This window comes from Archocentrus centrarchus, chromosome 14 (genome assembly GCF_007364275.1).
Source record: "Archocentrus centrarchus isolate MPI-CPG fArcCen1 chromosome 14, fArcCen1, whole genome shotgun sequence".
NCBI lineage: Eukaryota > Metazoa > Chordata > Actinopteri > Cichliformes > Cichlidae > Archocentrus > Archocentrus centrarchus.
Window position 1 is genome coordinate 18,350,136 of NC_044359.1, and position 72,089 is coordinate 18,422,224.

Genomic DNA, 72,089 nt, shown 5'->3' on the forward strand with positions numbered 1-72,089 from the left:
AGAAAGGTAATCTAATGCTGACAGTATCTGCTTTTATTGATTGATTGATTTGAAACCCATTATTATTAACCACTTGCTGATATGTTGATAGTAGGAGCAGAGAAGATGTTAATTGGGATGGATGCATCCTGCTCAGGTCTTTTAGGTCTTTGGAATTTGATTTTAGTGCTTTCTTAGCACACTGGAAAATGTTTACTATTGCTCCAAATCAATATAATATTATGGATAGTGATCATTAGTTATGGTTTTGTTTTGGGTTTTATAATAGTAACCTTACACCCAGAAATAAATGTGTAGCTCCTTGTGAGAGGAAGTCTGGTGCTGCCATGTTGTCATATTAGACCAATGCTGCTTTTTTATTTAAATTGTTGGGTCAGTATTATTATAGTAGAGAGTCTAAGTAATACTTAAGAATAAACTACACGTTTGGGTCTAAACTGAGACTTGGCATGTTTACAGGATGCAGCAGCTGTAGTGCAGATTTCAGGATCATGTGAACTGCTGCAGGGACCTGGTGGCAGCAGAAGGAGAAACAAACAGAAGCTGAACAGCATTCTAGTGTAAGCTGAGGGGGTGGCCTTGGTTTAGCAGAGACTGTTTTGTTATTAGACGGGCTGGATTGCAAATGTCAGTCACACAATGTTTAGAATATTCCTGTAACAGCTTCAAATGCAAGTTTTGGACTCCTTTACCATAGTGGTGTATATTCAGCTTGTCAAATACTAATAACTCTGCCACGCTAATGAAGATGTTGTTAACATTTGTTAGCAATGCTTCCTCCTTTTTGCAGTTGTGTCAGCAAATGCCATTTCACTCTGAGTCCTGGTTGCTTGTAAAGATTTCCTTCACAGTCCACTACGGTGTAAATTTAGCCACGGCCACATTAACCTCTTAGAGGGCCCAAGGGTAGAAACTGTGCTGTTGGGCTCCCACTGATACTTAAACAGAATGCTGAGACTGGATTTTTGAGACAGAACATAATGCATAATTGCTTATTTAATATCTTTGTAGATTTTATAATAAAAATACAAATAAAGCTTTGCTTGCAATTAAAACCAACTTCTTCTGGAGTTTGTTTGTTTCCCAGTTAGCACTGGCCTTAGCCTTAGCTATTCTAAAGCCTTAGCTAGAGTCACCAAACAACCGAACAGAAACCGTGTTTGATATGATTTTAAAATCCAGCAGCATTTCTTTTTTATGCTGATATCAGTGTTAGGAGTGAATCCTTTTGATTGCTATATACTGCTGTGCCCTTGTTGGGCTTTGACTAAGGTTTTATTTTACTATTTTCCACCCCCTCCATTTGATTTGCAGAAAACCATTAAAAACTCCCAGCATAATTTTTTGAAGTTCAAAGAGTCTCTTTAAATGTCTTGTTTTGTTCAGCAAGCAAAGAGGAGCACTTAATCTTCACAAATGAGGAGCAGGAGTCAGAGAAAACGTGGGATTGTTTTTCTTGATTTTTAGCTGATAATAAGTGATCATTAATGTCTTGTCTAACTTACTCTTTTTTTTTAACATCTGGGTTTTCCTTCATCTCTGTACTGTGGGTGAGAGAAGGAGCTCAAAATAACATAAAACACAGGACATTGTCATTATTTATCACTGGCTCAGTTGCAATAGTCACACTTGCCTCTTTGACACTAGTCTGCAGAGTCAATGTGAGGGTTTATCAGAGCTCACTGAGGTCTGTTTGGAGCACTGGCAGAGACGTTTTATGCAATTAACCAAGCACTGAAAGGCATGTGGTTACTGTATAAAAGAAAACTTGTCTCATAAGTGATGGCCTATTATTCTTATTAATCCTATATGAGAAGTAATTTGTTGTTAGTGCGCTGTTGAATTCTGCTGTATCTGACCATGAACTGTTGGGTATCATTTGCTCTAAGTGAGATTTAGCTGCAGCATTTGGAGAAGTGTACATAAGCGTTGGTTATGTGCTATGTGTTGACATTTTCCCGACTCTGGACACACCTCCCTGCAACCTGAAGGCCCGTGAACGAGCAGTGAGTGCTGTTACAATGAATGTACACCTGGTTTTGGGTGTTTACGGTTTCTATTCTATTATGTTCTATTCTATTCAACTGTATTCTTGTATTTAATAATTCAGGGGCAGCGGGGATTTTCTCAACAGAGAAACATTAGTTCAAATATTTACCGGCTATAATGCAGCGTGCTGAACTTTGCCCTCCAGGTTCGGGCGCGTTCACGTCTTTATTTACGAGTGGAAACGAGTATTATGGATAAGGTTTACGACGGCCTGCGTGCTTTGTTTTTGTTACGAATAACTATGAGCCTTTGGGTGCGCTTTGTCCTCTCGTCAAACGTTTCTAAATCAAAGCGGATGGCTGCAATTACAGCTGGTGCGCATGCCCGTCTAAAGTAAATGTTCTATGCGTCCGTGCACGCAGGCGCGCCCTAGGAAAGAATTTGAAGCCGCGCGAGCGGCTGATATGACTGTTGTGACTTGTTGTAAATGGTAAAACCTCAGCGACAAAAGAGCTTCAGCAAAGTTACGACAGAAGGTTACAGAAATAAAAACTGTAATAAAAATGTGTAACAGTCGTTTAAACGGGGATAAAATCAGATCTCGTCAGATCTATGTAGATATCCACGAGCCACAGACTCACTCCGTGCTGATATTTCACTTTGAATGAATAAAATGACTTTCAAAAGCGGTAAGATCCCATAAACCCCTCATGTGCTGAGAGTGGGGGCATCATCGGTGCATTTATTGTGAAATAGAAGGGGAATAATATGAAGATATAATTAATTCACATTTACTTTAGAGGCGCATGAGTCACACTGTTAAAGTCATTAAATTACAAACACGCCGTCATTTTACAAAAATAGCGTCAAGATAAATTCACATTTGAGTATGAGAAACAGAGGATTTAATACGAATTTATTTCAAAATAAATTCCACGAGGTCAATATTACCAAGGAAAACAGGCCTCGACGATTCCCGTGATTATTAAAACTGCAAAGCTCTCTGGAGTAAAAAGGACTAAAATTAGAAGTTAATAGTTGAAGTATCAGAAGGTGAAATTTGTTCTTAGTTTACATTGGAGAGTTTGCTGCTTTATTGGGAATTTTATAACTCTGTAATCATTCAATTTCACTATCAGGCTCTTTATTAAAGTGCCTCTAATCCAACATCCTCTAAGCCTGGAGCGCTATCAGTTAAAGCACACACTCATGGCTGCGACACTCGTGCAGCGCACTAATATCAGTCTAATGGTGAGTAATATAGATATGGGGATTTCTGCAGGTGTCAGAAAACAAGATATGCTATTGACTGAAATCATTTTCTATGCACTTGTGCGCAGGTTTGTCGCCAGATGCATTTTTTCTTTCCGGAGACGCAAATAAATGGCCCACAAAATATTCAGGTTGGTTATAATCACTAAAATATCACCTCCAGCTGGGTTTAAGTGTGTGTGTGTGTGTGTGTGTGTGTGTGTGTGTGTGTGTGTGTGTGTGTGTGTGTGTGTGTGTGTGTGTGTGTGTGTGTGTTTTCATCTACTCAGTATATTCACTTGTGCATTTCCCTTTTTAGAAAGTTTAACTGACGGCTTTCTTAGTCCTTAAAGTTCCTGAATGCACAGTCCAGGTTTACACATCACACTGGTGGAACTCTTTTAGAACAGCTCAGGTTTCAGGTGATCTCAGAGAAACTTTGATTTTAAAATCATCCCTTTAGTGTGACATAATCTCCATCCTTTAGTGCAAAGAGAGAAATAACTCTCTGAAATGGAAGACTGTGTTGCAGCGAGCTCAGACTGAAACCAAACTGAATCTTGTGTGTAGGGTGGGATGGGAAAGACGAGTAAAATTAACTATAAATCTCTTATTGGAAAATGCATCTATGCTTTTGCAATAAGCGGCGAACTGTATTCATTAACACTGACCAAAGAACAACAGTCCACATTAAGACTTTAGACAGCTGTTGATGTCTGGAAGAAGGGCATTATATTAAAGGAGCTTCCAAAATAAGAAACACATAAAATTAAGTATTAAAGTTAAAGCCCAGACTGATTCTGCTCGGTCGAAATAACCGTAGAAGAATCTTCATATTTCTAAAATAATCCCCCTTAAACTAAGCGGACCACTATGCTGGAGATATTTAGCCAAGTTATTTATTTTGCTCGTGTTTTGGGGGAAACTGGACCCCGGGTGCTTGTCTCCTTAAACAAAAACTCCTCTAAGACATATACTTGAAATAAACCTCTCTTTTCCTGGAGTTTATTCAAACAAACATGTTACCATAAACACATGAGGACTTTGAATCACCTTTTTGTATACATTTTCGGCTAATGAACGTACTTCTGCAAAATCTTACATTATCGTACAAAACAGGTTGCACTCAAGTTAAACATGCAGGGTTTTTTTTTTCTTTTTTTTCTTTTCTCTATTGGAGCAAACAAAATGAAAAGCATTTCAAACGTGAGGCGTCATGGAGTCACCCTGCATATGCGGTAAATAGAAAGCACACAGAAGCAGTATAAAATATGTACAGTATAGGCCGGATTTTCTTCTGTTTTCTCATTGATTCGTTATATGCTCGACACTTTATGTATTTATTTATTTTTTTGGATGCGAATCCTCGCTTTTCTCGAGTCAGTCTTCAAAAGCAAGCAAGCACAAAAAAATCCCGTCGTCTGTTTCATATGTTAGACCTGTATATATTTACATTTAGATATGTACAGTGCAGCAACGTAACACGTCTTCATCATTAAAAAAAAAAAAAATCCAAAAACCTGGACATTTAAATTGCTGTGCAAGTTCACTGGTAAACACATGTAACCCGCATTATCCACGTTCTCTTTTCTTTTTCATTTTCTTTTTTGAGAAAAAAAAAATGCAACTAATCCAGTTTAGTTGTCTTTGAGTCCCCCCCTCCCCTCCCCTCCCCGAATCCGCAGGTAGCCCATAAGCTATGACACCGTGTCCGTTTATCACATATTTATTTATTTATATCTTTGTATTTTTAGGGCCCCGCTTTTGGCCCGTCAGCTGTTGTATTGACAGGCGTTCAGGCTGGAGCCCGGGCTCTGCAGGCCGCTGTATCCAAATGTTGGATGCTGTTTGGATTTAAGTCTGAGAGAGGCCAGGCTGGAGTTGCAAGTGTCCCGGTATACGCTGTACGGTGAGCCGGGAGGCCCGTAAGGACACGCCGACGACGACATAGCTGAGTTGATGCCGGATGTCCCGATCCCGTTCAGGTTGCTGATGTTGTTCAGACCTGGCGTGGGCATACCCGGCACGGCGGAATGGCCCATCCCGGACGCCATGGTCATGGAGGAGATGGAGTTGGGCGCCGAGAACATGGACTGCGAGGTGAGGGGACTCATGGAGTTGAAGAAGGTGAAGTTCTTGGTGGACAGCGGTGCCGGAGTAAGCCCCTTGTTGGTCCAGTTGTTGTAGGTATAAGCCGGGTACATGTCGTCATAAGGCTGCATGAGGCCGCTGAACTGGGGCAGGTAGCTGTTCTTGCACAGGTCCATCTGTTGGTTCCGTTCCCGCTTCCTCCACTTGGCGCGGCGGTTTTTAAACCACACCTGCAGGAGACACACGGAACCGTGAACATTAACGACAGCACAGAGGGGCAGTGCCTAAAAATGGTCTAAAATTAGTATTATTATTATTTATTTATTTTTTACATAAAATAAACCTTCAACATTGCTGCAAATGTTACAAGAATGTAACATCTGTTACGTCTAAAGCAGTATCTCACGTGTGTGATATTCAGTCATAAAATCCAGATTTCCATGAAGATGTTGGAGTTTTTTTTCTTAAAACATTATTAATTATTATTTATTTATGTTTGAATATTCCCACACACACAAATATTAAGGCAGCAAGCTCCATACCCCTTTTCGGTGCCCTTAAAGTATTATTGCCTTCTGGGTGTGTTAGTGTTTAGGCCAATTTAAAACTATAAGTGATTATTAAAAGAAAAAAAATTAAATAAATGATCTTTGAATTTATATATATATGCAGTCCCAAATTGACTGAAGGCTCTTCCCATTTTCAATTTTCTCAGATGTCAAAATATTAACAAATCATAATTACAAAAAAAGTATCGACTAGATTTTCATCTTTGATTAGGTAAGAAACACAATTTTTTTTTAATTAATAGTCAATGGCTACTATTTTTTTCAAGCCTTATTAACACGCCAGTTTTACGAAACGCATATTTAGATTTACATGAGTGCTCAGCAGGTGATTTGCAATACAGCTGTTATTGTGGCTCTATTGTACACGACGAACTAGAGTTGGTCCTTAAGGTCTTGCAACAAAACAAAACAAAAAACAAAACAAAACAAAACAAAAACAGACATCCTCACACAAAAACCAGATTTGCTGCGTCTAAATCTTAATTCAGGACGAGCAGTTTCTGCTGACGAGAATCAAATATATCCGGAAAAGTAAGTGAAAAGTCAGGGAGACTGAGTGGATGAAACTGTGGAAGGTGAAACAGTGACTTCTTGTTACTTCCAAACTGGTGCTTTATATTTTTTGGTAGGCGGTGCTAATTTATCTATTTATTGTAAATAACATTTAGTTTGAGTTTTCGGCAAAGTGTTAACTGGGCTCTGATCGGTGCTTAAGGTCAGGAATTTTGGGTCCAAATCTTCATCCTTTAAGTTTGTGTGGATGACGACTGTGACTTGTATTAATCCCCATCAGTGGACTAGTGTTAGAAATTCGTTTTGGTTATACATACATATATTGTATAACCTCAGGTACTGCCTTTGCAAATGACTTTTTCCTTCCTGCAGACTATTTGTCTTTACAAATAAACTAATAAATAAATGAAAATGTTTAGAAAAATTCCAGGTGGAAAATTCTTTTTGAAATCGCCCATTTTTGTTTTGAATATTTAAAGGCTTCTGCAGTATAGGTGAATCTAATAATATAGACTACAACGCACTTATAAATCATATAGATTAAACAACGTAAATCATAACACATGCGTGTTTACATCAGATCCAAGACAGAAGTGTATTAATGTTGATTTTATTGCTTAATTTCTATCAGTGAAGTGAGTATTTCTTGTGAGTAAATTAAAGGTGTGTGTATGTGTATAAGTCAGACGTGATTAAAAATAAAACCAACGAGTCCACAGGACAAATCAAAGAGCTCCGTGGATGACTACATGAATCAGAAAATCGCGTCTGGATATCCTCACACCTTATCAAAACCTGACAAAATACCCGCTAGTCCGTACTCTCGGAGTCATTTTTAATTCACAGTAGAAACAGTTTACAAGTGGTATCATCAGACGGGCCCGCGGGGTCTATTTATAGTCGCGCGGAACTCGGTGCAGCCGACAAATTATCCACAGACTTGAACGATGTGAAAGAGCTGTGGAGGAAACAGATTGCATTTAGAGCTCGGCTGCGTCAGGCTTGAATTTTATGACAGTAGCAATACGAAAATTTCGTTAAAATATTAATTAAATGATTGTGACGTTTCAAAATGTGCCTATAAATATTATTAAATTCATTTAAAATTACAATTGCATTTTATTAAACATAATTGGCCCTTAAGATTATTTCCAATTTATTAACATTATATTACGCAAGTTCTAAGACTCTGAATTTGAAATATCCAGACTGTTGCGTGCCAGTTACAGTGATTTTTTTTTTTTCGTTTTATTCCTCCAAAATGATCTGCCGTTTCTGGCAACCACAAGCTGTTCAAAGAAAACAGCAGCCAGCAAGAATACCTGCGCGTAATGACGGCAGTAAGCCTTTTTTCTTTTCTTTTTTTTTTAACTCATCCACATAAAAAGCAGCTTGTTTTCATTTTACACTTTAAATTAACGCTATTATGAGAATGTTGCTACACCTCTTATGATTCAAGCCCATTAAATAAGATACTGTTCAGATATTTTTCCCCACACATTTTTTAGTGTATCCTGAATAAATATAATGCATCTTGCTCCTATTCATTAAACAGCTACGCATATATTCGGAAACGTGGACGATTTCCTCCACTGAGAGAAACAAGGGTCCAGACTGTTGATGATGTCATCATGAGACGAATCATCTATTGGTTCCGTTAGCAGCGCGGATACACCCTTTAAAAGGACGTGCCATTTCCAACAGATCCAGCTACTTTAAAAAAAAAAGCTTGCATTTCTTCTAACTTTTCAGCATGAGATGTGTTAACATGAATGTGTGCTATTACGGCCTGTAATGTCCTCTGTGTCAGTACTGGGAATTGCGCACGTGCTTTAATAACGGAAGATTTACTTTTGGATGCACCGTAGCTGACAGCTGACAGTTAGGGATGACTGCAACTTAATATCTGTTAACAATATTCTTCTGAAAACCTCCCAGGTCTTTGGCAACGGGTTTTTGTAAGCGTGTATCTGAAATGTATGACAGATTCAGCTTATTACTGCTGAGCCGTTCAAAGCCACCAAAGTATGTATATTACATGGACTCTGTTAAAAGGCCGAATAGTCATTAAGAGCTCAGGTCTTTCAGGGAAATGTGGAACAGTAAAAGTATTGACTTCAATGTATAACTAATATCTTCCTGTTTTTACGCATAGTATAAATGGTCGGTAAGTGAACCTGTGACATTCTTAGCTGAAATTTTATATAAAGTTTCCTTTAAAAAAAGAAGAAGAAAAAAAAGCAAATTTGCGTCAAAATGCTTGTGGAATAAAATGTTCAAAAAATACACATTGTAGCAAATTTTTTAATCATTCATCCCAAGTTATTTTTGTACTTTTTTTCTTTTAAAATAAAAGAAGCGCTTTTAATTACTTCATGTTGTTATAAATGCTAATATTAGGATAATTAACATGAAATCTTATTTTATCTTATCTTATTTGTATTTTGTAAGTTAATTTAATTATTTAGACAATTGCTTAATAATTAGCACCGCCTCAGAACGGTATGCTTGTCAGCTTGTTTTTCCGCACGCTTTACGCACGGCCGGCATCTTACCCGGACTCTGGCCTCGGTCAGGTTGGTCCACACGGCGATCTCCTCCCTGGTGCTCATGTCAGGGTAGCGATTCCTCTGAAACGTGGCTTCCAGCTCCTGCAGCTGCTGGCTGGTGAAGTGAGTCCGCTGCCGCCGCTGTTTTTTCTTCTTGGGGTCGTCCGCGTTTCCGTCATCGCTCCTGTGTTCAGCGTTCCTTTCCTTTTCTGTAGGTAACAAACCGGTATGAAACAGCAGTACTCCTATAACATAGTTTGAATACTATGCAAATAAAGGACATTAGACAATGCATAAATTAGGACAAGTACGTTGACATTCAGTTATTTCAGACTGGGATTAAGTACAGTAGCGTGGAAATGTTTTTAAGTCAACTCACTAAAAAGGCCTATCATCATGAAACCATCCATTTTGGCTTTATTATTTATAAATTCCTTCATGAAAATAAGCCTCAGAAGAGAAGAAAGAAATTAAATCCACACATTTTCAAACGTGTCGAATTAGGCGTCGGTTCCTAAAGTTTTCGCTTAGAGATAAATATCTTTACGATGAGTTCTGCCACTCTTATCTTTCAACCGCTGTCTTGTATTTGTGTCCTAACAACTGCCTCATTAAACTCAAGAGGCCACACGCACAAAGGTCAATCACAAAAAAAGGGGGAAAGGATCTGGAGTGTTTGCCAAAAAAAACCCATATAAATAAATAAATAAAAAGCTTAAAATCACAAGATAATATTTCAATTTAAATCCCGTAAATAGTTCCAATAAAAAACGAGAAATGAGCGAGTTTCACATATTTTTAAATTATTTCTCGTGTTTTTTTCTTTTTTTTTTTTTTTCTAAAAATGTGGAAAAGCTGAATAATAAAAAGCGTGTCCAAGAACTGTCAACACACAGCGCTTGGTTTTTAGTTTAGATTTGTGGATAGGTCCAATATTTATAGTTTGTTCTAATGCGTTCACTGAGAGCAGGCCAGGCTGCTCTGCACATATTTCCCTGACAGATCTCTAGATCCTGCCAAATGTTTGGTTCTACGAACACAGTAAACAGAAATGGGGTGTAACTGCACAAAAAATGCTCCGTGTTTCTGCCGGTCAAACTGGTGAACACACAAATACACACGCACACAAATACTAAACTAATATTTGATGCAAATGCATTTTGGTGTATGTAATCCGCGTGCACGCTACCCCGGAACACACGGAAATAAATCACGCAAGCACAGGGACAGGAAAGTGAAATATTCTTTCTCCCTTTTCTGTAGCGTTTAAGTGCTGGGGATGCCCCTCTGACAGCTCGCCGTAAAAATGCTCACGGACACGTAAAATAAACTGTTACTGCACTCAGAAAAAAGGAATGGAGTGGCTAAAAGCACTCTGACTGTGTACCTGCCAACTCTGTGTCTGAAGACTCGCTGCTTGAGTTCTCTACAGTTTCTCGACTGCTGTTTGAAGTTCTCTGTAAATGAAACGCGGGGGCCACGTCGCGGGGCGGCGGTGCTCTCACTGCCTCTGCAATTCTGTCCAAATTCATCCCACCTTGAAGAGAAGGGTGCGTAAAGAGAGGAAACGGGGTGAATCCTGTGGATCGCGAGTCTTTGGTTAAAAGCTACGCTACGAAAAATCCACCCGCTCTCAAACACACACCAGGGCATGGGAGAATTAACCATGCGGGGAGAATTTCCACGGGTTTTGTTCTTCCACGCAAAACGTACTTGGAGATAGTAAAAGAAAAAAAAAAATCACACGGCCCCGTCCCCGTCCTCTGAAGCAGTGACAGCCCAGTGCGCTCTCCTTCTATCCGCAGCAAGGAAAAGCTTCCACCCGCTGTGACCGAGAATAAGCTCAGGCTCTCCAACCCTCACATGAGACCCACCCATCAGCTGCGTTTAACCTCCCCAAAAACAAGAGTCCCACCCACTAAACATGCACGCTGCAAGAAAATATTCACCAAGACAAGACACAGTCTGACGTCAAGTTTAACCAAATGAAAAAGCGCTTTTAGTTAATTAGAAATTGATTACGTTTATGTCGCACATCAAGACATTTCTTTAAACGTGAGAGTGCAAACATTAGAAGTGACCCATTTGACAATTGAATGATTCCTAACAAGAAAATCTGCCACAGTGGTTGTCTGGTCATTTGTTAGACTCAAGACTATTGTTATTACTTTTTAATTTTTCATTTTTTGTAGTGTATGCTTTATCAGTAGTCGAGAGCGCACAATGCAACGCTTTGCTTTTGGGAGTAGAATGGGGCCTTTGATTCGTGCAGGCATGTTTGAAATGTGTCCAGCGCAACGCAGCTGGGCGCGCTTATACACACTCAGCCACACATTGTATATCTCGGATATGTACTGAGCTGAATAAACATTTGCCATCTAACACAGTCCTCCCCGGTTACTGTTTCTCCGGTATGAAAAGTGCTCGATGAAATCAGGTTTGTTGTGTGCATGAATACATGTGCTGCAACCTGACAAGAGTCGCCCTGCAAGCGCATTGATTCACAAAGAGACAATCGGGACTAATAAATGGAACATAAAATCTCTCATTATTTAACAAGACGTGTTTGTCTGGGCTGGTTTTTTTTTTTGTTTGTTTTTGTTTTTTATACCTACCACATCGTTTGAACCACATCAGTCAGAGAATAACTCATTTATCAACTGCAGCAGATGTCTCCCATGTGCTTTGCCTAAACAACCACCACCTGACCACTTCAGACATTAGTGATATAATATTTTTAAACTCCAACAACATGCACTCAGATTCTGACCGCTAGATCCCAGCCTTTCGGTGACAACCGCAATGTGACTAATGGACCACTAATATTACACCTGGTTGCACCTGATGGTGGCTAAGAATGATGACACATTTGACTTTTGTCCATTTTAGTTGGCTCTGACGCACAAACAGCAGCAAGCAGTGGCTTGATGAAGGAGCCCAAACATCACCGGAACATAGCGCTTCTGTCTGCTTTACCAGCGTTAATTCAAACTAACCTCACCCCCCTCACATTTCGATAAAGATGGAAAAGGGTGAGATTTAATCAGTAGCTACAGGGATTATAATCTGTCATCCAGTTCTGTTCAGTGCCATGTAATGACAGTGAAATGTAATGTGCCTGAGTGCAAAACTGAAGAGCTGAATTGCTGATTATAGTCTGTGTTGCACTGAGTATTTTTGCTTTCTGCCACAAACTCTCTAAAAAAAGTGATTAAAGTTCTCAAAAGGCTGAATTTTAACCCAAACCATGAGCTTTTCATCCACCTAACAAAGTAGTTTTGTTGCCTAACCAAATTGCGCATGAAAGCTGAAAATAATGTAAAAAAAAAAGAGAGAGAGAGAGAGAGAAAACTTTCTAGCAGAAAGTTCTGAAGGCCAGCCCAAATAACGTTTTGCTTCAGACCAGTATAAATAACCTTTTAAATTTTACTTAGTTTCGCATCAAATTGACTTCAAGGTTTCGGACATTCACTCTTAAAACTGGAATCTGTGGGCATTAATCTCTGTTTACCCTCATGAGACACGCATAGTTTAGGAGTGATTTTTCTTATTCTAAATCAAACCCATGTTTGTATTTGAACCAAATATCTTTTCTGTTTAAAATATAACAAACACCTATCGGCAATATTAATTTCTTAAGCTAAATCAGCACCGAGTGACTAACTTACCAATCATAAAACTGCGCTTGTGACTGTGTAGAAATCACATATTTACCAAATACACCTGAGGTAAAGTTAGAAATGTCTCTTTCTAGGCTGATTACCGACTACAGATTGCTCATTTTTGACCACACCTGCAATATGAGACTAGCTGACCTGCTGGCTTGCTTGGCCAGTAATCTGCCTGTTTCAGGTAAAGTCGCACAGAGGCCTCATAGACTGTCACCGGCGCCAGGCTCGAAGATTGTCGGCCATTGTATGAGTGCATGACGTTTGACATGAGACCCCTGTTCTGTTCAAAACTCCCCCGTAGGCCTTTTCTACAGAAAACTATGTTCGCTCTCAGCACTCGTCTGCCGTTTTCATCAATATTCGCGCAGCCTCTCTGCACAAAAAAGAAAGGGTGCTTGTCTGAGGGCCTGTGCTTTCACAGACATCTACACTGAATCCATTTTAATAAAGAACATTGAATGTAATTAAAATAATCAATCATCTATTTACATGTTTAGTGCACAATTTTGAAACTGTTGTTTTTTAATTATTACATAATTATTTGACGGTTGCAGTAAGCGTGCGTTATCTTGACCCGCTGCGGTCACAGTCAACACGTTTATCGCCATAGCTTACTGAAGTGCTTTGGGGCAGGACACCACTATCGCCTGTCTGCTTAATCATATTGAACGGTGCAGCCAAGTGGTCAAACGGTTTGGACAAAATATCTGAAAACAATAAAAGTTCAGCTGCATCTAAACACGGGATTAAGAAGCGGAAAAAGCGTGGATGAGGTGTACTAGAGGACCTCGTGACCAGCAGGTGGTATTTACTATCCAGGTTGTGAAGGCTGAATGAAAGAGGCTACGTGAAATCGTCCTAGAAAAAATGCTTCTGTATCATAAATTATTAGCAAAAGCACAAGCAGCATAAAAAAAGATTTAAAAAAAACCCACAATAAACCCAGTGACCTTTGAGGTCTCCACAGAAATATTATGGGATTTAGAGCACACAGAGATTTGCCACGGTGGAGCTCTTGTGAATTCTACCTTGTTCTGTCCACATGTTTCAGGCTGATAGATGGGGGTAATCTAAATACCCAGCCTTCTCAGCCTCCATCTCTGCCCACGTCCTGCTCCTCCAGCACTCCGGAGGGCACTTGCGTGTGATGGATGAGTTAAAAAGCCTTTCCATCCGGCAGGACAGGTTAAAGGCCAGTGGCTAAGCAAACACTCATATTTTTACCCCCAAGAAGTGAAAATAAACTCGACGAACGCCGTGAATCACACACAAAAATACAGCCTTGGTGTATTTTCTCTCTAGAAAAAGCGAGCACAGTAAAGCTAACCACAGGACAGAAAAAACAAAGCATAAAGAAAATTAAAGCTGGCGAGTAGATTCAAAGGCAGAACAGCAGTGGAGATGTAACTGGACACGGTGAGTAACTGGAGAAGGACAGAGCTGATTATTGCCTTGGTGATGGTTTCCCTGTTTGGTCCAAGGCCTGTTTGACCTGGACTCTGACAACCAATAAACAACCTGCACAGGGAATGCAGGTGTAAATAAAACAACGTCTAATGACCAGCACAGGGAAACACCCATAAGACAAATCCACTAAACTGTCAGAATATGTAGGATTTCCTTTAAACCTTTCATTGCTTGTTAAACCAGAACCTGTTTGCCACACACGCAGTCGTTTCTTTTAGTTTTACATACATACAGTGTAGATATTTGAATTGAGATTGATGCTTAATATGTGAACACATAATTTTGTAAAAATGTACATCTCACTGTGTGCCGTATGCCCTGTCGTTTAGTGTGAAGCTAAATTGTGATTATATATGATTATTTGCTTGGAGAACATTTTGTGAAAATGAATTGCACACAGTCTTTCTTTTGAATCCCCCCAAACCTCGAATATTTTCCAAAGTCTCTGTTTCTTTGCTGTGATTAAATCCAGAAAACCAATTTTTTTTTTTAATGTGAGCTACAAGTTTTTGATCATAAGACAAAGATTACATGAAATATTTTCCACTCCAAATAGATTTTTTGTGGTTTGTTGCATCTGGCTTGATGCTTCTCCGTGTTTTCCTTTTTTGTTGTTTAGTGTTTAACAGATAAACAAATTGTTCGGAAATAGTCATCAGAAAACAGAAAAAAGTGCGATGTTTGTAAGAGATTCAGCTACAGGTTGGAGAAATAGTTTAGTCTGCGTTAAATCATCTGTTTGAGGTAATAATATGAAAACCTGGCATATCAACATGTAGTCATGTCCTGTAATGCAAAACGCACCGAAAAGCTTAAAAATAGGAAACTGACCGATGCCAATATGTGACTTTACTTCGAACTCAAAAGACTTTTCCATAGACATCCATAAAAATTTTGCAGCTAATGGGTCAGAATATCCATGCTATTCCTCTTGTGTAATTGAGGGTCGCGGTTGGGCTGGAGCCTATCCCAGCTGTCGCAGAGTAAGAGGCGGGTACACCCTGGACAGGTCGCCAATCTATCGCAGGGCTAACACAGAGAGACACATTCACACTCTACTGCCAGGACGGACACTTTTTGAATCTCCAAATAACTCTAACACGCACGTTTTGGACTGTGGGAGGAAGCCGGAGTACCCACAGAGAGAGACACGAGGAGAACATGCAAACTCCACACAGAGAGGCACGAATCGATATATATATATATATATATATATATATATATATATATATATATATATATATATATATATATATATATATATATATATATATATATATATATATATATATGTAAAGGACATGTCATACCAGATTCCCCACAAGAAATCACATTCTTCGACAGATTCAGTTCCATTCCAGTTGCCTGAAAAACACAAAAAGAAAATCAAATCAAACGTCTCCCCCTTCAAATCAAATATTTTCAAAGAATCCAAACACACTTATTCTCCTTAATCCAACTCGTATTATATAGTTAACATTATAACTATATAAAAAAAAATTCTGAATAACCTAAAGTTAGTTCAAAAACCAGCAGGCTGTGTAAATCGTGCAGGATAAAATCAATAATCCTAGAACAGGAAATTTAATATTAGTGTTTAACTCTTTCTGGACCGTGGTCTCAAACATTTGTTTGAAAACTTGATTACAGAAGGAAACATGCAAGACAAGTAAGCAAAATGTTCTCGGCTCGCAGAAACATTCCTAGCCTAACGCAGCCATCACAGACAGTCAATTTACCTCTCTCTCTCTCTCGCTCTCTCTCTCTCTCTCTCTCTCACACACACACACACACACACACAAGACTCCTCTTATCTAGAGGAATCCCTTTGCTGCTTTTATGTCCTCAGTAAATCTTTACTCAGTTCCCCTCCGTCCCTCCGTCCTTCGTGCTTCAGTGCGCGCACACGCTTACACTCTATACTAATTAACGAATGCTAAAGTGGGAATAATATTGTATGGTGCAGCTGACTGAGTCTGATGCTCAGACAAACTATATTTGCAGGCGCTGCTGCTGTTTATACCAGAAATTGTTGCCGTGCGTAAAACTCCATTCACCCAATCTCTACAACAGTTTTGACCCCCAGCTGGCCAAAAACATGCTCTGCCTAACGGAGTCAGCACTTTTTAACATTTAATTTTCTTCTTCACGCTGAACACTTGTACATACGTGACTCACATTTCCAATATCTGAACTGTAAAAAGCCACACAGCGAGATGCCCGCCGACCTCCTGACCAATTCCCATAGCAAATCTACTGACCTGACAGACACTGTGCGTGCTTTACTCACCAGTTGGTTCCCAGCAGAAGACAGAAAAACGGAATAAACCCTCACGGTTTCCCCATACAGGTGTTCAGTAAATCCACTTTAGCGTCAGCTGCGCGTAAATGCTGCGTCCGGGGTAATCAGCACTTTGGTTGTCTCGGCAGCGCTACCTTGGTTTTCTTCACTGCTCTGCTGCACGCCTCGCGTTGACGTCACTACACCGCAACCCCCAGCCGCCGCCGCCGCCGCCACCAACACCTCCCACCTCCTCACTGTCACCATCTTCACCCCCCCCCCCCCCCCCCCCAATCTTCAGTCTCTTTTTCATCCCAGCGCATCTTCACTTTAACTTTTCTTTTAAAATCCTTATCGAATTCCTCACCAGCATCACCATCATCACCTGACGTCACTCTCTTCTTCCTCCTCGTCCTAATCCTTGATATTCTTCTCCGCAAAATCTATTTTCAAACGCATTCTGTGACGTTTAACCTTAAAATGCATTCTTATCTTCAAAATATGTAAGTAACAAGTAATACGATAATAATAAACCTCTTTGGTGAATGTGCTGTGTCAGCGGCTCCGACGAAGAACAGTTTTAGCGTAAAAAGGTGAGGATTAAGAGTTTTTATGATTTGCATCAGGAGCTATCATTTCCACGCAAAACTGATCTTTGTACTCACACAGATTACCATCATCTTAGAAAAAAATATCCGACTATTTTGAACAATAACAGTTTTTCAGCTGTGGTTTTTCTGGATCACATAGAAGAAGACACGCATCCCACTGTTCCTATATATGTATGTGAGACTTTATCTAGCCAATTTTCTTAATTGCTTATCCAAACTTTGAGTCGTTGGGAGCTGAAACCTATTCTAGGTGTTACCGAAGAGAAGCATCGCGCATCCTGGACAGGTCGTCAGTCCGTCACAGGGATAACACAGACCTAGACAACCACACACTCTCACATCCACCGACAGCCAATTTAGAGTCACCAGTTAACCTGACGTGCATGTTTCTAGCTTGTGGGAGAAAGACGGAGAACCCGGAGGAAACCCACGCAGGCACAATAAATAAATAATTTATTTAACACAGATTTAAAAAAATAAAAATAAATAAAAAATCTAATAAATAATTTAAACGTGATCACACATGTTCAGGTTTTCTGTTACACGTAGGCTAATTCGTTTTTTTTAATGTAATGACTTAAGTTGTTTGTCAAACACGAAAAATCACAATATTTTGCGGATGTAGCCAGCAGCGGTTCATTTCTATAAATTGTGTGGTTGCGCACTGGCCGTGTTTGTCTTTTCGATAATTAAATGGATCGGCGAATAATTAGGCTAATATGTTCTATAGAAGAAAAAAGAAACAAGTATTCAGGCCTTAGTATGTCCGTGAGCTGTTGCAGAGAGAGAGGGAGAAATAGAGCAAAAACTATGCCAACAAAACAACCCTTTTGCAAAAGCAAATAAACGGATGATTTGGGTCGGATAAGAGCTGCAGCGCTGTGTTAATGGACAAAAGGCCTGAAATGGCAAAGTAAGTGAGCAGGCCACAAAAAACACAGAGAATAAAGTATTTAGACTGCAGCCGTGGAAGGGCTGCATCACTGATTAGGCTACGAATTTAAATTAAACTATTAAAGATAAAATATAATCAAATATAAAAAACATTTTAATTTTAAAGACAAAGGAACTGAAAAACTATTGCAAGTCCTAATCGTCCTTGATAGATAGTTGATCTTTGAAACGAAACACATTTTTAGGCCGGATTTGAAGCGTCCACAGCCAAGATGTGCAGCCCACGCACACACCCCACCACCGAACCGCCACAGCGTTCGTGTGGCAAGGAGAATTTCCAGCTTCACATACTCAGTTTACAAGCTCCTTCTTTTGGCCGGAGACATGGGAGAAAGTGCGAAATTTGTCCCACCCTTACACTTTCCTTTTTAACTCGGCCAAGAGCTGTGCACAAAGCAAAGCCCGGCTCTGAGAGAGGGATCCCGCAGGGATTAAAGGCGAGCTGCAGGCCTCCCTAAAGGACATGGAGAGACCTGCTTCATGGTGCCTCTTGGAGACATAGAAGGCTCTCTCACCTCTCTTCAGCTTAACCCCCCCCCCCCCCTTTTTTTTAAATATATATTTATATATTTAGCAGCACTCCAAGTTACTCCTGTATCTGGTCATGTTAATATTTGTCCCGTGCATACAGGGGATACTGAGTAATGGAATCCACAGGCCCGAATCTGTGCAGAAAATCCAGACAATTTGTACAATAATCATTTAGTGCCAAGAGGTGCTTACACTTAGACTCAACTTTTGCTGGATATTGATGTCACAGTAAAGATCACGGCAACAGAAAATAACAATAATTAGTTCATATATTTTAATGTAAGTTGAAAGTTCACAGTTAAACCAACTTTATGCCTCAAACATGTATATTTTTCTGCTTGACTGGAGCCACAAAGTAAGTGTGTACTTATGGCTCCCATTAGGCCCCAATACTGTCTCCAGCTACTGCAATTGTATCCAAAAAAATAGTAATAATGCTCCCTATAAGCATGTGTAATTGTCAACCTGTGAGGCCTGCAATGCTAAATAATGAGTCTTTCACACTCACTCACACACACATACAGACGCACACATGCACACACTCTAATTAGGCAGTAGGCAGGCAGGAGAATACTGTGATTACTCAACGAGTGACTCGAGGAGTTAAGTAGTACCCTGAAGGTGAGGCAGTGGCCTCTTCTCTGCTGTGCAAATAGGTGGAGGGATTGTTAGGGCTGTTAAGAGTGTATGTGTGAAGGTGGAGGAGGTATGTATCTGTGGCCAGAACCTGTCTGATGGTCACCTCTGAGTGTAAATAGTTATTCCCAAATAACAGAAGAGCTAATCCAAGTTTGAGAGGGGGAAAAACAAGCTCACAACACACCAAACACCAGTTTGATTTCTGGAGTAGTTAGAAGGGTAAATGTGTGTGTACAGAATACACTGACATGGACACAAGCATTTGTATAAAATGTAGAAAAAAATATTGCTGTAATTTTTGTGTTTTTCTCTTCTCTGTGGGCCTTTCAGCAGTAACTCTCAGCAAGGGCCCCATCCAGGATAATCATAATAACACAGAGCCGTTGCATTAAGGCCCGTTTCCGCTGAGTGAAGCGTATAGAAGTGCTTTTGCACCACATGTCGTCCAGACTCTGTAGAATCAATCAGGAAGGTTTTGCAAGCTTGACGCCAGGCTGCTCGATGGGATGGAAAACCTTTTGTAACGTCACAGCCGACTTTCTAACTCTGAGCAGAGCTGGAGAGTCCGCCGGCATGTCAACAAGCTAAACACCCAACCAGCCAGCCCGCGCAGATGCTCAGGCAGACACACAATAGCCTGTTAGACAGACACTCAGCAAGCAATGCCGGGATATTTACTGCATGAAGTTTCCACTACTGTGGATATATCCTCTTCAAAACATTTAAGTGGACTAGGATGAAGTCATCCTCTCATCACTAGGGTTATTATGAGCAATGGATGCTTCCCAGTTGCCTTTTTTTCCCTTTGAAGCAGTCCCCCTTGAAGTGTGTTAAAAACACAGATGTCACAGTTTCCAATCGGCAGTGAAATTAGTGATGTTTTGATTACACTGGGCTTGGAGATTACTAACATAAACAGGTCTGTTGCATAGATCATCTTTTCAAGAGGAGGCATCATCCCCTTTTTCCACTCTGTCCAAACTCAGCAGCTCTGTTGGGCTTAGTGCTGATGAGAATCGGACGTCCAGCTTCCAGATTTTCATCTGAGCATAAACTCAATACTGGCTAAACTGATATTTCCTTTTGTTGTAATGTTTCAGTGGCTAAGTAAAACAGGCTGATCTAGAGAGCCTTACTCAGCACCACAGTGACTGAGTTTCTTTAATTTATCAAATAACATTTAGTTATCTTCTTTCATGCCTGCTTTTACCATCTCTACAAGATTTCCATCTTCCATCATGATTTGAACTATAAAGTTTGACATATCTAATTGTAAAGTATTTCATTTTTTCCATATTTTCAAATCTATCTCCACTCATTCTTTCAGCATTGTAAAGATACAACAGTTGCTCCAATAAATATGACTTAATAGTTTATATAAATTATATATTTCCCAAAAATACTCAAAATGAATTTGGGACAAGTGTGTTAATTCTTTTTTTGCAACAAGAATAGAATCAAAGCTGAATCAGGCTATTGTGTGTGCTGCAACAGGTAACTGTGTGAACCCCAATTTCGAGCAAGTATAGATATATCCGTGGTGCCAACAAAAGAAAAAAAAAAACACAACATGATGGTGAAAACATCTTCTGAAACCAACTGATAAAAACATCTTTTATGTGCAGTCTATAGATCTAAGTTGGAGTTAGATTCCACTTCATGCAATAGCTGTACATCCCTGGATGCTCTCTTGTTACATTTTGTTCATCAAGCCAACTGAAAGCTGAGAAAGGTGCAGTAGCAGCATAGACACAGGAGATCCTCCGCATCCAGCAGGAGTTCATGTCCAGAGGCAAAGGGTCTTAAACAATAAGCCATCGCCATGTTCTGGACGATAAGATGTTAAGCCTCAGATATTTGTTCCACAATGAGGTTTCCATATCTGTTTATCCCTTCAATCCACGTGCACCTATAAATGATAAAAACTAATCCAGAGGAGCAGGCCTGTTTTTTATTCAGGAACACCTTGAGCTACAATGGACCAGTGGTGCTATAATATCTATGTTGTCCCAAATGGGATTAAAGTACTGATTTCACTCGCTGAGGGAGTTTTTCTGACTGCTTGTTGCTGTATACGCTATTTATGCTGATAATGATTTAAAACAGATAGAGAATTTGTGCTTTCTAATATCAGTTGCATGAAAATAACTTACCCCCCCACCCCTTGTTTTTTTTTTTTCAGTTTTGATAGATTGTTTTATTTACTATCTCTCTCCAACATCTGGATTCTGGCCTCTGGTGCTGCATGCAGCACTGAACGAGCTTAGCTGTGGATGAGCTCAGAGATTTATGGCGTAGGCTTATAGCACTCTGCTGTGTTTGGGATAGTGCTGTCCCACTCTGTCCCTCTAAGATCACTATACAATACTCTAGCCTCTCCTTACCCGCTTTCACTCCAGGCTCTGGCTCATTGAGGAAAAACTGTCCGCCCACTTTTCCCCCTCTCAGTCTGTTTCTGTCACCAGCGAGGGACAATAAAAATCCTTGAGGTCATGTGGCTGCTCTGGTTACAGAGTTTTGAGTGCTGGAGCTGGGGCTGAGCTATGCTGCTTCACATTCAGATGATTTAACTGATGTTTCCTCACCATAACAGTTTATTTGTTTGACAGATTAAACCTAAAGTATTCAATTTCCTTGTCCGCTTGGGTGCTCCAGAAATAAGTTGAACACAGTGCATTGCCTCTGATGTGGTGAACAAGTTTACAACTGTTGTAGAGAAACATGATCACTTATTTAGATCCATGCTTTTGGGGAATTGGTAAGTCTTATATTTATTCTTTTGCAGCTCTGTTTTTAGTTACTACCAACTTATGGAGGAAGCATAGCCATCCACAGGTTGCTGAGCTGAGGTGTGAAGCCTCAAGCTGAGCATTTTTGCCATCGCCGTCTTGGTGTTTTGAAACCGGCTATGATGAGCGACAGCTGGCTCTGACTAAAAACACTGCACACTCGTGTGGTAGTGACTCGTAAAGCATAGTCTGCTTTATGTTCCCTCCTTTAAATCCATAATTTACAAATGAACACTATGCTGTGTTCAGTTAGTCTCAAAACTAATGTTTCAGACCCATCAGAACTCATCAGAAAAGTGTTTATTGAATCATAGATCAAAGAGGGGTGCATTTTCCAATAAATATCTGAGTAGTCTGAATGTACATTTAAAGCAGTTCTATATTGGTTTCACTTTTTAGACGTGGAATCTACATACACATTTTTATCTACAGTCAGTGTGAAAATATGTGACTCTTTAACTGCTAAAAGCTCCACATTCATCAGCCATCTGCCTCATTTGAGCATATTTTTCCTGAAAAATGCTACTTGTGTGGGGCTTTGTATGTGTGAAGTTTCCAAGAAGTTGGTAAGTTGTTAATTTGTTAATGTTAAGTTCATTTAGTGCCAAACCCTCAGTTCCTGGAATGGCCACTGGAGGCTGGCTCCCAAGTCAAAGTGTTTGCAGCAAGAAACATGAAACATGTTTGCAACCTGGTACAAAAAAATCTATTCTTGTTTCTATAGCTGCCTTACCCCTTCAAAACCACAGTGAGATGAAGGGTGTTTTTTTTTAATCTACCCATTTGCATATTGTTAATACTTTGATTTGGTATTATTGGGGGTATGGCTGCTTTGACAGTTGGGTACCAGAACAGGTGGCTACAGCTGGTAGCTGTCTGCTAGGCTCAAAGCCAGCTAATTTGATTTGAACTAGATGTGTTTGTGGTGTTGATCCCTTTTAGAATATTTTTAATGCAATTATTTGGGGAATATTTGAGGAACATGGCCTTCTGTACAGTACTCCACAGAGACTGTACTCCTTTTTTTCAGTGGATCATATTCTATTATTTTATCAGCCTGTTATTAGCCTGCACTATATATTAGCACTAATCAGCAGTGTGTGTGTGTCTGTGTGTGTGTGTGTGCCATGCATTCATACAGTCAAGGCTAAACTGAGAAGAAAGTGGCTGCACTAGCTATTTATCTGCAAGAACTGAGGTAAGATTTTGACTGTCAACAGTTGTTAATATTAATGTTAATATTAAAGGTTTCAGAGTTTTCTGTCACATGTCTACAAACTTCTTTTTCCCATCTCAGCTGTCCAACAGACAGGTACAGTAGCTTGTAGTTTTGTGGTCACATTTTAAAACTTCCTCTTATTCACTGCAGTCTTCCTTTTTCATTTGCTGTTATGAAAGTGTTGGCATAATCATAAAAGTAGGTTTCCAGATTGTTTGATATGATCAGGATGTCAGCAAGCAGTTTGGGAGGTTTAAGCTTCTGCAAACCTCTCATATTACCAGATAATCTGAGATGGTATAATGGTGTACCTTCTGCTGCTTGAAAACATACACAGTAACCTTGAGGTCCAGTGACTCCTGAGAGTGTACCATAATCTAAGCCTGGCATTGTGCCACAAGGCCAGTACATTTCAAAGAATTACATAGATTTTACATTGAAGTCTATTTCCCAAACTTGGGTTCTATTAAATGAGAATTTTTATAATGAAAACTCAAACTAATTTGTTTGAAAGGGAATAAACTCTGGTGGAGGTCATAGGAACTTTGAAAAATCCTGCCAGGATTTTTAACCAGTTGTTTTGCTGATCTCTATCTCTACAATCCATGTTAGTCATTACTCCTCAACTTCCTCATTTTTCCTTCAGTTTCCCATCATTACCGTCACTTCACTCTTTGCTGACCCACTCAACTTCACTGTCTCATGCGTAATATTGGTAAAAATCCTCTTGGCCAGTTCAAAAAATTCCCATAATATCGGTTTAAAAATAATTGAATTGTAATTGATGGGTAATTTCTAAATGAGTTGTTTTTGGCATTAGTCAAGAGCCAGAAGCTTACTCGGTTTGATGATGGATTTTTTTTTTTTGGAACACTGCAGCAACTCATGCTCAGAGTCTTGCTTCACATTTGAGTCACGTATGCAGCAAAATATTTATAGCACGATGACGTTCTCTCTTTCATGTTGTATATCTCAGCAAATACTCCTCCACCTTGCTGTACCTGACAACGTCAAGTAACAATACTTGGCGCAGGTTAGAAGAAGGCAACTCCAGCCTCTGTACCATGCCTGATACATGTCTATATAAACCCACTGACAGCAAGCTGGAAAAACAACCTGGCTGAGAGAGAGAATAGAAAGTAGAGGAGAGCTGATGAGGAAAAGAGAGAGAGTGTGACCCACCCAGGTTTTGACCTATAGCTCTCTTTGTATTCCCCTGACACAAAGATTTATTATGCAAACATCACCAGTCCCAAAAATACATATTGAAACAATTTTTGGACAAACATGAAACAAAGTGAGCCTCCTGTGCTGTCACGGGAGTTTGCAGCTCAGTGTAGGCCGATGAGGCAGCAAAGAGAGCAGCAAGTGCATTAGTAGTCTCGCTTCAGGAGCACTGAAAAGGTAAGCAGGCCGGGGCGACGTTGTGGGCCGTCACACAAGAGTGAAGGACTGTCAAAAGAGAAACAAAAAGAAGGGAGAAATGATTAAGAGGCTGCCACAGACTCCCAGCCTGTTGGTGTACCTGCTTGCTCAGAGGAACCAGGCTGAGCAGAGTCGGAGAGTATAAACAGTTATAAACACACTTCTGTGTGCACGTTCACAGACCGGCACACACGCAAACTTAGATACTTGTACAGCTGCACGCTAAAGTGCACTGACCCACAGATATACAGGTATCACTGCAGTTTTGAGCTCATTTACTGACTCGGCTGAATGCTGAATCAAAATGTTCTGGTACTTGCTCTGCTAGTAGGGTGAGGAACCTTTTCAAAGACAGGTTAGTCCAGCTATGGCAGACTAGAAAAAGACAAAATGGCCAACACACCAGCAAAAAAACGAAAGCATCATATAAGTACACACAGTTCTCACGGGATGCTCAACATCATGTCATGACTCACTACAAATCTTTACATAGCTCTTTGGACAGAGAACTATGTAAACTATAATAAGCTACCAGAATAGCTTTGGCCATTAGGGGTTACATATGGACCTTGCCCCATGAGAGAGCTATCAATTTATTTCTGCTTGTTAAAATACAGCAGGTTAAGTAAGGTAGCCCAGGTGTCCTTCTATCCCATGATGCTCACAGGCCAGATTGGGTATCCTATAATCTTTGTGGTGTGATGTTTGATGTTGCACACACTGTATGTTCACAGTATGTTTCTTTCCATCTTTGTCACTCTGTAATTTACAGGACATTATCATTCTAGGCTGGCTGCAGTGACTTCCTACATTCTTGTCATGTTAAATAACCACACTTTTCCATCTTTAAAGCATTTATTTAATGTGAAAATACTGGTGACATGCTTAGGATTGTTTCCCTTCTGATTAACAGACAAAATCTTTGAACAGTCTGCCTCTTGTTAGATATCCCACTTTTTACAGGTTTGCTCCATTTTTTACTTGAATTATGATGATGGAAATACCTGCTACAGGTGCTGACTTTTATTTGGTTTAGCAGTTTCTGTTAGAGAGGACATAAAACATTGCAAATGGCTCCTCCTGCACTGGTAAAAATGAGTCTGCCAGTCATCCATATGGTGGACTGACTTACACCTCAGCCTTCAGAGAGATGATAACAAACCCTGAAATGACCAGAGCATCGCTCTGTGGATTTAATTTCTTTCTGAGATGCCAATACATCAATACCACATCCTGCACATTAGCCAGCAGTGGTGACACGTTCTTGGCGAGGTTTGAACTTTTCTGTAGCGAGTAAACGTTGCAAATTGAACAAGAGGTTAAATCCGCCTCCTTTGTATTTGCTCTGGAGCCTCAGCAGTGTTTGTCCATCAACAAAAAGGCAACCACATATTTCATTTCTCTGAAAGTACCACACTCCCTCTTCATCTTATTACAATATGTGGTGGACCTGAGAAAGTCATGGAGTGAATGCATTCAAGCAGATATTTACATGAACGCATGCAGATGCTACTCCACCTCATGCCTCGCCTTGGAAAAAAAAAAGTGATGTATGTGTTTTCAGAAAGGACACATAGGTGAAACTCAGCATACCTCCTCTCTTGTCTCTTTTTCTCAGAGTGAAAGGTATTCAGGAGGGAGAGGAAAACGTCTCCCCGCTGGACAATTTACTGCTCTGCTCTGGGAATTCTATGGGAATGGAGACTGGGAATAACTGGAGCGGTGAACTCACCCTGGCAGTTTTATCTTGATTGTCAGATAAAACAGTATCTGGTGTTTTAAAGTCATACATGAGAGTCTTTAGGAAGAGGCACTTTAGCTCCTTCTCACGTTCTGGTTTCTGATAAAAATCCCCAAAACACCGGCATTAAAAAGGCCAAGAAAGGTGCAGAGAGGATAGAGATTCTTTAGAAGACTTCTATTTAAAGCAGCAACATACTTGCGGGGAAATAAAAACCTTTCTTAGTTCATCAATCATAGGCTCAAATGCTGAGCCTTTCCTCTGTAAAAGGGGTATCAGTTGGGCTGCTCTCTTTGTAAAGTGTTGTGAATATGAAGGATAAAACTGACATTTTATGATGATCAAGGAGTATGAAACAGCACCAAAATCACTTTTTTTTGGTCGTTTACATTTTTATATTTCTCGGTTTTAGGCACAAACGTTCTGTAAATGTTCATCCTTGACGCTGCAGGGTGATAAAAACATGTTTTCTCTTTCTCTGTATTTTGCCTACATTCTTTCCCATGCTGACTGCCGAGCCAGATACACAGACACAGGTATAGATCAACACAGGTATATACACTCACTGATACCAGCACATACACACAGTAGCCTGACCCAGCAGGCCAGGTTAAAGAGGGAGGAGGAGTAGGAGGATGAACTGCTGGGACTCTGGTTATCTTCAGTCAGTAAAGTGCATTTTCCCAGAGCAGCACACGCAACAGCAGACTCACATGGCTTCTTATGTAACACAGAGTTAAACTCCTCCTTTTTATTGCTCTCCCTCTCTCTCTCTCTCTGTCAGTTTTATCTGGTGATAAAGTTTTAAATAAAAAGTAATATACAGCTGAAAATGTATATACTTACAGTTACTTCCTATGAGCCCTGTGCTGCACTGTGCATCTAAATCCTGAATATGTATTTATATATTTTTAAGATCAACATCTACAGACACCGAGCATTTCACGATTAATTATGTACGATTGTATTATGAATGCAAAAATGTCCCATTTAAAAATTCTATTCAAGCAGTGGTGTGTCATTTTTTTAATTTGCTTGGAGACACACACCTGTATATCGTCTTTTTCTGATTTAATGTCTTCATTACACACACACACACTTTTTTTTGTTTGTTTTTAATGTATCCTTTAAAACCATTAAAGCTGAACTGGAATGATCAGGTCTCTGTTGTTTGCTTCTGTCAACTTGCAGCTTACATTGATGTCTTTCCACTACAATATAATATAAAATATGACCCTTGACCTTTGACCTTTGAGATGTAAATTGTTATCATTATCCTATTACTAGACCTTTGTGTGAAAGCTTGTCAGTATATAGTGAATTCTCCAGTTAAAGCCAAAAAGGTATTTTGTGAGGTCACAGTGTTCTTTGACCTTTTTTATTACCAGACTCAGTTTATCTTGAAATCCAAGTGAACAGTTGTGCCAAAGTTGAAGAAATTTCCACAAAGTATTTAAAAATATTTAAGAGCTATCACAGTTATGACACTTGGACAGAGGCATAAAGATACATTATAAAGTCGTGGTGCTTTTGTTTGACCCCTTCAGGAATAGTTGTCTGGGCTTCTTGAAGGACGTTCAAAGCTCTTTTCTGGCTGTTGGCTGCCTTTAGTTCCACTCTCTGTAAAGTTGAGCCCACAGTGGCAGTGTGTTTGGGATCACTGTTATGCTGAAAAATGAAGCCATTGTCAATCAGATGCTTTCCAGATTGTATTGCACTGTGAATCAAAATCTGACAGTACTTTTTATACATTCATAATTCCATCAATTTTGATGAGATTTCCAGCACCACAGGCAGAAATGAAGCCCCAAAACCATGACAGAGCCTCCACCGTGTTTTACAGATGGCTGCAGACACTCACTGCTGTATCTGTCTCCTGGCCTCCTCCATACATATTGGTGATGATTTGAATCAAAAATTAAGTAAGTAAACAAAACCCCACTATAAAAAACTGGTTAAATTTTTTTTTTATCATATATTCCTGGTGATTTTTATTTGGTTTAGCTTTTTCCAGAGTAGGAAACAAATAAGTGTGTTTAGTTGTTTAGATGTGCACTTAGTCTAGTTTAAAGCATGTTGTAGTTAATAACCTGTGCTTTATCTGTTAAAGGGAAAATGTGTAACCTTTGCTGAAGATCAAGTCACAATATACAGTATAAAATATTACCATAATGGTGAACACTAAAATATGGCATACCAAAGGGAGAAATGGAAAAGACTTAAACTCAGCAAACTGACTCAGTAATGGCAGAAACACTCTCCACCATAAATGCCTGTTCGTATCAGATAAGGTAAATCTGTGGCAGCAAAAGCTTGTGTGTGTGTGTGTGTGTGTGTGTGTGTGTGTGTGTGTGTGTGTGTGTGTGTGTGTGTGTGTGTGTGTGTGTGTTTTAATTATTTCTAAAATTTAGAAGACTATACTTTATGAAGTGAAACCTATTCTAGTCACACTTTACAGAAAGATGTGTTACACTGCTGCTTTGGAACTATTTTGTCTCTTCCTCCATCTCTGTCATGATCATCATGGTTTTCCCCTGTCTAACATCTGCTGTGCAAAATGAACAAACCCATTCCCAATGTTTAGTTGGAGGGGAAACACCAGAAATAAACTCCAGTGATAAAACAGGTGTGGGTGGCTTTTGTTGGACTCTTGTCTTACGCTGCATGTCTTTATTCCCAAATGTTTTGAATTGTTTGGAAAGGCTGAAGTTGACAGGGATTTGCTGCCCGAGTCTGTGTCTGGGTGTGCATATGTGTGTTCATCTATGTGCACTTAAAATAGCTGTGTATAATACACTTATCAAACAAAATGTCACTGGCCTAATGGCCTGGATACTTGGCATGATCAATATTTGTTAATTAGGGTGATACATGTTCAGTTTCCATGCCAAAACTGACAAAGATGCAGTGTGTTCTTGGCATTTTTAAACACGTTGCAAAGATGAAGATTTGTGGTGCTATTTTTGGTCTGCATCTGCTGGCAAAGAATTTCACATAATCAGCACATTTTAACATTTCAGTTTAAATGTTATTCTTAGGTAGAAAACACAATGAAACGGCATGTGCCATGCCAAATCCATGCTATGTGGTCTGGAGGTGCATTAGGGTGCATTACATATTTATATATTATATCTATAACAAATTCCCTTATTTAAATACGGATATTAAGTCATCTTTGACATTTGTTGACTTCTATTACCAACCATGAATAAACAAGAAGGTTCACAGTGAGTCAGCCTGGCCAGAAAAATGGTTAATGTCTTAGCTGTTGTTCTGTCTCATTAAAAATGTCTTCATATTTTGTTTTGCTGTAGCTTGTAAGTGTAAACATCTTTGCTCTGTTCTGCGCAGTGAACATTACACTGGAAATATTGATTTTCTTAGGAGTCATGCTAAATATGTAAATTCAAGCCCTGAGGTATATTGTGTTAAAAAAAAAAAAAACATGGACACACAAGTTAACTTGTTAACACAAGTCTATAGGATGAAACATGAAATGAACACTAAAGTTATAAGGACTCATTTAGGGGGAAATTTTCCTTTCAAAACTTCAAGCCAGTCCATTAAGCAGAGACTGAGTAATTTTAGGTAGAGGGACAGTTGACATTGCTACTCTAAAAGCTACAAACACGAGCCATTTGTGATAGATGATCATTTCATTTCATAGTATTTTCTAGTACTATGCACTGTGCACAGACAGGGTAATGTTAAACATCGTATTGTTTACAAACCACGTGGGACAAAATTAATTCATTATGAAAATATAGCCCTATGTGTAGACCACGCATAGCCTAGTGGTGTTGTGTTAATAGCTGTGGGCATCATCATATATTACATTAGTACTAATTCAGTGTCCTTCCATTCTAATCATTGCTGCAGTTTGTGAAGCACTGGGGATGTTTACTCATGTATATTTGTATTTCTGGTATTTTCATATCTAATATAATTTGCAAATGAGTGGTAAACAATAAATGTTATAACATTATCTCCACACTGAAACTTCTACATGACATAAAACATAAAAACCTTTGCAGTGCATTACTTTCATTACTAACATCACGTTCTGCATGCCTGCAGATTGACACAGTGTGACGATCAGAGCATATTTTGCTTTACGTGTGGAATGAATTTTAAAAGTTTTATAACTGTAAGTGCAATCAGTTGTAGAGCTGCGGACCTCAATGTGACTGGTTTCTTATGTCACCTGTGAGCCCTCTCACGTGTAGCACCTGAACAATTTCAGGTGAGAGATCTGTTTCCCTTCAGAGCTATGGATTGTATCAAGGTACGAAGTTAAACGCAAGGTAGATGAGGTTTCAGACATGAATTGTAGACCCAGGCAGGAACATTGGGAAGTTAAAACCACTGGCTGGAGCTCCTGATGGTGGGAGGAGGGTGTGATGGGAGAGGCTGAGAAGGGTGAGAGCTTTACTCAGGTAGGTCTGCCCAAACATGACTGCTTGTTTACCTGTCAGGTTGTTGCTTTTGTCTGGGCCTCCCACGAGAGACAAAAAAAAAAAAAAACGAGCTTTAGCTCTTTGCAAGCAGGACCACCAGTGTAGCCAGTGTGTATGTATTTCCCATGTGTGTGTTAGAATTGGAGTGTCATTTATGCTTTCTTGTGTGTTTCTGAGTATGTAATTTTGCACGTGTGTCTTTTGAATGTGTTATTCAATGAATGCATGTGAATTGTACATGCGAGTACAACCCAGAGCTCCTGCTGTGTTTGTTGCCGGGCGGATTTGTGTACAAATGTAAATATGTGTGACTAATAAGTTTTTCGGGAGTAGCAGACAGCATACATAGTTGAGGGGTGAGGAATTGGGTTCAAGGTTAGCGTTTTGTGTATGAGTTTGTGTGTCTGTGCCTTTTGGTTTCCATCTATATGCATCAGAAGTGTTGTAATTTGCACTGTAATTAAACACATGCATTTACTATGAAGTTCTGCTTTGGGCTTACTGCTGCTGACGGTATACAGTATAATAAAAACATAATGGACATAATAATCTGAAGGTAAATTCTTCTGGGAAGGAGTCTGGAAAAAACACACCAGGTCCACCTTGTTTTCCTTTTTTAAAGCTTTTACAAACATCTAATAACTTAATAACATGTCCTTGGCTGGAAAAACACTTTGACATCCACCTTTGACACCAAAGACCATCTTTGAAAATAGTTAATCAATAACTGAATAAAATGGCATGCACTGATCGTAAAATAGCAAAGAAATGCTTTTCTGTGCATTTTAGATGATTAAGAGAGACTCTTTAAGTTCTCTTTGAACACGGCTGAAATGCAGATTCACAGTGAAAAAGAAACAAAACAAAAAATAACAAAAAGAAATAAAAAATACTATAAACTATACTATATTAAATGCAGTGACATATTTTAACAAAAGAATCAGGATTAAAGTGAATTATGTTGGCCAACATGTACTGAAAGTAATCGACACAAAAGTCTATCACACACTACAATAACAGATGAACTCATTCCACTGTTTACCTTAACTTACTCCATCTTTTCTTTTTTGGAATAAAACCAAATGTAACTAATTTACATTTATAATTTAAATTCAAATTTAATTGTAATTGGATATAAATCTCTATTTTTAAAATTTTGCTTGTGACTAATGACCATTTACCACATATGGAAGAGAAATTGGGAAAAAGTAATAGATGATAAATATTTAAATTGCATTTTGTCTCACAGGACATCTCGAACTATGATTTTTGCATGAAAATAGACATTTTCTTCTACAACATAATAAGAAAATTAGAACTAAGTACAAATCAAAAAAATGGACTGAATAGTAAAATTATATATTTTTTCTTGGTTAAGCGCCTGACAGTGTTTTTTTTATTTTTCATTATTGTTACTGTGTTCTTGCTGTTTGACCTTTTCAACAGCAAATACTTTAATTTGAAAGCATAAAAAGCACAGGTGGAACCAAGATTTTTTTTAAAGCCAGCAAGCTTACATTCATAACCTTTAGAACAGCTTCATCTAAATGAAATCCAGTTGTTTACACTTGTGCTTTTCCTGCTATGACAAACCAAAATTTCTGCTGTAAAAAAAGCCGTTTTATTGCACAGAGACTTATTGTTTTGTTGTTACGTGTGCTGTTGGCTTGGCAACACTCAAACAACACTGACATCATCTCAGGACGAAAAACTCTCATTTGCAATTCAAACAAATAAAAATGCTGTTAGTAAATCAGGCCGAGCCCTCCTGTCCAATAACAGAAGGACCAATGGGATGCTGGGTACTGTTTTAAAATGAAGAAATAATTTCTAAGACAATATGCAAAATGTGGTTACATTTTTTTCTCATCAGTTACATTTTTTCTTATTACTGAGACTTTTTACTCCTCGTTCTCTCACTGCAGCATGGCCGTTTGCTCGAAGGTTTCCCACTTCAGCTATACGGCCAAAAAAATAACACAGCTGTGAAGCACTTTTGTAGTTCTTCATGTGACTTAAACTGTGGAAAATAAATTATATTCTTAAAGAAACAAAATGTGGTGGGGATTTAGAAGATTTTCGAAGTAGAAATATGAATATGAAAATCAGCTAAAGGAACTGCTGAAAAATACATTGAAGCATCAGCATATGGCTCATTAAAAGCCACTGAGGAAAAAGAATACAGCCTTTCAGGTGATTGCAAAAAAAATATCTGCTGTCTTTAAAAAAGTTTAACAAAAATCATGATATCCGTGTTTGCTTATGGAACACTCTTCTGGCTTTACCTTGTGTAAAGTCTTCCTTGGACCATTTCAGTGGAATCCAGTGGGTTTGACGCACCTCTTTCTCGACATCCGTAGACAATGGGGAAACCACAAAGTTGCTAAATGTTTTTCATGGAAATAAGAGACAATGACAAAACTATCGCAATGCATCTTTTGAAGTGACACAAAGGCTGTCTTTAACAGGGGTCAAAAACCCCTCAAATCAAAACGACACCTTAAATTCAAAGCAGTAAAACATGAAGCCAAAAGTGAGCAGCAGTTCAAAGCAATTGCAACAGTGCTGGATCCATTTTCATGCGTTCGGTACTTGTGCTTAACTGTGTGTATCTTAAGGCTTTAGCTGCTGTCTGAGTGTGTGTGTGTGTGTGTGTCCTTGTGTGTTGTGAATGTGTGTTTGACAGAGTGTCTACCTGTGTGGCAGTAGGTAAGCCCAGTAATCTCTGTTTGTCTCAGTCTGAGAAGTATAATGCTGTGACTCATTCCTAGAGCGGGTGTGCTAAAACCCAAAGCACTCGATCTATCATAGAAATCAACAGTCGCCACTGTAATTTACTAAACTAATCCTCAAATGCCAAATTAATATGTTAAGTATAGGTGTGATTAAATGATGTGAAAGATGCCTGTAGACTGCAAATGTTTAGCCAGTATTCCCATCTGCAGTGAGCGAGGATGAATGTAATATTATAATCCCACAGATCTTTGCTTTTTCTTTCATTCAAGACTGTGTGGGTGATGCTGTGGTGTTTTTTAATGGAATGCATATGGTTGAGGACATTCTTTTCACTTAAGTATTGATAGTTGCTGTTGGCAGCTATAAAAGCCGTTGTCTGCACTGAGCTTAAATCTGAATGTTGCAGCCACTTACCTGCATTTCTTTCTGTCGCTGGGTTCAGTGTTTTTGATATCAGAACTATGAAAGCTCTTATTCAGTCTCTGAGCCTTTGGAAGTGCTGTGTTCAAACAAGTCAGGGACAAACTGAGAAATGCCACATAAACAAGCAGACATATTAAAAATCTGCAAATTTGTCCAAGAAACAGAGTAGGACCCTATGATTATTTTTACTATACAGTGAGAATAAATGTGCACAAGTTATTTGTGTTCAAATGTGAACATATTAGAATGTGATCTTGTTGTTTAAGCAGGTTAATAATGGACACATGGCAGCAGCTGCCAATAAGAGCTGTTAAATATCACACTGATTTAATCCACATTAAAGTTGTGGCACAAGGAACTGATACTATGATGACTTCAGAGATATTAGAATATCTCTGAAGTCATCATATAGACCAGCAATATTTAAATCCATTTATTTTACTTTTTTCATTTCCCTTGGAAATAACTTTACTGACTTTGGGGATCCTGAGACTTTAGCTCTGGGGTCAGATTTACTAAAGGTCTGCCTTTACAGTATTTACTAAAGAGGCACAGTCTTACTTTTGTGACTGAAAGATGTGGACAGAGGTATAATTTTTTTTTTATATAACTGGCTTTTTTACAGATTTTGGAGTGCAAAATTTATTGAGAAGAGTCTTGAAATGAATCACAAAACTGTTTAATCAGCATGCAATTTACTGCAAATTGTGTTGAATTTAACGCTGAAAGAAGCATGTCTTATTTTGTGCCCCTTGTTATTGCTGTGAGAGGGGGATATGTTATCAGAATGAGTGTGTAACTGGTGCAGGTGGATGGCTGAAAGCTGTGAGCAAGGTGCCTGAACTTTAATTTTTGTCCTGTAGCACTTCACTGAATCGAGCCCCTCATGTTTGTGATCCTCGATAATACTGGTATTTAAATGAAACAGAGCACAACTTAACTGAACTGAACTTAACACTGAGTGTTGGAGACAAGCCAAGTTACTTTTCATAGTGAGCGGTTTGTAGTTTTTCAGGCTTTTAGTCAGACTTCTACACGGGGATTGCTGCACAATGAAAGCCTCTCGTGTCTCGTGCATGTCTTTTCCCAGCAGCATGCACACAATGAGTGACTTTACAACAAACAAACAAAAAAACCCCAAACTTATCTCTAGTATTGACTCTGTTACAACGCAAGTTGAAATATCTGTCAAAATGCAGCAAATAGTGAGACTTGGACAGAAGAGGATGGATGGATGGATGGATGGATGGATGGATGGATGGATGGATGGATGGATGGATGGATGGACTTTAATTAATACCTGCATTTATGCACATGACAAAATAACAGTAACTTCATTAAAACACAGTAGCGGCTCAGGATCTGACCATAAGTAATGCTTGTAGCCACCTTCTGCTACAGAGAGTGGCTACAGGCATGTTACTTTGCTATTCTGAGTTATTTTAATTTCTATTTAATTGTACAAACATCATATCTGAGAAGTACATGTTTCATTTTTTTTTCTGTGAATGAAGTTCTACATTAACATTAATTAGATTGGCAGCAATGATCAAAATGACTAAATGCACTGCCGTTACTGCTGTGTGATTGGCTGATTAGATATATGCATTAAGGAGCAGTTGTACCTAATGAAGTGACCACTGAGTGTATAAATGGATAAATATTACCCAAACGACTTAAAATAAAGTGCAGTGAGCCTACCTTTTCCCAGGTTCTTTGACTTTTAAAAGTTCTTCTTTTAGGCATGTATAAATTGGCTAGCATAACAGTTGTAGCTTGTAGCATTTAAAAAAGTGTTAAATGCCCTGATGCTTAGCTCTGGAAAGAGGATCGGTTTAGGCCTGGAGTAATTCAACATTAGCAGTGTGGTAATGAGTGGTAAGGAATTCAGAACTCTGAGCTTTCTTTGGAAATAATTTGTCATTTGGTGAGAAGATGACAAAATTGTGACACCTTAATAGATATTGAATAATGGTGTGGTTTTTGGAAAAGATAAATATTTCTTGGTTTTCAAAGCAAAGCTTCTTCAGGTCATCGAATGATTGCTCTATATAACTTAACCTTATTATTTTATTAGTTCACATTGCAATGTGTTGGTATCTACATTTTTAAAAGCCATATTTATATTGAAACATATGTTCCTACACAAGAAGTTATACTTCTTGCAGTGGCCAACTTTTGGTTTTTGGTTATGTTTAAACATCTAAAGTCTTACTCTGCCTTGCTCTATAAAGCGTGCCCTAATTCTTTCATTTGATGTGAATGTTGAATGTAAATATTAAAGATTGGTACAACATGGACATCATTTTTAAGATGCTGGGAACAAATCTAACTTCACATCTCTCCCTTTCCCTTCTGTATTCATTGCTTTCATCCACTTTCTCCATCTCCCACTCTTCCTCAGTCACGCTCTGCCATATATCTCTGTCTCTAACTCCCTATATCTCTCTTCCTATCTACATCCATAGCCCTCTATTCTACCCCATCCCCCTCTCCATCCATCTATCCTTTCCTCCTGTTGTGTCAAACCAGCTGCTTCTCTTTCTCTCTCCTGGGTTGGTGAGTTGAGTGCCGAGGAGGAAAAAGCTGAATCCAGCTGCACATATTTCACAGGGACAGAGAGAAAAAGATGTGGAGCTGGAAGGGGGGGGGGGGCAAAGGATAAGGACAAATAGTGAAGAACAAGAAAAAGAGGCATGACATGGAGGCCCAGTGACAAATTTTGAGTTGTAGTGGGGGTCTGGGGAGACTGTCGGGTTTTGAACTGGCCTACATATTGTGTGTAAGTGTGTGTTTGTGTGCGTCTGGCCTGTGAGAGGAGCTGATTACCAGAGGCCAGGGCTGCAGGATTAGGGAGCACCTCTTCTCTTCTGACACACACACACACACACACACACACACACACAAAACTTCCTCTCTTTGGTTCTTGTCCACTTCACGTTTATTTAGGTTGGATCCTGATGCAATCGTAGAGTGATGTTCTGTAAAAGCCTTAATTTAATGAATCAGTGGTTTATCTTATCTGTTACAGCATAATTTACATTTGGTATTTTGGTCTAATTAAAACAATCCGGCTCTTTCACACTAAAGCAATTTTTCATGTATAAGTCAGCCTGATTAATACAACTCGGGGTGAAAGAAACTGTTGTGCAACATCTCTTCTGTCTCTGAATGAGCTTTGTCATGTCTGAGAAAATAATCCCACTTAAGTCTGGAATGATCAAGATGCTATTGATTCTTCATAGGTAAATGAAGGAAGCAGTGTTTTGATTGCTTCTTCCACTCCTTTTGGCTTTCAGCTTCAAACCTATTGATAATATAAATAAAATACTTTAACCTAACTGCAGTTGATTTTCAGTTTAAAGACCTTGACTTCAGATTTTAAAGAATGTATTTAGCAGAATAACATAGTGCCTTTAAAATGAGTGTAAATGGATGGATTAAAATAAGCCTGCTGTGCTGTGAAGGAAAATTTTGTTTTCCTGCAGGTGTGCTCTCACGATCATCCACGTTTCATTCTCTGTCGGTGGGTCTAACCTTTGCTCTGTTTTAATCAGGTAAAGTAGTGCTCCAGTAATCCATTGTTTTCAGCCGTGCTGTGGTGAGATACATGAGAGTGTGTCTGTGTACGCCTGCTAGTCAGACTGAGGTCTTGTAGAGATTGGAGTGGTCTTGATGTCAAAGGTCAGATAAACACAGCTGGCACTCTCCTCCTGGCTGGCTTAGGAAAGCTGTTTTCTCCTTTTTTTTTTCCTCCTTCCCTCTTCCTCTCTCTTTCTTTATCCCTCCCTCCCTCCCTCGTCTGTGTCAGTCCTATTTTGTCTCACGTCTATCTCCCTTGTGATCTTTCTCTCTCTGTCTTTTAGTTTAGCAACTTTCTTGCCCTCTTTGTATTTCCTTCTCTAATCCCTTCTGTATTTTCTCACTCCTCTCTCTCTCCCCAGCTCTTTATCCCTTTCATTTTCCTTTTCTGTTCCTATTCTCTTTTTTGTTTTCCCTTTCCTCATCTTAGTCTTGCTGATTCTTCTTCCTTTTTGTCACAGTGATACATTTTTTACTGTTTGCTCTGATTTTCCTGTCTAACTATCCCCCCTATTTCCTTTGTTGCATTACCCCTCTTCACATCTGTTGTCTTTGCTCTCTCTCTCTCTCTCTCTGTCTCTTCATCATCGTTGCTCAGACTGGAATGCTCTCTCAATCGCCAGATCCATTTTATCATCTCTTCACTCTTATTAATAAATTTATTTTTTCCTCTCTCTTCTCTTTCTCTGCTTCCTTTGTGCTGCTGGTCTAGTCCTTTTGCCTGCAATCTTAGCAGAGGTGGCTCTGTCTATACTTTCAATAGTTCAGTATTATTTGCATACTATATATATATATATATATATATATATATATATATATATATATATATATATGAATGCAACTACAAGAGCATTATTACATTTGGCTATTGATGTTGGTTTCAGTCAAAGCTGCAATGTATATTATGTATCTAGTAAATAAATTATGTATCTACCTGCAATCTTTTTTTTAGGAACTTTGGTGTCTTTCAACCCTATTGTAAATATTATTTTGTGGGTTAGGCTAGGTTAGGGTTTTAGTTCTACACTGTAGAACTAAAACCCTAACCTAGCCACAATACTATACAGATACTGTAGAATCTACAGTATCTGTATAGTATTGTGGCTGCAACTTCTGTGGTAAATTGTGCGTTAAGCCACTTGTTGTGCTTCCAGCTGGAATGAAATGTGCTAAATAAATAACATTTTGCTTGCTTGTTTGCTTTTTATCTTTATACCACATTTGTTGTGGATTTTCCTGAGCATCTCAAACAGCCGGCAGTGACCTGTTGACTTGCCGTTTTCACATGTGCACTGCAGTCCTGAACTTTCATAGATCACCCTGTAGAGCTTCAAGCAAGAAATTAAATGTTTAATTCAGCTGGGTCTGACACGGCCTTCAAACTTCTGGCTCTCTAATATAAAGTATTCGTAATGTAATGTAATTTCTCCCAGGTCAGAATAGCACAGGTAACTGGCCGTTTCATAGAGAACCTGTGAGAGTCATGTTTGCTTCTTCCTCAGCCAGCTGACCCTTGCCTAAACCAACCAAAGCTGAGAACTAATTCAAACAATCTCCTGTTGTTTTCTACAACAAATGCATACAGTGTCCCAAACTGGTTCTCTTGTCATTATCTGGATTTAATGAGTGAAAATGGTCTTATTGTCCATCCAGTGGTTGTTGAGATGTTCAAGCAGACCAACGTTGTCATCCCTCTGAACACAGGATGTGTAAGAGAAATAAAAAGTAACCAGTTCACTTTCCTGTTTGCCTCCACATGCTGTTTGATAAAAACAAAGTGTTTACTGACATTAAAACACCTGATTACTTGGGCTAGATGTACCTTATTATAGATTAAATGCCAGCATTCCCCCAACTCTTTGCTCTCAAGATCTTAAAACTCGTTCTGTCATGAACAGAGGAACAAGTGGACAGCTTTGACAGCCCATCAGCATGGTTCTTTTGGAGGCTTCAGTCAAGAAGATTACAGTGTCAGTGCGCAAGATTTATGTGTCTAAGCGTTTCACTGTGTATGTGCATGGATATGTGTGTTAAGAAATATGTGATATAATTTGCAAGCTTATTTGAAGAATCTGTGAACTGCACACTGGAGAGTATTTCATCCAGTTATCCTTTCTCATGTCTGCTTCCCTCATCCAATTAAGCACCTCCTCTGGTTGATGAAGGTCTCTCCACAAGAACATCACACAGCAGCTTCCTCAGTCCGTTCAGTTGCTCGGATTCCATCCATCACTGCCACCTCGTAGGGGAACCATATCCCAAAAAGCTAAATGTGGGCAAAGAGTATCTTTGTGTGAGACTCACATGTGCGTCATATTATCTCCATGTAAAATTGAAAAAAAAAAAAAGGACAAAAAACCCTCAGAAAATCACCCTCCACCAACCTTCCCCTAGACATATGTAGCTTCCCGGGCTTTGTTGTATTGGACATGAACAAAATGCATCATCTGGGAGGTATCCAGGAGGCAGATGGTTAAACCACCTGAGCTGAGTTATTTTAATGCGGAAAATGAAAACCAATCAGAATGGAGAACATTCTCTAATGTAGGATAGTCTCAAAATAGGTGAGTGACAAATGATAAAAATGCTGCGCAGTCCCACATAAAGTGGAACTTCTGGCCACCTTACCACCGTTTTATGGGCTGAATATGGTTCTATGCTGGCAGTGTGTTGGCAGACCGTAGGCAGCCATGATATGTGGTACAATCGGTCTGTGGGCTACTCTTGTTTGTGTTGTTGTTGGTACATCAGCCAGCTGCGGAGAAGAGTGAAGTTATAATACCCAGAAAGCTGAAGTGAAAACAAGTGTTAAAAACAATGAAAAGTGTCCACTGCAGCATATGTCTATCCGTTTCTTGCTGTATTTTTTAATCTCTAATGTTTTTTGTCATGGGATCCTGTTCACGGCGAACACTTGTCAGCCAATCAGCATTTAACCTATGCGCAGGTGAGCTAAGTCCTGTTGGGTTTTGGAGGACTGCATGGGAACATGTTTGCATAGGTTGAAAACCGCTCTCCATAGGCAAATACCTACGCAAACAGACACAACTGTGGTACCATAAAACAAGCATTAGTTGTCAGACAGCAAGTTGTACATCCCAGAGTCGATGAGAATATTTAGCTGGGCACATATGAAGAAATGCTGTGTCAGTACATTTGCTTTAACAGGCCAGTTGAAAGTCTAGGTGCAAATTCCCAGGTTGACTGTGAGGAGCTTAGCAGGAATAGCTGGAAAATGTAAATTTCTTACTTTGGAAAAAGCATGAAAGCACCTTTGAATGGAGCTCGATTGCCTGGCTGCTCAGCAGACAGCAGCTCACAATTGGGGGTTTATTGATGTGAATTACACAATTGATAAAATATCAGCACAGAACAATAGAAGACAAGAGACTTAAGTGAAAGCTGTGTACTTAAGCGAATAAATATTCAGGCAGGGTTAAATACAGGTGAACAGAAGGTTACACTTTTCTGCTGGTAGATGTCACCTGAGAAAATATCCTGTTTATTACAGTTGTGGTCTAACTGAGTGAAGCACATGCGGATGTGGTAAATGTGTTCAAAGACATTTCTACAGTAGGTGTGCACTTTTTCTTTCTCTGGGTGTTTTCAACATTTGGTGTAATGACCTGCTGCTCTTTTGTCAGCTTTTCAAATGCTGTTTTTAAAGCACACAGGATGTGTCACCCTGATGCCATTTCTTCTTCTCTTTTTTTTTTTTGTCTCAGGAGGTGTGCCTGACCTTTGGCACTTCCAGTGGTTTCAGGGCTTTTTTTTTTTTTTTCTAAGATCTCCACCGTGTCGCTGTCTTTCTTCTTCTTGGTGCTGGTCTGATTGCATTTCTGTATGCAGATGTCGAGACTATTCAGAAACACTGTCTGATTAATTCATGCTCACCTCTCCCCTTCCTATCCCTACAACTAAATTTACACCTCCTCTGATTGTCTTCGACCAGCTCTACCTGCTTAATATGAAAACCAGCCTGCTTCAAGGTAGACTGGGGCATCTGCATTGCATGCAAAGGAACTGGTTGGCTCCTGACAAGAGGCCACAGCTGCCAAATGAGAGACAGCTTCATCATTGTCTTCATGTTACAGATGGATGGCAGCGCTGACAGACAGGTGGAATAAATTGGCAAGGAGATCAAGGAGAGACAAGCTTACATTTCAGCTTTTCTCTTTTTTTCCCCCCTTTTTGCTCCTGTTCTTCGAGATTCAAGGCGTATTTTTATTCAGATTCAGGGAGCAGATGATAGAGACCTTTGGCCTGGTGGTGTATATGTTTTGTTACAGCGACTGAATGCAAAGCATTTGCCTGTACCAGTATAAGACACCATACTTTGCATAACTAAGTTGTGGCATAGAGCCAAATAGCTGTGCACACGTGAGACGGCATGAATTAAACTAGCTTTTACAGCTGAAGAACTGCAAATTTGGATTTAATGTATAAATTGTTCATCGGGCTACTAATATTCAGTTTTCTTTACTTTTCAGAATCATGGTTTTGTCTTTGTTTGAGGCTGGTGTAAAAGATCTAAATTATCAGCTCCAGTTTATACACAGAAAAGCATCTTTGAGTTCAAGTATTTTCAGTCCCATTTCCACAAGTGTATAAAATCAAGCACACAGTCATGCAGTCTGCCTTTACAAACATTTGTGGAAGAATGGATTGTTCTAAAGAGTTCACTGAATTCAAGTGTGGTAGTATAAGATGTGACTGTTTCAAAAGGTCAGTTTGTGAAATTTCTTAAGTCCTAAATATTCCACAATTAACTGTAAATTTTTATTATTGCAAAGTGGAAGCATTCAGGAACCACAGAAACGTCACCATAAAGTGGCAAACCACATCAAGCTCTGCTGACTCAATAACTGTAGAGTTACAAAGTTCCTCCTAAACAGGTGATGAATGCTTCACAGCACAGTGTTACATGTTGTAGCAGCAGTAAAAAAAAAAAAAAAATCCCTGAAGGCAGACAATGTCAATGCACGCGAACTCTTTTGAAAAGCTGCATCTGTATCATGTCCAAATGGATTGGCAACTCCCACATAATGAATAACAAGTTCAGTTTGTGCTGGGGGTGTCACATTATGGTTATAAGATGATTATAAGCATATTTGCATCACCACAGTGTGTCATGATCCTAGGTCTGCACCCTAGTGTGTTGTGTTGAATGGATTTTTGTATGAGTTAGTTTTGTGGTTTATATTTCCCTCTTTATGTACTCTTTAGTTCCCAGTGGTTTTAGACTTCAGTTCACCCTGTGTTTTACCCTTAGTGTTCCTCCCTACTGTGTGGAATCTTTTGTGTCTGTTCCTCAGCGTGTCTGTCTCCCCGTGTTGTGTCTAGTCTGCGTTTCTGTCTTCTCACTTCCTGTTTTGTTTTGCTATCCCCCGCCCCATGTGCTTTGTGTTTGCTTTACTTCCCTTAGTCTCCTTAGTGTCATTCTGTTCACCTGTTCTGCCCCAGCTGTCTCCACTTCCCTAATTTCCCTTCTGTGTATTTATTGTCTCAGTCGTCTCCTTGTCACTTGTCAGAGTCTTGTTGTTGCTGTCCTCTGTGTTCTCAGTTAGTTTTCCCCCAGTCTAGGTTTTCTTTAGTTTTGTGACCAGCCTTGTTTAATTCCAATTTGTTTTCAGCCATAATAAAGGCTCATCCTTTGTTTACTCATGACTGCCTGCTCCTGAGTCCTGCATTTAGGTCCTCACCTCCACGCACGCCACACAGTCTGCTGCCACATACCGTGACATAGTGTGCTGCATTTTCTGTTCAGAAAAAGCAGTTATGAAGCGTGTATCAAATCTTATACCCAGCCACAGAAATATGAGGGCTAAGCAGGCTTTTGTTACTTTAGGCCCCGTTCCCAGAGACTTTTGGTTTGTAATGTATTTGCGTGGTGAGAGAAGTCATTGTGTCCTTCCAGATCATTTTTAAGCTTGACTGCTATTTTTAAATTACTTTGTGAAACTTTGCTCTTGACTTGCAACTGTGAGTCTGCAATACATGATGAATCTTCATCGCTGTTTTAAAAAATGCAGATATCCAATTTTTTTGTGAGGTACAGAAAGATTTCACAGGTAGCCATATTTGAGTAGAGTTTGTGATTGGCCAAGTTTGTGTTAGTGCGGCCAAAAAACATATGCTTTTTCAGTACTTTGTGTGTAGACCTTAAAAACAAACAGAAAACCTTACATGGATCCTTTTGATCTAGTTCCCGATATGATGCATCACCTTAAAGCATGGACACTGTGAATACGCCCACTGAAGACTACTGTTTGGTTTCATATATATGTTCTAGTAAGCAGTGATGATCAGGTCAGTTTGACGTGGAAGTTATTGTTTGGTCTCCGTGCAAGTTTGAGGTCTGTGGTGACACCATAGATGCAGAGTGCAAGTGGTCATAACAGGACTTTCAAAGAGCGACCTGAAAATAGTAGCCACACTGAAAGCAGTCCAGACACGCACAGTGAGACAACTTTGAAGGGGAGTTCAGCCAAATTTAAACTGGCTATGGCTTTTCACTTTTGCGTGCATGGAATTGCAGATCTTTGTGGCTGCACCTTGAAGAGATGAAACTAATTTCTATCTGCACTGCAAGCAATACCATTCACATCAGTATAAATCTACTGTTTTACACATGTTTAAAGTAAAACAAAGCAAAACAAAAAAAAAAAAAACCCTCCCTTCTGCTTCCAGTTTTGTCATCCTTAAAACAAGAAGGCGCTTTAAAAGGAACCATTCCAGCTTGTGTCTGGTTGCTGGACTTGGCTTATGTTTTCAGCTCCCTGTGTCAAAGTTGAGCAGTACTGAAAGTGAATATTCCTCTGGAAATGTCCTGATGTCCTTATACTATGACAATTTTAAATGCATCCTCAAGTTTTTTTGAAACCAGATGTCACATCAATTGTTGTTTCAACATACATTTTTCAGTCTTTGTATAGGCTACACAACTATATCAATGAGTTATATTCCTCAACTCAGTATGTAGCGCAGGGCTCTTCATCTCCAGGCCTCGAGAGCCCCTGTCCTGCAGGTTTTAGATGTGTCCCTGATCCAACACACCTGAATCAAATGGCTGAATTATCTCCTCAGTATGCAGTCAAGTCCAGTCCTGCTAACGACTTCTATATTTGACTCAGGTGTGTTGAAGCAGAGACACATCTAAAACCTGCAGGACACAGGCTCTCGAGGCCTGGAGTTGAAGAGTCCTGATGTAGAGGTACTTGGAGAGAAAGGGGGAGGCAGCATATTAAGTCCAATTTCCATAAGACAGTTCCTAAATTAGATGTTTGGTAAAAACCTGGAGGAAGCAGAGGCCAGCGTGGAGCCTGAGAGATCATAAAGATATACAGTGACATCAAAGCTGTTTATTTGTAGCCAACAAAGCCTCAACAGGATCATCTTAGGAGTGGAAGCGGGCAGGTGAAACCTTTATGCCCTTTGTGTATGGGCATGGTTGTAACTATTATATTTAACATTAATATCAATATGTCAGACAGGCAGTGGAGTATTTGGACATGTAAAGTTTTTTTTGTATTGTTTTGTTAGATGTATATTTGCATATATTTGCATATATTTGCATATACATAGGAACTGATCGTGGACTTCAGCAGGAAGCAGCAGAGGGACTACCATCCACTTGTCATCAGTGGTGCTGAGGTGGAAAGAGTGGACACTTTCAAATACCTGGGAGTGACCATCTCACAGGACCTGTCCTGGACTCATCACATAAACATCACTGTGAAGAAGGCCAGACAGCGTCTCTACCTCCTCAGGCGGCTGAGAGACTTCAAGCTCCCACTCAAGGTGCTCAGGAACTTTTACACCTGCACCATCGAGAGCATCATGCGTGGGAGCATCACCACCTGGATGGGAAACTGCACCAAGCAGGACTTCATGGCCCTAAAAAGGGTGGTTCGTTCAGCTGAACGGACCATCAGAACCACCCTCCCCAACCTGCAGGACATTTACACCAAGCAGTGCAGGCTGAGGGCCATGAAGATCCTAAAACAGCCCAGCCACCCCGGACACTCTCTCTTCTCCCTGCTCCCATCAGGCCGGCGTTACCGCTGCCTGAGGGCTAAGACTGAAAGGTTGAAGAAGAGTTTTTACCCACAAGCCATCCGTCTGCTCAACTCTGAGCCCTAACTGCACAATGTAAATATTATAATTTATAAAAGTGTGTATAGTGTATAGTATATAGAGTATAGTGTATAGTGTGAATTACTTTTTTTATTTTTATTCTTCTTATTTATATGTGTGTGTATATATGGTTGCAGGTACAAAATACATTTCACTGTGCATTGTACTGTGTATAACTGTGCATGTGACAAATAAACACTATCTTATCTTATCTTATCTTATCTTATATGAATGATGTGATAATGCAATATGAAATATGTGTGTGTGTGTGTATGCCTGATGAATGCAAAGATGACTTATTTGGAAGGATTGCTGTTGAGCCATTTGGTGTAAACAAGCAAAGTAGAAAGGATAGATCTAGAAAAGACCAGTATGTACTGTATGTATTTTAAACCTTAAAATCCAACATGCAGTGTGTTACAGGTCTGGGTTTATAGGAAAAAATACAACAAAGTTTCAAGCAGTTTGAGCGCTGAAGTGTGTGAAGAAGAACCAGTCATTTGTTTGTTTTGGTTGTTTGTTTATTTTTGGAGCTATGAAAAACCCAACCAAACAAAAGAAAACGAAAGACAAGAGCTCTTCTGTCCAGCATGACACCTCAAATTACTTCTGTCAAAAAAGGAGACCACAGAACCTGAAGTGTATCTAGAGCTTTTACTTTGATTTCCTTTGTCATGCTGGGAGACAGGTATTCCCCACCACACACATAATTAAAACTGATTATATACTTGTATCATTAGCTTTGCCTTTCCCAGCGACTTCTTGTTTTCTTTTGATATTCTCTGCAAGCTTTTGAGAACCATGAGTGTGGGACTTGATCCTCTTTAGGTAGCTTTTCTTTCCTAAAGAGAAAATTGCATGTGATTAAAGAGAAATGTCAACATTTTCCGCCAACTGGTAACCCTGTACCACATAGCCTCTCTAATAAAAACAGAAATTATGGGGAATTCTCTGCAACAGAAATGACATAATTTAAAAGCAGATAAACTAAATGTTTTGTTTTTTTTTTTCTATTGGTGCAGGAGACTGCGCAGCACCAGTTAATTCTGAAACTAAAACAAGATTTTTGGCGTTGCTTCTGTTGAAAACTAACAATTAGATGTAGTTGTATTCAAGTAAAAATGTCAGATATTTTATTTCTACTACTACTACTTCTGGTAGTTTTTGATTTTTGTGAAATAATTTTGTTTCTATGTGCAAAGTAAAGTAATGTAAGCATCCAAAATAAAACTAGGATGTTTGGAAAATTTGGGCTAAAAATTCCCTGCTCTGTTTAACAGCACTTAGGAAATACTTTAAAAGGGGGACTAATAAGTCTCTTCTGTGCATTTTACACCCCCAGCATGTTGTTTTGCATATCCCAAATTGTTAGTGATGTATTTGTTTTTTAAAAGTTATTCTTAAGAGATTATCTGTGGATTATAATGTCATATCAGAAGGACAAAAAAAAATCTAATTCAGAGGATTTGTTGAATTGGTTAATTTACATTTAAGTAAATGATACTGACATTTCATGAGACAAATATGAGGGAAGGGAGAAAATATATTTACTTTGTTCATAGTTTTCTTTTTTCAATAAATGATAAACTGTTGTATGTTTTTATGAGTGTTTTTAGTTATAAACAAAACATGCTTTTTTTGTCCATATGCAGATATTCTACAAGACAAACTTTCTTTGCTTTCCTATTTATTAACAAATTGAGTGTGTTGACTGAATGATTGTGGCATAAATCTAGGGGGGATTCAGGTATGTCAGTGATACCATTGTTTTGACAGCATGTTAAGGTGAAGTCCCACCTGAATTATTCAAACATGGCAAGTGAAGTCATCGCAAACAGACCCCATATGAGCCCTTTGTAAGCCATCGTTGGAGAGAGGAAAAAAGAGAAGGAAACAAACAAACAAAAATCACAGAATGCACGAAAAATGCCAAGAAAGAAAAAGACAAAGATGGAAAGCATGACAGGAAAAGTCATGAAAAAGAAAAGAAAGAGATGGGGGAGGAAGAGACAGTGAGAGAGCAAGGACTTACCTTGGACTTACTGTAAGTCCTCAGTGTGTCACTCTGATATCTAAGCCTAATGCTGACACCTAAGTGGCCCTCATTTAGTCCGTTAGGAGCCACCCCGGTCAGCATGTGTAAGTGAGGTGGAAGCAGACACAGAAGAGGGCAGGATGTGCAGGTTAAGGTGGGGATTGACTGGATATGGTGCAGTGCGGATGTAATCCTGTCTCTTCGCTGCTTGAGTTTCAATCTCTGTTTACAAGCCCATGTGCTGAGATTTGCTCCTGGGCCTGGAGATACTGCATCTTTGAATTTGTATCACAAAACTGTGCGGCCAATTTGGTACAGGACGGTGACAGAATGTGTTGCGGAAGAGAGAGTTTACATCTGTGTACCTGTGCAATCCTTCTAACCCCCTCTGGGGAGATAACCGGTCATTTTGGATTCGGCACTGTTCAGCTTGAGGTCCTGGCTGTGTGTTTAAAGCAGCAGCAGAGAACACAGTGCTTCACTGTCTTAGTAGTCTTCACACAGGCTTCACAGACAAAGTGCAGACAAAAGCCTGAGCTTACACCTGTAAATATGCCTCACTCAGACTACCTGCTATAATCCTGTGAGCCGCCACAATCCACCAGTACAAAGAGAATTGATGATAGGGTATCATTGCAGTATAGTAAATACGGCCCACCCTTAGAAGTGCCTGAGATGATATATTAATACTGTTTTTCTAGATGCAACTGTACCAACACTGAGTTGCTCTTTAGTTTGTAATTAGATGATGGATTTCTAGATCAATCGCTGGATGAAACTACGTTGTGATTAGAGTTGTTTGTGTAGATTTCAACAGCTTAACAAATAATAAATGTTTAGCCTAAATTGTTTTGTTCACGTTATCATGCAGCGTCATTAAGATGATGATGTTCTGCAAAATCTGCATACTTAAAAGGTTGAGTAATGATGCTAGTATTTAACTGTAATGCCTGTCGATCATGTTTCAAAGCTATTCAAAATATAAGTTATTGCTGAACAATTATTATAATCACTGATGCCATGTGTCATACAGCCTTACTGTAAACTCTAAGAGTCCTTCCATCAGAGATGATGGGGTGAATTAAAAGATTATTGAAGAAATTGCATACTTTTCCACAACAAACCCTCTCTTTGTATAGAGTAAAATGCATTATTAGGTGTGTAGACATGTTGATTGACAGGTGGATGCAGACACAGGTGACTATCACTGCTAGCTGCCTGCTAAGCATCACTACAGCTAACTGGAATGTGATTGCTATGTGATAAATTGTAGTAACAGCCTGTCCAAGAAATTTGTGATCAACTTTTGGTGGATGAGAATCTAGTATTTTATTTATATGTCACTACCGAAGTCTGTTCCATATACCTGTTCAGCTTCTTAGTAACGCAAATATCTAATCAGCTAAACTCGGGGTATTTAGAAGTGCATGGGAGACTGGATGAAAAACAGAGAATGGCAGCCAACACTGTAAGCCATTATGCCATTGAATGGAACGAATTACCCCACGTGGAGGGTGCAGTGTCAAATGGCTCTCCTAAATGATGGACTCTGGGGTATCGTAGACGGAACCGAAGCTAGACCATCAGCTACACAGGCACACAAACTGGTCAAATTCTTAAGTAAGCGGGACAGAGCACTCGCCATCATTGTGTTGTCCATAAATCCTTCACTGTTATACTTAATCGGCAAACCGACGAGGCCTGTTGATGACTGGCAAAAGCTTGCTGATCATTTTCAGATGAAAACCTGAGTAAATAAACTAAAGCACTGAAAAAACTGTACACCATGAAGCTGCACTTGAGGAAGTTGCAGAAGTACCAAAAATGGAAGTTGTAATGGAGCGTTTACTCCACAAAGAACAGAAACTCTGCGGTTGTGAGGCGACCTAAACAATATGGTAAATGGGTGAACCTAGTGAATGATAACTCCGAACCATCCTCTGTGTGTGAAGCAATGGCAAGGCCAAACAAAGCAAAATGGCACAGTGCCATGGAGGAGGAAATAAAATCACTTCTTGAAAACAAAGTCTGGGACTTAGTCAAATCACCTAAGGGACGGAAGATTTAGCTCAAGGTTTTTGAAGCCTCCACAAACTAATGAGTGCTATCTTGGTAGCAATATCTACATGGTTTCACTTTAAAGTCATCATGGAGAGAATAAACTTCTTTTTATACATTTCTGTAACAGCACAACCTTTAATCTTCTCACCTTCATGGTAATTTTTTAAAAATTTTTTCAATATTTTTTTTTAACTGTGTCACTTTGGGTAATGATCTGAATTTTTAGTTTTTTTTGTCAGCGCGGTCTCTCACTTTAGGGCTTATAGAAAGGAAATTGTTTCGAGACTGGCTTTTAAAATCAGAGTGATGTTCCTCAACCTGATTCTGCCAGCTGAGGACAACTTAATTAACTAAGTTAAAATTAACTAACAAGTCTCAGACAAAATAAGCAGAAAAATCCTGTTGATTGTTATTTGTATCAACAGAACTCATCTAGAGTCCAACAATAACAGCATGACTCAAGGCAGTAATAACTTCCCAAACTATTTAGCAGAAGTTCAGTGGCTTTGAATAACAGGTAACCCGAGTTACACAAAAACAATGGAGGCTTCACTCAGTGACATCGCACCCTCAAGTTAAATGTTTCGCCTGTTTGTCACAAAGTCACTTTGACGAGCACGGGTTTTGAGAGCCTACAATTACACATCACAATCACTCAGCTAAAGAGGCATGTGCACGCTAAAAAAGCTGCGCATATGCACGCACACACACTCCACCGTTCTCCCTCTCGTTCTCAGTTACTGTTTCAGTCACAGGAGTATTTGAATAGGTGTAGTAATAACATTTAAGGTAGGGCGACTGCGTGATGCAAGACTGACACTCTTAACCTGCCTCCATCAGCACACATGAACCGCCTCAATGGCAGAGCAGCAATTCTCTCACGGCTGTAGTCAAAACAAGGTGTTCACACACTTTGCATTGGCCAAAAAGCTCCTCTCTTCTACACACAATGCTTATTTGTAGTATTCACACACATAAAGAGCACAAAAACAACATGCTGTTCTCATGAAATCAAAAGAGCCCCTGAATCCAGGTGAAAGCCCTCATTTCCTATTGATTTCACCTGTTAAATCCACTTCAAGCATGAAGGGAAGAAGGAAAAAATGAAGTTTACAAAAGGATTTTCAAACCCTAAGAAGCTTTGGATGCTTACTGTGAACAGGCTGAAACCTAATATTGGAAAGATGGTCTTTATAGTTTGTAAATTAATGGAAGAGTACAGCGCTGTTTTTCTAAATCTGGGCTAAGACCCAGAGATGATTAAATTTGGCTTTCTGAATCAATTTTGGGAAACTGATATAAAGAATATTCCTACCAAAGCATTTTAGACTCTTCTTAAGTGCACAGTGTCATGCTATAAAAGGAGAGAGTAATAAATCAATTAAGATTACACAATTTCTGTCAAGTAGTAGAAGGGTCCCAGGACAAAAATTTGATATGAAGTATAGAAAGTGCCAAAATATTTGTTCAGTTCTGTCTCTAATGCTCCAATTATGTGAGGGAAAACAGTGGTTCGAGGCTTCAGCATGACCAAAGTTATTGTGACCATGTCCAATGACCTTGCAATTTAGTTGCTTCTGAAATGGTTGCTTTGAAGACAGGGAACATGTTTGCAACCACTTATAGTCAGCTGCCATCTACATACTCTGAAATTCACATTAAACAGAAATTCACATTAACTACTTAAATTCAGAGTTCAGACATAGACACTCAAAAACTTTGCTTTTAAGTAGGAATGTAACGAGAATACAACCAACTGAGTTGAGAGACAAGTTGTGCTCATCAGTGCAGACCAACTCACACTGATTATGTGTTGGCAATCTGTCTCTGTTCATGAAATAGACTGCAATTATTTGTACAGTTTCAGCAATCTGAGAGTGATTGCAGTCAGTCCAAGTTGGACTGCAATTGTCTGGAGACAGGTTGCCTCAGATCAAGTGATCTGTGCAATTGCTTAATGACTGAAAAATCCACACTACTTGCAAATTGTTGCCAAGTGCAATTAAATAAATAAAAATCAATGTAATCAAAATTTTTTCGTAGTTACAAGGAGGTTCCTGTTTTTACTCTAATGTGACTGAGCAATTGCAGAGAAAATAGTCTGAGGTTGAATCTCTTCATCACTCTTTCTAAATATGCCTCTGGTCATCATTAAAACTCTCTCTTGTGGTTTTCCTCAATCAACTATCTTGTTTCCTTACACCTGGTGAGTCATAACTAATGTATTTGTAACCTGTAAAGATAAATAACTTCTTGAAAAGCCCACATAATTTCCACTTTGAAAGATTCAGAGGGATATTTTACACCTACCATTTACATTAGGGGAAAAAAAGGTGTAAATTTAGCATGCTGTTGAATGTTAGCCCTTCACTGAGCTGCATGTGGTAAACTGCACACTTGAAGGATGTAATGAGGAATGATGACAGCTTGGCAAGTCAAAAGAGGGTAATGGGGAGAATGAGGGTGAGAAAGCTTTGCACAAAGATCGGACACTATTAAAATGGGCATGCTGAACAATTTTGATCTACATGATGTTAAGGTTAAGTGGAGGAGGTGCAGGACAGTTTAATTATCACTGTGCAGATTTTCCCTCGAGTCCTTCCTATTGTCTCTCTCACTGTCTGCTTTTCCTTTCTCAGCATGACAGAACGCCCCGAAGCATAACCTGTCAGTTACTGCTGTCAAAACAGTTTGCTCTCAAACAAATACAAAGGAGCTGAGCTTTGGTAAAAGCATGCACACGTGAACAGTTGCAGAAACAAGTAAAGATGTAGGAAGACTAGTTTAGAGCACACACTTTAAAGGAGTTTTGAAATCTTCTTTTTTCTTTTTCAATGTGCACATAGTCAAATAGACAATTGCAAGAGCATGCATGTGCATGTGGGAACTGTGGCTTTTGATTAACACTCCCAAATGACTCATCATGACATTAAATGCAACGAGAGAGAACCGGCAAATTATCTTTTATCTGCTGGCTGCTGCCTGCCAGGATTGTAACTGTGTTTGGAAGTTAGCATTTCTTTAAAAAGCGGAAAGCCTCTAAGGCTGGGCCGAAGTTCAACGGTTTCAGGATGTCTGTCATGCTCCACCCAAGTACTATGTAAATTAGACAAATGACCAATATGCATGATGTAATAGGGTAGCACACTGTAATGTTTGGGTGTGTCAAATCATGGAAAATTTAAACCAATGAGGTACCACGTAGACAGAGAAAGGCAGCAGCATGAAGTCACCTTTGAAGAGCCTTTGCTGCGTGATAATCTTTTAAAAAACTCTTTAGTGCACTTTCACAAATTATCTTATTAACTGCATCACTCATACTCAGTACTTTACAGTTCAAGTTTCAGAAACATGCCAGAAACATTTCATTGGTTGCCTTCATTCAATCATTGTTTATGTACAGATAAAGGTTGTTAAATACTTTCTGCATTATCGTCTTAATGCAGTTTTGCATGTTAGATGTGAGACAATTGTTTTCATGATGCCACTGTATGTTTTCAGTGTTGCTGTCAGTTCTTGGATGCTGGAAATCTTGGCTGTTGTGTTTTTGAATACAGAGAAATGTTCACAACACTTTCCTGCATTCCAGCATCACATTTGTGTTAACTTCAAAGAAGGTCATATATATGATATCATCATATATGTCATCATTTCCAGAAAGCCTCCTCACGTGTTGCTTCTTCTGATATTGAAAGATGAAGCCTTAGGTTCTGTGGCTTTTACTCAACACATTCTTCTTGCATACTCTGCCTTGTAGGTTTGTCTACAGGTTTAACCTGATTCTGCCTGTGACATGGACAGTTGCCTTACAACTATTCACAGAGACAACATTTGTACTTTAACAGACAGTCCGGCAGTTTCTAGTAATAATCCCTCTCAAATATCATCCTCTATTTTGCACACACCGTCATTTGAAGGTGTGTAGCTTTAAGCATTTTTTACAGTTTGTGGAAAGCAGTCATGCTCACTGCATTGGTTAAAAAAAAAACCGATAGTGACACAAAGGTTTTGTCATGTTTATGATCATCCTCAGTGGAGGAACATCTGTTTGAGCAGTCAGCTAAAACAGATTTCATCTTTAAACAATAAGTGTAGAGTCATGCTAGGGGTTTTGTGAGGGTGTTCTTAAGCATACAGAAGCATTGCTTTGACCTAAAGCATCTTAGCATGTCTGGTTGGCACTGAAAGGGTTGTAATTCTTTTTGAGGGGACAGGCTCAAAAACTGGACAAAGTGGCGTTTTGGCCTGACGGTGCCACTTAACGTCAAGTCAGGGGGTCAGCGTCAATGATTGTAATTTAAATTTTGCAGCAGTTCAGCCAATAGTCATTGAGATTTCTTTAAAAAGCTCAAATGTGAATCTCCGAGGAAACATCAGGGGATAAACATAAACAGATTACTGTCACAGTTAAATATATCACATTCAGGTATGGGTGTGGAGTTGATACAGTTCATAGCTACCACACAATTCCACCCACGCTGTTTTTTACAAATGGCTCTAGTGAGTTCCGTGAGCTTTGTTCGACTCAGACGTGCATGGCTGAAGTCTACCTGTCAAAACTCCTTTGTGAGTCATACATCTGTCAATACACTGTAGCGCGTTAACAACTAGTGCCAACTATGTTGTAAAGGTCAGTTCACGACATCCCATGTGGTTCTTACGGTATATTTCCAGGTATTTGTTGTGACTTGCTGGTTTAAGTAGTCTGAACTCTCAGGATTACATTAGAATTTCCATTGAATGACAGGTTGGGGTATTTTTTTGGTAGAAATACCTACATTTTTAACCCTTACATTGACATCTACAGTAACTCTGATCCAGTAGAATCAAAGTGCTCTGGTGCTAGAAGTTAAAAAATGCACCAGATACCAACATGCATCTGCTAAAGCTGCTGCAACAGCAACCAAAGTTTGGAGGGAATGTTGCATTTTGCTGAATTCCTAAATTGTTGATGTAGAGACAAATCAATTTGACCTCCACTGGAACAACTAGGTAAACAAAGTATTCTTGAGGTAGAAAGTCTTATTAATGGTCAGGCGTGTGCCACGTTATGATTAAACCACGCTGTGCTTGTCAAACATAATTCTAATCAGCTCACATGAGTGTCTGTCAGTTGTATTTCAAGTAAAGCTGCCTCAGGCAAGAGATATCAAAGACATAAAGTTGTAACAGCTTATACCAAGTAGAATCAACACCTGTGGATTTTCAGATATTAAAACATTTAGAGTGTTTGTAAAGGTGAATCATGTAAGAACACGACTGCCTGAGGACATGAACGTTTGTTGTTGATCAGTGGAATCTATCTGCATTTTTCCTCTTTTGTCTCCCCAGCTGTTGTTTATTCTTTCGTGAACTGAATCAGGATGAGAGCTGAGCTAATGACACATATCACACTGAAGAATCATCACTTCACATTCCAAAGAATCACTTCACTTTCCAGCATTTTGAATCTGCGCTTAGATCTGAAGGTTCCAGTATGACTGCTAATCAGCATTTCATGCAAGTCAGGATCAAACCTGACAACATGAACAATTCCAGTGGTAGTTATGTTTCATTTGTACACCACAATCAATCAGAATTTTTTGCTTTGGTATCAACAAAAACTACAGATTTTCCAGACCAGTTGTTGCGTATATGCAATATTCCCACAACTGTAAAGTTCAGCCTCATCACACAGGTCTAGAGACCCATCGGGGACCTCCTGGCAAACTCCGGTGGCTAGGGAAAAATGTGCATTCCCTGACCAGCTGGCGAGTGGTGGCTGAAGGTTGCTGGCTTTTGCTGAGTTTGCCTTCAGAGTAATAGTTGTGCTGTATCTCTACAACCAACATATTTAAAAAGGTTCACCTTTTACTTTGTAGGTGAATGGTCTCTGTTTTTAGTTTGTATTGCACCATACAGTATACAGTTTCACAACCGCTTAGCAAGTACTTGGCAAGTGTTTGCAGACAAGTCAAACTACAAGTGGCTGTAGCAATATGCTAATGCCCAAAGCATTTGCAAGGAAGTTTTTGGTGCAGCACTGTGTAGTTATTTGTGACTGATTTCATCTAGCTACTGCCAGCAACCTCCCGCAACTACTCACTGGGACTTAGCATTAAATTTTGCAGCGGCAGCCAGCAATCACTTGCAACCACTTGCAATCAGTAGAGGAATACCCATTTTTGCCTAGTGACCAGTGGTTGCCAGGCAGTTGCCAACTGGTCTCTAGGCCTATGTGAATGAGGCCTTATAGTTATATGCTTTTATAGGGGTAGTGAGCATGCTGATGATCATGGATAATGGACCACTCATACAGAACTTTTGAAAATTTCTTTCTAGTCAAGAAATTTGGTAAATCCAATTAGGATCATTTCTACTAGCAATCCTTGTACAAAAATGTAAGAATACAATAAATATCTATATGAGTTTTTGCAACGTACAGGTCTATTCCACTTATACTGCAACCTATGGGAGGAAATTCAAACAGAAAAACAAACTTTAATGTGACCCGAAGTTGACGTGTAAATGAAAATGGAGAATAATTGCATTCTTTTTATGCATATAATATGTTCGATAAATGCTATACTAGTAAATCTGTCAGTTTGTCAGAAATGAAACAGTTTAAGTAGAAAAACAAATTTTAATAGTCCTTTAAAGGAACTTAAGGGGCAAGCGTAAAAACTTCACTCTGTAGTGTGATCATTTGTCTGCTCCAGAGAGCTTTAACAACTCTGATAACAAATGTCAAAGTCTCCATTTAAGTGCTTTTTCCCTCTTGGCATTCACTCCCGCATGTCTGGTGTCAAACTTGTCCTTTAATTTCCCTGAAAACATATATGTCTATATGCATCTTTCACCCTTAAAAAAGTTCCTCTCTTCTTTAATTGACTTGTCTACCAGATGGGCTGTCATATCAGTTTGTCTTAACAGCCGCATCCACAATTCACCTACCAGAGGATAATGGCCAGGAGGAAAGGTGCCTTTAGGTGCCTCCGAGCCCTTTCTCTCCTGCTACCTTGGCCTGATTAAAACAGTTGAAGGGGAACACACAGGGTACTTGACCCAAACGGTCTATCGCAGTAAATTGCTTTTGTTAGGTGAAGCTAGTGCTATGCCTGGCCTGCCTATCTGCCCGTGTCTAGAGGGGATTTGAGATGCATATACATGAGCAGTGCAGGTTGGGAGGGGAGTCAGGTGGAGTTCTGGAGTCCAATTTAGGTCTGCTGGGAGAGGTGAGGAGCACAAAGGAGAATGGAGAAAAGGGCATGAGGCGAACCTAATAGAGCTGCCTGCTAACAAGCCCCATATCTGGGCTTTAAGTCTGATGTCACCACATCTTCTCCTCCTCTTCCATGAACGCTTACTGTTTGCCTCTGCATAATGTCCCACACTCATTTTGTTATGCTGTAATGCTGCTTTCTCGCCTTTTCTCTCACACCAATTTGGAAGGGCACCAGTGAGTTAAAGACCTTTTCTCTTTCTGCCTCATTTGTGGAAGCATAGAATAGGACAGGTTCTAGTGTTTGTTTGCATGTTTGTGTGTCTGTTGTCTATCTGTCTTTGTCAGACAGGTGCTTTGTTAAGCTGCTGCCAATCATTGTCTGGGCTGCCTTCCTCTCTCAAGGGAGTGAGTTTTTCCCCTTTCCATACACTGTTTGTTTGCAAGTGTAACCAAAAGGCAGCAGACAGGTTCCGGAGAGGAGATTACATCTCTAGTTTTGTTTTGTTTTTTCCCCCTTTTTGATATTTTTCATGCATCCCACACTCCAGACAGTCACTGGAGTTCATTAAGGTGGAGGACTTCATAGCAGCTCTTGGGGTCTGATAGGTAACAGGTCAGTTTCCCCCAGGCAGCGTCTTCCTGTTTAGCAAAGTCAAAAATATTTGACTTCTTTTTTCTCAGGTCAGGTTATGGAAGTCATATTTCTTGTATGTAAAAACTTATTTCAGCCAATTGTCAACCTCTGGGGCTGGACTATAAAAGTGGCAAAACTTACTGAGGCAAGTCAATCTGCAATGTGTAAATGTTTACAGCCTCTTTAGCAAATCTCCTCTTTCCTAATAATTGTACTGTTATGATTTTTCTCTAAACTCACCTATTTTGATTTTATTGAGACTTAAAATGACAAGTGTGGCTACTATGACTGCCTGGTATGCAGGAGCCCAGTGCTGTCTGCTGGGCTTTACCTTTTCTAACTCGAGCTACTGAACTAGAACCCGCCACCATGTTGGTGCTGTCGGTGCCTTTTGGATCATTTGAATGGATTTTTCTGACAAATAACATGGCCTGCTGTGAGGTACAGGCCATCTAAGAAGTTGGTGCTCAAGTTTTAAAGAGTGAAATTCTAGTATTTTTTTTAGTCTGGTACTTAGTGCTAATTAGCAGGTGTCTGTGTCTGTGTATTGCACCTGGATAGTGGGCATTAACTGATAACAGAACACTCTGCCTCCAGAAAAATAAGACCATGGTAGCCAAAATGTTAGCACTGAGGCTTGAAAATGCAGACACCAGAAATCATGGTGACTATGTCCATATTTTTATATACAGTCTATGATTTAAACCAAAAAGGTCAGCACTTTTCATTTAAATTCCACAGCAGCTCAATAGAAAGCATCACAAACTGGCATGGAATGTGGTTAGCCCAAGACTGCAGTGCTGTGAGTTTTCAGTCAGGTAAGGTGTCTGCATGCAGCCCATAGCACATGAAAAGATAATACCAACCCTGCTGCTCTTTGGCAAGTACAGTAGTACAGAACTGTTGGATACAGAAATTTGGATATATTTCCCAGGATAGGTGAGCCATTTGATCTACTGCTCTTGGCACTGGACAAAAGTCAGCACATTCACGCTCTTAAGACCTTGAATATATGTGCAAATTTTAAAGCCAATTCATCCAGGAGCTCGTGAAATATTCTAGTCTTAACCAAAGTGTTGGACTGACCAATATGTTCATTCTTTCAGTTGCTACTTTAGTTAAACTTGCCCAGTATGTACACCAGCCTTTCACACACCAAAAATTGTGGTTGATTCAAATGCAAAACCCTTTTTGACCCCACAAAACCTCTTGAATGTGAACAGTTGCTTAAATTGAGTTGTGTTACCACTTGATCATTCAGGAGGTGCTCTGTCAGTGTGCCGGGTTAAACTAGGAGCTTGTCTGCTTGTCAATCAAAGTGGTGCAGGATGAAACATCTCTGTCAAAAATCAAATTCGCCCCCACCAACTGCACTGCAGTGGTCTCATTTTGACATCTTTGTTAAACGAGGCCTCCGACAAGTCCTCTCTCTGCAGGCTTAGATCAGCTACCTGGGGAAATCACAGCTGTCTGGGTGTGTGATTGTGTGTATGCACATGTCATACATATCCATGATGCCACCACTACTCTACCAACATGAAAGAACGGCTATGCACATGTGTATGTTAGAGTATCGATGTGCTTGGGTTTACTGACTCCTGGGGGTAATTGACAGGCTCAGACTCCCTTGTTAATGCTGGTCTCACGGGGGGCAGTTAGGCTGCCTGTGCTCAAAGCTGCAGACCTCCACTCATGGAGAATGCATAAAGGGATCTCTAGTGGATCTGTGGATTAGCTGCATTGTAAAGGACGAGGGGGCAAGTAAGGCTATGGCAGGTGAAGTTATTCATCATGCTTCACTCGTGTGTATTTGTGTGACTTTACAAATTGCTCTTTCTATTATAAATAGAAAGAGCAATTATGCCCGGATGATATGAATTTCAAAAAACTGTAATTGCTATTCAGTGAATCTGGACTAAAATGCAGAGTTTTAATAATTCTGCAGGATATTTCATTTTGCTTTTTGAAACCATAGTGATGGATTTATCCTGCTTTATTACATTTAAGGATTTCCTTCTTCTGAGCTTGAGGTTTTGCTGATTGGTTGGTTAAACATTTTATAAGATCTTAACAATTTAATACAGTTTCATTATTTAGAAAGAAGATTATTTTATTCAATATAGTAAATATAGGTTCATAAGAATTTCAGTAATTTGATGGAAATCCCATTGTAGTATTGCCTTTATTGGCTTTGATGCTGTAATAAATGAATAAATCACGTTTGTGTAAAAAGAAAAATCAGTATGTAGCCACATAACATGTTTGCGTGTTATAATGAAAGTGACACAGCCAGTTAGGTGTAGATTAAAATGAATCAGCATTACTAATATGTGTAAATATTTAAATTTATAACTTTACCCTCGTATTTTCATTACAATTATATAATGTTTTTGGTTGTTTTGTCAAACTCATGCAAGCAGTTTTTTGCCAGTTAAATTAAATACATTTTAGCAGCCTGTTTTTACAATGAGTAAAACATATAGAGCAGCTTAATTGGTGAAAAAATAGGAAACATAAAAAAAAAATACAGGCCCATTTCAATTTAATTTTGATTTGGTTTTTGAATCCATAGCTAGGGGGACTCAGGACTAGCATTTATATGTGTATATATATCCATGCTACGTAGCACCAGCAACTGAGATTCAACAAAGTTGAGTAGGTACCAGGTGATCAACACAGGCTATAATGCTTACTTAAAATGAATAATTCAAACAGTATACAGGCTATGACAAGAATGCTAATATAAATTGAGTTGTTACAAAACAGCCATTGTTTATTCCCATACTCATAGTCATCTAGTTTTTTAGGCTCTAACAAGTGGCTCTGTAGCAGCAGGTTCAAGACTCCTGGTTTGAGTGAAAGGACACTCAGTAGTTGTGTGCTCAGCCTGGCTCAGCAACTTCATGTCATGTCAAATATCCAGCCAGAATGATGCCAGAAGTTTATCTATCAAAAGTGTCTGGTCGAGCTATAACTTGCTAAAGAACATTTAACCAAATATCAGTGTGGGGTATATGTATATTTTTGAGCCTGCATGTATACTTTTGATGCTGTGTCTATTAGAGAAAATCCAAAATAAATTCAAACTTTTGCACCTAATTCTTGTTTTTTTAAAGTCATGAAAGATGTATGTTGTGCAATTATTCCTCTCTGGAAAAACAACAGTTAAAAAAACTTTAAACCAAATTTTTAAATCAAATTAAACTAAACTACAATCACATTATTCATGTCTATGATGAGTGTATGTAAACTTCTGTCCACAACTGTACAAACACAACTCAAGCATACAGGAAAGAGCACAATCACAGATTGTCCTTCCATCTCTGGGTATTTCTTCAGTGATGCTCACCACCCACAGTTAGTCAGACATGACCCAACCTGCAGCAGTGCTGACCTGTTGGGTCTCTGCCTGTAGTGGCAGCATTAACACTACCTCCCTTCCAGGACATCAAACAGGGCAGGGCCTCGAGGAGGAACCAGGGGAGAGGTTAACAAGTATTACTAACTTTATGTTTAATGACGTTATCACTTAATATTTATCCACAATTCTATGATGTTATTTTCATGACACAGGCATACCAATCAGGCATACATAAGTACTTTACATAGCCCCAAATCAAGTAAATATCCCAAACACAAAGGGTTTCTTCTTCACTCTGGAAAGCTCCCAACTAGCAACAGCATTCAGTTATAAAAGAAGCAGCACCATTTCCACGATGACTTCCAGTAGGCATGTTAGGTTCTTGGGTTGTGTGTTTACTTTAACACGGCATCACAAGCTCTCAAAAAGACTTGCACACCTCACTGTCTTCATGGTCAGACCTCACAGAGCTAAAATATGAAACCAAACGCGCGAGATGCATGACACAATTAGCCGTTCAATAAAACAGCAATCGTGCCAAAAAAAAAACCTCACCTAACCTACAGGCTGACAGAGCGGGAGAGCATCACATCAAAAGGCAGCATGCTCATGCTTCATTGGATTCTGAATTCTGCAGCACGACACAAGTATTTTATGATTATATCAAATACATCATGTTGTCAGTGATGTTAACCAAGCAAGACAGATCACAGACAAGGTGTTTATTTTCTCTGTCTGAGCCTAGCAGTCATGTCTGGCTTAACCAAAACTCAGAGCAGAATGTGCTCATGTTAGATGGTTGTGATAAAGTGATTGTGATCTGACATTGTGTGAAGACAAACAAAAGCATTTGACAGATCTGAGTATTCCAGAGAGATTCTGTAGAAACTGATGTGATTCAGGGCAACTTTTAATGACATTGTCTGGACCTTTTTAATTGTGCAGCATGTGAAAATGACAAATCGGTATAAAGACCTAAACAACAGCAGTGACTAGTCTGGTAGTGTGTATCACAACTCTGTTACAAACACATGAAATGTTTTCTTTTTTTTCTTTCATAAAATGACATTAATGAGAAATCCCACACAGTGTACCATATACAGGGTGTCTATCAGATTCCTCCTGGTTAATTTCAGCTTCTTGTTATTTTCTATAATGTCCCATTGAAATGTGAAAATCAGTGGTTCTGAGAGATCTATCTCCAGTTAATATCCTTTTTCAGAGCTCTACTGGTTTTCAGAAAATCATATACTGATCCGTTGCATCAACATTTAATCATTTTGTCTGTATTTTAAAAGTAAACATATATTTTTATTTTGACCTAAATAAAATATTTTAAGAGGTCATCTTGTGGGCGTGTGAAGGGTATTTTTCCTGACATTCTGCAGACTGAACTATTTACTAACTGAATAATTAATCACTGTCATTCTGGGAGCCGGGGTGGCTCAGCGGATGAGCAGGTGACCATGTATGCCACGTGGCCATGCAGACGGCCCAGGTTTGCGTCCCAACCTGTGGCCATTTAATCTTCCCCCATCTCTCTCCCCCCGCTTTTCTGTCTCTCTCTAATGCACACCACTGAATAAAGCCAAAAAAATAAAAAATAAAAAAATCAGCAATTCTGCTAAGTTGCAGTCAGTTATGTTTAACTTTTGTTTACCTACCCGATTCATCCCATTTACACGTCAGTTAGTGTGGCTTTATAGGTATGGGCTAACTGTGTAATGAATTTAAATTCCAGATACCGTGACAGATCCCTGTATCTCTACTGGTGAACAAAGTATGAATTCACCTGTGTAACACAGACAGGATGTGGGCAGTAGGTTTAAGGCCTCCCTAACAGGTAGCCTTGTACACTCACAGGTCTACTTTTCTGGGCTTGGCTTGGCACAGTACAGATGGTGTTTTTCTGGGGTAAACAAAGACATAATCTCTCTCTGGCCTGCATGTAATTAATCTTCATCTTTTGAATATCCTATGTGGCTGAGAAATACACAAATATGTGTGATGGAAGGCCACACACTGCCAAACCCCAAGGCGTGGCCGCCTGGTATGGTTGCCTCCTCAGTGGATGGCCGTTTGATTGGTATGCTGGTGAGTTGACTGATGAGTTGGTTTTTTTGTTTTTTTGTTTTTTTTGTAAGCTAGTTGACTGTTTGTTCATCTCTTGCTGTGTTTCTCTTTGCTTAAGATGACTAGTTGATTGGTTGTACTGTTGACTGCTGACTGCTTGTAGTTCTTGCCCTAAATACGATGTTCGTAGGTATTAAGTATAAATTTAATACAAAACCATGATGAGAGTGACATTTTGGGCCACAGCTGCCCTTCCTCAGATGTTTCATGTCGCAGCTAGGATGGGACATATTCATGTTATTAGTCAAACAGCAACAACCACAGACATACTATCACAAAACACAAAATTACAAGCCATACAAACATACATGTTTGCATGGCTTGTGTTTGTGCTTTAATATTTAGTTTGAATATTAAAACAGTTTGAATATTAAAAAACACAAAAGTATAATAAATAAATGGCTCCTCCTTAATTTATAGTTCTCCGTATCCTTAAAAAACAAGAGATGAAAGAAAAATACTTGAAAAATATCAATTCAAAAACTCATAACCTGTTCTTTGACTTTTAATATATATCTTTAATTTGCAGCTTGTGGTCAATAAGGTATTTTGTCAACTTTTTCACTTTTTAAAACTGTGTTTATTAATATTTGTTCATTTAAAAAAAATGTTTTTAATACATTCTTCTGTGTAAATAATATGAATTTTTTAGGGATGTGCAATAGTCAGCTAGGTGTTTAAATGCTGCTGCCTTGTGTGTGTCACAATTTCAGAGACATTTAAAACATGATGTGATTAGTGAGATACGTGATTAATAGTTTCATATAGCTCCTAAAATGCATACTAAATATTTTTGACCTATGTTTAACTTCTGTCCTTTAGACTGGTCAGATTTTTTTCCTCGTTTAACTACTATTAAATTTACAAGTCGCCACTAGTGCTGAATTTACTGGTAGCAAATTAGTCGGCGGGAACATACTTGTTTTTTTTTATGGTGGCATCAAGAAAATTTGCACTAGAAAGTGGCAACAGAAGAATTTGTTTTTCACACATTGTAGAATTGTGCTATTTCAAAAATATTACAAACATTGCCCCAAAATTCAATCTTTATCTACACAAATATTTAATGTTCTGTATGACTGAACATTTTTTGGCAGCACAACATGAATATATCCTGAACTGTTGTGTGCGTACCTTTAAAAGAGGTTTTTGAATGTCACTACCCTCTTCTCCGGTGAGAAGGATGTTTAACGACATGATGTTTGAAAAAAAAAAAATCTCTGGGTCTGTAGTGAAGTATGTGACTCCTGCGTGTCTCAGCACAGGCTGTAACAGTCTGTGGCAGCTTCACTGAGCATCAGCCACAAACATTTTTATTTTAATTACACATTAAATTACTACAGCAGCAGACAATAGCAACATAAAAAAGAAAATGGACATGGCAAGAGTTGCAGAATTTGAGAAGTTGTCTTACAAATGATTTGGAAGGCTGAATAATAATTTTTAAAAGTAGGGTAAATATTTTTTGAGGATTCTAGAATTTTTGTAATAACAGACACAAATGGGAGTGTATGTTTGTATGGCTTGTAATTGTGTGTTTGTTGCTGTTTGAAATATAAATAAAAATTGTTAATAAAAAAATTTACAGTGAGAGAATTTATTTAAATGAGTGGACATGTTTTGGTATATCAGCAAAACAATAACCATTCCTTTCTTATCACACTGTTGCTTTGATTTACCTTCTTGCTGCTTTGTTTCTGCTGATCTTTCTGCTTACGCCTTCAGCACAGGTGCGTAAAACACTTTGCGAGAAAGAAAAGAGAATTACTATAAGTTATGACTAAGACTCATCCTGGTAAGCCTGACTTTCATGGATCATCTGCAGCCTCTTTAGTTGATCCAACATCAGTCATGAAGTTCATGGGTGGCTTGTTGTCAATCGCCATGGTGTAGCTTTAGCATTTTTCCATTAGCGCAACAGAGGAGCTAATACACTTCCTGCAGTCCTGTGAAAAACCTTGTGAGGTTTACATGAAGCATCACTCAGTGTAAAAGAACTGTGGCACTGGAAGATTTCAGATGACCTTTTAATATAATTTCAGGGAAAAGTAGACAACGAAACTGGCGAAGAAATGCCTGTCATGATTGCTTCATTGTTTCGACTGGCAACATTTTTAGCACAGAATTCTAGAGATACTTTGAAGGTAGAAACAAAAGTATAAATTAGGTAACTGATCATCCGTCAAGTTAATCAGACCATCATAACATTGTTTATTATTACATTTTAACAATTGCTGTAAGATGAATAATCAGACATAGTAAGCCCACACAGCCCAGGTCTGCAATTTCACAATTACAGTATTTGTAAATGAGTCTTTGTTCTCATACATAATTGTCAGACATTGCATTGTTGTTCTTGAGGAACACATTCATCCATTAATCTTACTATTTTTCAATCAAGTGTTTGTTCAGACAGAATGCAGGATGAAGGTGTGTGTACTCTCAGTGTTATTTCCTGTCCTATTGTGTGTTGTCATACAGCGGCATGGTGGGAACCTCATAAATGCGCTCTCATCTTTTCATAGGAGTGTTTGTCTGTGTTTCTGTGTGTCTGGCGGCCTCTGGTTTCTCACACAAACTAGTATCTGCTTGCCTCGCGGCTACATCTGAGGTTGGGAGTGTGTGTGTGCTGTGAAATGTGTACATGTCTGCTGTGTGTGTGTGTGTATGTGTGTGTGTGTGTGTGTGTGTGTGTGGTATGAAGTCTCAAAGCGTCAATCAAAATTAAACCCAAAGATTAAAGGAAGGGAATGCCCTTCCCTGCCTTTTAATTATAGTGTTTGCGGTAAAGGAGTCAGGAAACGCAGAGGCTAATGTAGCGTACAGTAGGTTGTGTTCCGCTTACCTGGACAGGTAGACAATACAATTCCCTCACTGGGAGTCTCATACCTAATTAATCATTTATATTACGGGTTAAAGGCAAAGAGGGTAGCTGCCATTGTAGCCCAGGTATTTGGTATATTGTTTAAAGCAGAAGGGAGAGGCTGGAGGCAGACAGGTTAATCCTCTCCAGGCAACCGATTACAGACTTCGCTGTCCCATCCTTCCTCGTATCATCTCATTGACTCACCCTTACACTCCCTTCCCTCCTCATTACCTGACTTTTATGCCAACCACAATGTCTTCCCTTCCTCTCCTTTCTGTTCTCATAGTGCAGGCCAATTTCAACATATATCATATAAAGCATGTTGAAATGGGATAGGGCCGATACCTCTGAGTCATGCACAGTCTTTTCCTACTTTTACTTTAGCGTAGCTACCATGTACAGATATCGTAGAGAGAATGGATTTTATTAATATTAACATTAGAAAAAGTGGAAACCAAAACATTGCAATGTACAGTATTAGCAGTTTTATATGCCAACAGAGTTGAACAAGCCTATTCTTATTCCCATGAGACATACTTCGAAAAATACTGCTATTTTGTCAGAGCCACTACCATCTCCAAATTATACATACTACAGTCACAATGGGATGATTTTGCACAGCCTCACAAATCAAACTGTGTAACTCATTACATTATACTAATAGAGCAACCAACTACCTTACGTGTTTTTCTTTTGTTTATGTGGGCGCATTCTTGTCGAGTTACGATGTGCTGCACAACATCTCAACATTTTTACAAGCCTTTAGAAAAAGCTTGGTTCCTTCTTTGAACAAAATTATGTTGACTGTTTGACTGACTGTTTCCATCAGTTTGGCTGAAGCATGCTGGTCAGTAACTAACCATAACTTGCTCTCTCACAAGTACATGTATGTACAACCGCAGTTATGGGAAAGTTGGGACGCTGTGCAAAATGTAAATTAAAACCAGAATGCAATGACATGTAAATCTCATTAATCCATATTTTAAACTGAGAAAATGTACCATTTAAAGAAAAATATTAGTTTATTTTGAAAAAGGTTGGGACAGGGGTAATAAAAGGCTGGAAATGTATGTGGTACTTAAAACAGCTGGAGGAACATTTTGCAGCTAATTAAGTTTACTGCTAATAGGTCAGTAAGACAATTGGATATTAAAAGAGGACCTTAGACAGGCAGAGTTTCTCAGAAGTTAAGATGGACAGAGGTTCCTCAGTGTCGAATTGTGAAGACTTTGAATATCTCATTATGTACAGTATATAATGTCATCAAAAGATTCAGAGAGTCTGGAGAAATCTCTGTGCGCAAGGGATAAGGCCGATAATCAATATTATATGCCCATGATCAAGTGACACTGCATGAAAAACAGGCATGATTCTGCTGTGGAAATCACTGCACATGGTCAGGAACACTTCCAGAAATCCCTGTCTGTGTCTTCCCTGGGCCAAAGCTAATTTAAAATGGACTGACACAAAGTGGAAAACTGTTCCGTGGTCAGACAATTTTAAATTCTTTTTGGAAAATCAGCACCTATAGAACTGGCACCTTGCTAATCTGGGAAGAGACCATCAGTGCTGAAAGGTATTTTTAGGTTTTAGAGCAACATATGTTCCCAACCAGAAGACATGTTTTTCACAGAAGGTCTTACATATTTCAAGAAGACAATGCTAAACATTTATCACATCATGAAACAATAAATATGACAACAAAGTCCCGGGAGTGCTGAGCAGCTGGACTCTTGTATCAGACCAGAATGGGACAATATTCCTCTCCCAAAAATCCAGAGGCCGTTCTCCTCGGTTCTCAGACATTTACAGACTGCTGTTAATGGAAGTGGGGCTACTACAAAACAATTAAACATGGGCCATTCCTATCTTTTTTGAGATGTGTTATTCTATCAAATTCAAAATGAGCTAATATTTTTCTTAAAATGGTACATTTTCTCAGTTTAAACATTTGTGAATAAAATATGGATTTATGAGATTTGCAAATCATTGCATTTGGGTTTTATTTGCATTTTACACAGTGCCCCAACTTTTTTTGGACTTGGGTTTGGAATTAGAAATGACATCCAAACCAGTTGATGCCATACTGGATTAGAAAGAGAAAGGAAAAGACAAATGTGGGTCCATATGCCTGGACAGCTGGGTCTGTCTTGGGTCATCTGACAAATGCTTTATGTCCCTACTGGTCACAGACATGTTAAATGATCACTTCAGGAGGATGTTTTTATCTGAAACAGGAAATAGTCTCACACATTAATGTTGTAAACAGATTACAAATGTGTTTTCTTTTCTCTTTTTTAAATTTTATATCCATGATCTGTCAGTGATAGACCCTAAACATTACTCTACAAAGCTTTTTTTTTTAATTGTTGGTACAAATATACATTGTAGGAAAATAAAAGTCAGTTCAGTGACATACATCCAGGAACCTGGCAATAACACATGATGCTTATTGTAATTACTTGCTTATTATGAGCTTTCACGTTTGTTATAAATATTTATTAACTATGTTGATAAATGAAGCTTTTGAAGTTTAACCAGCATGACATTTATTTCCACATATATTTCCTGTATCAAACACTTCATTATAAATTGGTACATGAAAGTAATTTGTATAAGAGAATCATTTAAAGTATTCTTTGTTCTATATTATTTGTTTCATTGAGCTGATAATTATCACTTTGGATTAGCTTCATTTCTGCTGTATCATAAAACAATGAGGAAAGAAAGGCAACGTACCGGAGCAGACAAGATATTCTGTTGAGGCTTTGATCTGTGGAGCTGCAGAGTATCTAATCCTTTAATGGATGGATGCTGAGTCATCCTGACAGTCATTACAGTGAGAACCATCTGTCACACACATATACTGTAGCAGCAGCTTATGAAATCAGGTCTGAACCACATGATGCTTAAATATGATGAGCAGAAATCGAGAGTGAAATTTGTTACTTTCTTATACTTCTTACATCAAATAATGGCTTGAAAAGTCATTTCTAATGTGGTTAATACACTGAGATTATTTTTCCGTTTACTTTGAGAGCAAAAATATCTTTCTAGATTTAGTGGCTCTCTGTTGTTTGCCTTTCATGTGGCTGTCATTTCCTTTCCTTCCTTTTTCTTTTTCGGTTAACAGTTTCTAGTCGCGCTGCCAAAACCAGAGATTTTGATTCTGGATCAAACATCAATGTTTTTCACCCAACTGTGTTTACTTTAGCACTGACAAAACATTTTTATTTTGCCAGTTCTCAATAAAGACACAGAACATATACACAATAAGCTTTTACTTTGTGCAGCTGCCATGCAGAAACCAAGAATCCCTTAGACATGTCACCAGCTGTCCCACTTTCAGTTTTAATGTGTCATATCGCATATAGACAGCTGCCTGCGGTGAGAAGATGAACCTTGTCGCATTTGGATATCACTGGTGTTGATTCAAAACCTGCAACCATGACACGTTGTATTGCCAAAAGTATTCACTTGTTTGCCTTCACATGCATATGAGCTTGAGTGACATCACATTCTTAATCTATAGGGTTTAATATGATGTTGGCCACCCTTTGCAGTTATAACAGCCTCAAATCTTCTGGGAAGGTTTTCCACAAAGTTTAAGTTTATGGGAATTTTTGACCATTCTTCCAAAAGTGCATGTGTTAGGTCAGACACTAATATTGAACGAGAAGGCCTGGCTCACAGTCTCCGCGCTAATTCATATCAAAGATGTTCTGTCGGGTTGAGGTCAGGACTCTGTGCAGGCCAGTCAAGTTCTTCCACACCAAACTCACTCATCCATGTCTTTATGGACTTACTTTGTACACTGGTGCACATTCATGTTGGAACAGGAAAGGGCCATCTCCAAACTGTTCCCACAAGTCTGGGAGCATGAAATTGTCCAAAATATCTCAGTATGCTGAAGCATTAAGAGTTCCTTTCACTGGAACTAAAGGGCTGAGCCCAACTCCTGAAAAACCCCACACCATAATCCCCACCTCCACCAAACTTTACACTTGGCACAATGTAGTCAGACAAGTACTGTTCTCCTGGCAACCACCAAACCCAGACTTATCCATCGGATTGCCAGACATGATTTGTAGCTCCAGAGAACACATCTCCACTGCTCTAGAGTCCAGTGGCAGTGTGCTTCACACAACTGCATCCAATACTTTGCATTGTGCTTGGTGATGTAAGGCTTGGATGCAGCTGCTCAGCCATGGAAACCCATCCATGAAGCTCTCTACACACTGTTCTTGAGCTAATCTGAAGGCCACATGAAGTTTGGAGGTCTGTAGTGATTGACGCTGCAGAAAGTTGGTGACCTCTGTGCACTATGCGCCTCAGCACTGACCCGGCTCGACTAAGAGGTTGACTGTGGAATACTTAGTAGTGAGGAAATTTCACACCTTGACTTGTTGCGCAGGTGACAATTCAGGCACAGTATAATGCCAGAATTTTCCAGCTTCTGAGAGTGACCCATTCTTTTACAGTTGTTTGTAAAAGCAGTCTACATGCCTAGGAGCTTGATTTTATACATCCGCGGCCATTGAAGTAATAATTTTAAACATGCAATGTATACATGCAAGTGGATCTTGCAGTTGATGCAACTTTTTTCCACTTTAATCCAATAATTTCTATATTCATGTTGAAGCATGAATAACATGATTTGGACATCTGGAATATTGAGATTTGTTCTAGTGCAAACTGTAAAACATGTTTTGCAATCCAACTTCTAAGATGAGAGCGGGGGCAGATGAATGGTTCAGTGCCATTTATCTGTCTGCCTGTCAGCAGGATTACGCAAAGACTACCAGTTCTATAAAACTTGGTTGAGAGGTGGAACATTGCCAAAGGAAGAACCTAGTTGTAAATTTAAAAAATAATAGACTTCTTCATCCTTACCACGGTGAGGTGTTAATAAAAGAATGCAAGGAAACTCTTGAAATTGGATCCAAATGAAGCTTTAATATGTTACAATGGATTTCCAAAGAATAGCTGCCATTCTGGGCTGGTGAGCTCTAGGGGTCCCAATTAGGCATTTACTCTCTGAGTGCAGACACATGCCTATTTATTGTAGTTGTCTACTGTGACTTTGGGGCAGTGTCAAAAATATCTGGAACAACCAGAAATGATACTCATGTGGGACCCTTTATCCCTTTCGACCCTACTGAAAAGACAGAAGTCAGCTTGGTGTTTAAAATTAAGGCTCGATGCTGGGGAGAGCCGGTAGTCTGCACACTGTAGCGTCATCAGTCACAAACAGTGCTTATACACAGACCCATTGCTCATCATACTTCTGCTCATCATCCAATCCATATATGGCCTGGACATACAGTGGGGCGACGTACCTGATTGAATTCCCATAATCCTTCTCATTGCGCAGGCAGAGAGTTATGCAAATGGACACCAAGAAGAACCAACAAGGTGTGTCTGTACGTGCACGTGACAGTATTCACTGAGAGCTGGGTGGACAGTTTCTGTCTGTTGATGGGTTGTTCCGCTTTAAAGCCTCCTCACCTGTCTGCCCACTCACCCACAGTTATTTGTGTCTGTGCTGGACTTTCCCAAAAGAGATTACCACCCAAGCATTTGAATACACTAAAATGGCAGACACGTTGCTCTGTAAAGGAACGGCTACATGTCACATTATTAGGGTGCTCACATCGACCACTCTTTCCTGTAAAGTGCCATAGGTTAGCCTTTCAAAGGGATCATCCACCAAAACAGAACAGACAGCAAAAAAAAAAAATCACCACAGATTGTATAAAAAGGAAACTATGAGAAGAAAAAATGTCTTAACTGTTGGGACAATAACAAAGCAGTAAGATCTGAAAAAAAATCCTTTATTCTGTTGTCTAATTTATAATAAAAATGCCAGTTTGATTATGTTGCTATTATTTGTAAAAAATCCCTGTTAATTGCGTGCTGCTTGATTTATAGTACTATGTTAAATCTATGCTATAGCTGTGGCATGGCCCTGTATCCTACACCTTAGTCTGAAATGTATCTACGCATAACAGTGACGCAGATCATAGCAACTGTGATAAGTCCTTTTGGTAGTACTGTGCTGTGCAAACACAAGTATTTAGTTCAGTATCGTTCTTGATAGCAGATCAGTGCAGACAAACAGCACACTTGTGCAGTATAAATGCAAACAATGCAGAGATTCAGTGCAGGACT

The 72,089-nt window shown here is 39.2% G+C and overlaps 1 protein-coding gene across 3 annotated transcripts; it reads right to left on the bottom strand.

Moving 5' to 3' along the window:
- Positions 1 to 4,915: 4,915 nt before the first annotated feature.
- On the bottom strand, positions 4,916 to 16,526 carry pitx1 (paired-like homeodomain 1). 3 transcript variants are annotated; one of them, XM_030745517.1, is made up of 5 exons: positions 16,391 to 16,526; positions 15,411 to 15,465; positions 10,350 to 10,499; positions 8,969 to 9,171; positions 4,916 to 5,561 (listed from the first exon to the last, which is right to left on the bottom strand). In XM_030745517.1, exons 2-5 carry the CDS (start codon positions 15,454 to 15,456, stop codon positions 5,013 to 5,015), a joined length of 948 nt encoding a protein of 315 aa, XP_030601377.1. In that variant the 5' UTR covers positions 15,457 to 15,465; positions 16,391 to 16,526; the 3' UTR covers positions 4,916 to 5,012. The 3 variants fall into 3 exon arrangements, with proteins under 3 accessions (XP_030601377.1, XP_030601380.1, XP_030601379.1); XM_030745520.1 differs by lacking the exon at positions 10,350 to 10,499; XM_030745519.1 differs by lacking the exons at positions 15,411 to 15,465; positions 16,391 to 16,526 and adding an exon at positions 12,778 to 12,857.
- Between the last annotated feature and the right edge of the window lie 55,563 nt (positions 16,527 to 72,089).

Excerpts from the sequence above, each read along its gene's own strand:
- pitx1 (XM_030745517.1), bottom strand. The coding sequence starts at position 15,456 with ATGGAACTGAATCTGTCGAAGAATGTGATTTCTTGTGGGGAATCTG. Across the intron at positions 9,172-10,349 it reads TTCAGACACAGAGTTGGCAG|AAAAGGAAAGGAACGCTGAA; the intron begins GTACACAGTCAG and ends TGTTACCTACAG. Across the intron at positions 5,562-8,968 it reads TGACCGAGGCCAGAGTCCGG|GTGTGGTTTAAAAACCGCCG; the intron begins GTAAGATGCCGG and ends TGTCTCCTGCAG.